We start from the raw sequence: 70,271 nt of genomic DNA, 5'->3' as shown, positions 1-70,271 counted from the left end.
ATACTGCTTAGCCATCACTAACCTCCTGCCTCCCTTACGTCAATGCAATAATCTCCCACCTGCAGAAGCAGATGTGGGAGGGAGTGGAGAACACTTATCTGCCCAGTAAACTCCTTTCCTTTCTCTGAGCTAATTCCCTGCTGCCAAGCGAGAGGGCCGAAAGTAGAAAGGTTTTCGCCAGGCGTCACAAAGCAGCTCGCGGCAAAAATCCCTTTACAAATAGCTCCCCTTTCTCCCCAAGCCGGGCGGCTCAGGGCCGCGCAAGCCGGCGAGAGGGAAGGGGCTAAAGGCAACAGAGCCTGGAGGCCTGGCTGTAAAAGGGGCAGGGAGAGAGGTCTGGTTTGATTTACAATGCAAAGGAAGCACAGGTTCCCAGCACACCCTGCCAGGGCAGGAGACACTCCCCACTGAGGGCAAAGGGCTGGTCTATGCAGGGAAACCGACAGGAATAATAATGCAGAGAGCAGCTTTGCAGAGGGGACCCTCTGTTCCGATCCCCCAAGCAGGTGAGCCCCCACTGTGAAATGCTCAAGCAACATGTGACGCCTTGAACCCATGCACGGGATTGTACTCAGCACTGATCCCTTCCTGGGGTAAAATCTTGTACCCACAATGTCCCCTCTTGGAACCCATCCCACCGACTCACCCGCGATGGGACACGTCTGACTACAGCATTCTGCCCTCCTACCCCACCATTGGATGGAGGATGAACCAGAATTTGGCAGACAGGAACTCTGCGAATCTCACAATCCCCCCCAGGAATATGGTCACAGATGGGGAAACTGAGGCACAGAACAATAGAGTGACTTGAGTGGCAGAGGCAGAACTAGAGCACATGCGCCTTGACTCTGGCCCCTGTGCCCGTGACCTAGGCATGCTCCATCCCTGGACTGCAGACTTCTCTTCTCAGATCTGGGTGCAGAGTGAGGCCTAGTGGTTACAGCAGGGGACTGGGAGCCAGGACTCCTTGGTTCTATTCTCAGCCCCACCCCTCAGTTTTCTTTTCTGTGAAATGGGCATTAAAGAATGGACCTCCCTTCTCGGGGGCCGTGAGGCCGCAATCTCTAACGTTATCCAGTGCTGTAAATTCCTAAGGGGGCAGGTGCCCGGGGAGGGTGGAGTGGGACAGTCAAGGGGGGCTGCCCTTTCCCCAAACCTCCCCTGCTTTGCTTGCCACCCGTACAGCACTTGCCAGTAGCTCCTGGAGGTGCTATTCCAGAGGTGCTGCCGTGGCCCGCCAGGGCTTTTACAGCCAACATTTCCATGGCAGCTTTCCCCGCATTCCATGGCGCTGACTCAGCTGCTCCTGGTTTGGAACATCACAGCCTCCCTGTTCCCCAAACGGCCGGCACCCCGCCGGGACACCACGCTGGGTGACTCTCCAAAGCCAGCACACCCTCATTCCCCAAGCCGCCCCTGCTGGTCTGACTGGATCTTTGCTTCCCAGGCCTGTTGCTGTGGGCTGGTAAAGAGCGACCGGGTCCCACCCCAGAGCTGGCTGTTATTTCAGCTGGACGAAGCGACAGCCCCCTGGCACAAAGAGCCTCTCAGTGCAAAGCAAACAGGGCTGGAACGGCCCCGCACGGAGGGTTACGAGTTGGCAAGCAGAGGCCCCTCTCCCCGCATGCTCACACACACATTGATCTGCTCCTCAGGGGGAAATGCCCAATAGCTACGCAGCCAAGGGTTTAACAAGTCCTTTACAAAGAGAAATTAACCCGCTTAAATCAAAACTGGCTGCTTTTCTAAAAGCTCTGTTCTAGTTCAAAGAGGAATTAATTCAGGGCAGTTCTCGGGCTGGTTATCATTCAGGAGGTCAGACGAGATGGTCACTGCTCCAGGTCCCTGCTGGCCTTGGAATTTATGAATCTAAGCTAAGCGCTGCTCTGTTCTACAGAAGGGGAAACTGAGGCACGGAGAGACATGACTTCCCTTGTATTACACTGCAAATCAATGGCAGAGCTGGGAATAGGACCCAGGATTCCTGGCTCCCATTCCCTCTGCTCCAAGCCCTAGACCGGGGTGGCCAGCCTGAGCCTGAGAAGGAGCCAGAATTTACCAATGTTCATTTCCAAAGAGCCACAGTAATATGTCAGCAGCCCCCCCATCAGATCCCCTGGCTCCAAGCACCTCCTGCCCACCTGCAGCCTATCAGTGCCTCTCCCTCCCTCCTGATCAGCTGTTTCCTGGCATGCAGGAGGCTCTGGGGGGGAGGAGTGAGGGCACGGCTAGCTCAGGGGAGGGGGCAGGAAGGGATGGAGTGGGGGCAGGGCCCGTGGCAGAGCCAGAAGTTGAGCAGTGAGCACCCCCTCCACATTGGAAAGTTGGAGCTTGTAGCTCCAGCCCCGGAGTCGGTGCCAAGACAAGGAGCTGAATGTTAACTTCTGAAGAGCCGAATAGGGCTCCGGAGCCACAGGTTGGCCACGCCACCCCTGCCCCAGACCATATATTCTCTGAGAGGTGAGAAAGGGACCCAGGAGTTCTAACCCTCCAGCCCTCCTTCCTTTAACTCATTAATCCCCTCCGAGTGCTGAGAACAGGACCCAGGAGTCCTGACTCCCAGGACCCCCACCCCCCTCCAACCACTAGACCCCACTCCCCTGCTTGGACGCCATGCCAAACCCAACTCTGAGGCAAGGCAACTGAAATCCCCAGGGAGGCGTTTGGCCCAGCACAGCTGGATCTGAGGGGGGGGACCCATGGAAGGTGGCTCACGGGTGGCAAAGGGCATTGTGGGAGCAGGCGAGGGTGGGATGGGGGAAGCGGGGCAGAGCTGAGTGGCGGGGTGGGGGCTTCTGAAGTGCTAAACCCCAGCTGGCAGGTGCATTCTGCCCCGCTCCCCAGCAGCCTCCTGGTGACATAACCTGGCCGGGCCAGCTTGGGCACCGGGCTCCTCCGGCGGGCCAGTGGCAATGGAGACGTGATCCCAGCTGGCAGCAGGAAGACCCTGACCCCAGCGGATCTCTGCGGGTTCCCTGGAGCCGCGCGAGCCCCTCTGCTTGCCAGGCCCACGCCCGTCACCAGTCCCTGCCCATCGGCCTGCACCGTGCCCCGCGCAACGTTTGCCTTCCCCGCAGTGCCCGCCTGCACCCACGCAGCAAGCGAACCCACGCAACGCCCGCCTGCCAGCCCATCCCTGCCACAGCATGGCACCAAGACAGAAATACCAGAATGCCACTATTCAAAGGCATTGTCCGCCCACACCTGCAATACTGCGGGCAGTTCTGGTCACGCATTGGCCACGGGCAGGAGACAGGACATGGGCTAGATGGACCATTGCTCTGACCCAGTGTGGCCGTTCTTATGTTCACCAGCCCGCACCCCGTACAGCAACTGTCCGCCAGGCCCCCACACAGCACTCGCCTGCCAGCCTGCACCCCACGCAGCAGCAAGCCACACAGCACCCACCCACAATGCCCGCACCCACCTGCCGACCCACGCCCCACGCAGCAACAACACACTCTGCCCCCATGCCGCACCCATGCCATGCACAGCACCCACCGGTAGCCCCACCTGCCAGTTCACATTCCTGCCAGAACCTGTGCCCGCACGGCGTCTGCCCATGCCCAGCGCCGCTCAGCACCTACCTGCTGGCCTGTGCCCCACGTGGCATTCACCATGCCCTTATGCAGATCCCACGTCATGCCCAGCATGTACCCAGAAGCCCTCAAAAAGGACAGCACCCGCCAACCACTTCACGCTCCTGTGCCAAGCACAGCACCCAACCACCCGCTGCCTCACCCCAGCATTGTGGGATCCAAGCACCCTGCCAGTCTCTCCTCCACACCTCCCACCCCGACACCGGCCACTTTTTGCCAGCCCGTCGCTGTGAGGCGTAAGAGCCTTCTCCTCCGCATCCAACTCCCCTCTCCAAAACCCCACGTCGCTCTGAGAATCGGCTGAAGGCACCCCTGCCCTCATTGGCCTGTGACTTGTGAATTCTCCCCCTTGGCTGCTATTCACTAGCCCTGCGGGCAAGGGGCCGGGGGGCAGGTGTGGGGAGGAGACTGTACCAGCAGGACAGAGACTAGCCAGCACTGGAGGGGGCACAAATCCATCTAAGCCAGCCGCAGCAAGCGCGACTCCCATGGGAACGGATGGGAGGGCTCCCACTGGCTCGCATGGGGGCTTAGATCTGATGGAGGGACCCTTCATTCCTTGGGGCAGGGACCAGCCTTTTGTCCCGGGCTTGTACAGCCCCTAGCACGAGCTGAGTCACAGATAACTGAGCGAGACAAGGCTAAAGGGAGCGAGAAGCAAAGCATCGACATCCCATACTAGGAGCAGCCAAAGCAGCATCTGCATAGAGGGTCAGATTGCACCCTGTCGTACCGGCACGGTGAGATCTCTAGGCATGACGCCAACAGGTGCTTGACCTCCTTCCACACTGGGGTCCCCATTGCCATATTGGGACCCCAGGCCAGGTGGTCCCTTGCCACCTTTAGCAACCCCCTCCCCATGTGAAGAACCTCTTTGATTACACCACATTCTTTATTTTAACTTGCTCTGACAGTTTATGAGCCACTATCCCACTACTGCCACCACTCCTAAACACCCCTGGAGTTCTCCACTGTGAACTGCACCCACTCACGCCAGGAGATGCCATCTCTCCATCTCAGCCCCCAGGGGTGCCAGGGTACTTGCGGATCCCCTCTCTGTGGGACGAAGGCACAAGGGGGTTCTTGGGCCTGAAAGATGGAAGGAGCTGGTCTCTGCCCTTTCCAGATGTCCTGAGTCTGATGCCGGGGCCCAGCCTGTGTGCTGGGCTAATGCAGAAGCCCCTTGCCCCTGCAGCTGGGGGGCTGGAAAGGCCGGGGGAGGATGTCCCCCTCGTACGAAGGAAAACAAAGAGCTCCGTCTGCCAGAGGCGCCCACATGTTGACTGCAACAGGCCGCCCGGTGGGCGTGGGCTGCTCCGGCCCAGATTCACACCAATTAAAGGCGGCGCGAAGCCTAGAACGGTGGAAGAGGCGCACAGAAGGCAGCAAGGGCCGTGCTGCAGTAGCAGCCGGGGGGCGCAGCTCCCCCCACGTTCGCTAGCCCGGGGTGCCTCGGACAAGGCACCTGGCTGAGCTGGGCCAGCGTAGCCCCGGTGGGGCTGGTCATCGCTAGCGGCGCTGGCCAAATCTGGATTGACTAGCAGGGACGGAGAGAGGGGTGCAGACACTTGGCAGCTGCAGGCTGAAGTAGGGCTGGCAAGGCTGGAGCAGAGCAGGGGCCCATCTCGCCCAATGGGCGGCTCTCCCCGGCAAAGAGGGAGCGTGCAGATGGGCCCAATCCTGCCAAGTGCCCTCTATGGATTGGGGGAGCACCGCACTTGGCAGGATCGGGTCCCTGGGGCTGCCTGCGTCTTCTCCCACCTCAGCTAGGCCCCAGCTGCGGAAACGGGGGTGACCCCCGGGTGGGGATTACCAAGGGATTATGCAGCAGGCAGCGTCGAGCGCCATGAGCCGGCTTTGCCCCACGCCACAGCCAGCGCATTAACATAATTAGCTTACATCCCTCCAGTTAAAAATAAAAGCGGGTGGGGGGCGCATGAGTACGTGCAGTTTGCAAGGGACGGTGCCACTCTCACCGGCCCAGTCTGTGAAGCAAGCCATCAAAATCAGCCTCAAGGGGTCTGGGGGTACCCCTCCGTTTCCACCGGGGCATTATTAGGTGCATTACAGTAGCACCAGCGCGGCCCACCGTGCCAGGCGCTGTACAGACACAGAGCAAGAGGCAGTCCCGGGCATTATTAGGTGCATTACAGTAGCACCAGTGCAGCCCACTGCGCCAGGCCCTGTACAGACACAGAGCAAGAGACAGTCCCAAAGAGCTGACAGTCTAAATGGACAGAGGGTGGGAGGGGAAACTGAGGCACAGAGGGAAGTAATTTGCCTGTGCAGGGAACAGAACCCAGGTCCCACACGTCAGTGTCTGAGCCACTCAGTCATGCTGGCATCAACCACGTTGGCTCTTTCCTGGCTGCAAATTTTGTGGCATGGCCCAAAGCCGGGTCCTCTGTCCCTCCCAGGGCGACACTGGGAGCCGAGCTACAGAGATGAGGGATGGGGGCACGGATCAGTCACCGAGGTTTATGCCGGGGATCCCTGCTGAAACAAAGCCCTGGGAAAATGGTGATCCCATGGGAGGGCGATGCCCAGGCTTCTGTGCTGGGCTGACCCCACCCTGAGTATTGCATGGGATGAGAAACAGAGGCACCTCCCTAGCAAATTCCCTAGTGGTATGTGCCACTGTGTATCCCAGAGGTGGCTACAGACGCCCTCGCTAGTAATCGCACCTGACACATGCTCTCGGCCAGCTGACCGGTCCTCGCTGCTACTCACAACATCAATTAGCTCTTATATAACACGGCGTTATTAATACGATGCTGCAGTGCCTTTCATCCAGGCTGCATTATGCTGCTTGTAAAGTTTGCTTGGCCGGTATTGTTATGCCCTTCCTACAGATGGGGAAACTGAGACACAGTCCCAGCGTCTCTTGGCAAGCCAACAGTAGAGCTGGGATTAGAACCCAGGACTCTGGACTCCCAAACCCCGCCCTGCTCTAACCACTAGACCACACTCCGCTCCCCGAGCGGAGAATATGACCTGACTCCCAATCCTCCCTGCTCTAACCGCTTTACCTCCTTCTGTGTAAATGCAACCAGCCTAGGATCCAAGAGCAGCTAACCTTAGTCCACAGGTGTCTGCTGGGCTCCCCAAGGGCTCAGGGCGTTCATACACCAAAGCCTCTGCCCTGAGGAGATCTGTGCGCCCTGGATGCTCTGTTCTCCCAATGGGAAAGGGGCTTCATCCCTCTGATGCTTTTATAACAATCGCCCCGACACCCCACCCCGGCTTGAACCCAGAGTCTCCAACCCAGCCACCCAGGCCCCTCTGTCACTGGGACTGCAGGAGGAACTCCATCCCCCGGCAGCAGTAGGCTATTATGCATTAGCAGACCAGCCACCAGAGGGGGACGCGAGGCAGGCTTTTCTACTTCCCCCAGGAGAGGTCCAGGCCCTGCGGAGGGAGAGGACAAGGGAGGTGTTAGGCTCAGGGTTTCATGGTTACTTGAATCTCCCATTGGCCGGGAGCTATCTGTGGTCACTTGCCTGGCCCCCATGACATAGTATTTGAGCACCACACACTGTCAACATATTTATCCTCAGTGCCCCCATGTGAGGCCAGAGTATCAACCTCATTGGGGAAACTGAGGCACAGAGCAACTAAGTGACGAGTCCCGGGTCACACAGGGAGTCTGTGGAATCAAACCAAGTCCTAGGCTAGCGTGCTAACCACTGGACCATCCTGCCCCTCCAGTAACATGTTCACATCCCAGTTGGGGCTTGGTCCCCTGGCTGGGCACTGAACAGCTATGGCAATATCCCTCCACCACAGCCCCCACCAGCACCTACCCTGCCAGCGCCGGCCCTTTCCAAGGAGACACACACACCCAAAGGGAAACCAAGAGCCTCGTCTGCATGACAGCAACTCACCCGGCATTAGGCAACAGCAGCCTCTGCCAGTAATCCCGGCACCTCCCAGTGCATCCACCACTGTCCACCTGCTGCTCCTGCATGGCGGCATTAGCCGGAGCCCTGGGGGCTAGCACATGTACCAGAACACTTGGACGTCTGCTAGCGCTGCCTTCCGAGATCCCCGGGCACTTCACCAGCCTTCACTTAGCCTCACGACACAGCCTCTACCCTCCCGGACAGCGACAAAGGGAAGTAGTAAACTGAGGCACAGAGAAATCACTTGCTCAAGCCCCACAGAGAGTGGAAGAGTTGGGGAAAAGAACCCAGGAGTCCTGACCCCCCAGCTCCCCCTTTGCTCCATCATAAGGTCACCCTTTCTCCCAGGGCCAGGGATAGAACCCAGGAGTCCTGCCTTCCAGTCTCTGCCCAATTCTGTCCACTGGAGCTTCCTCCCTCCCTCCCTCCCTCCCACAACCAGCACAGAACCTAGCAGGCCTAACACACAATCACCAGAACACACTCCCCAGGCCAGTGCTCAGAACAGAACCAAAGATTCCTACAACCCAGTCCACCGCTCCAACCGCTAGACCCCGCTCCCTTCCCAGCGCCCAGAGGTCCCAATGCTCAGCCCTTTGACCACACTCCCCCTTCTCAGCTCCCGGAAGGGGTCACACAGCTATGGTGCCGTGTCCCTAGATCTAGCCACTAGACAACACTGCTGCCTGCACTTAAAGCAGGTCTATAACGGGATGCAGGAGGGTGAAGAAGCACTGATTTTAGCCCTGGTAGCACTGACTCAGTAGGGAAACTGAGGCACAGAGGCTAAGTGACTTGCCCGGTTGCACAGCAGGGAAGTGAACCCAGGTCTCCCAAATGGCCAGGGCCGTAACCACTAAGCCATCCTGCCTCTCCAGGATTTCACTCAGAGCCCAGCCAGGGTTTGGTCCCCCCACCCCAGGCCTAGCAATATCCCTCCACCCCAGTTTTCTGGGATCGGGGTGGCGTTGCCTGTAAACCTGCCTGGGACCTATGGTCCCTCCTCACAGCTCGGAGTCAAGCAATAGGCCACCAAGGAAAACGCCCCGCAGGGCCCTTGCCTATCCCAGCCCCTCGCTCTGTCCTCTGCACAGGGGAAGCATCTGTTGTCACAGGTGCCTGCAGCAGGGAGTTTGCAAGCATCAGGCAAAATTCTGCAAGCCGTTCCCCCCGCCCGGCATCCCTGGCCCCCCAGCGTGCTGGGCTCTGTGCCCCCCGAGGACAGCAGGTGGTGGGGCTAGTCATGCGGAAGGCGATTAAGAAGCCTCCCTCCAAAAGGCAGAGGAGCCAAGAACAGTAACTCGGAAACCGGACAGGCCGCCACAAGATCTATATTCACGGCGCAGAAATGAGCTTATGGTCAGACGCTCCCTGGTCTAGCACCATGCCGCAGCTACCGTGCAAATCACTTGCTCAAGGCTCTGGACAGAAGCAGCTGATGTTGTTTACAACTCGGGGAGAAAAGAAGAGGGAGGGAACAGCACAACCTGGAGAGACCTGAACTGTTAAAAAAAATATCCACAGGGACTTTACACCTCTCGGAACCTCACGGCAAAAGGGAACCTTATGAGATGGATTACGGCAGCACCTAGGAGGGTCCCAGCTGAGATCAGGTCCCCTTTGAGAAACCATCCCTATCCCACAGAGATCACACGTAAACAGGCCAGACAAAGGAAGAGTCATTGTCCCCACTGTGCAGATGGGGAAACTGAGGCCCAGAGAGGGGAAGGAATGGAACTAATCTCTCCTGCTGTAGGAGAGTGTCTTATCCACCAGGTCATCCTCCCTCCCTAAGCAAGAGAGTAAGACACAGAGCCCCGCTACCACCTGACTAGAGGACACGCTCCCTTCTGGCTGAGCAGTATAGGGCACATGACACACAACTGCACAGTTCTGATCCCTGTTGGCAGAGGGCAATGTTGCATTAGTACACGTACATTGCAGCACCCAGGGAAGGGTCCTGGCTAGCACAGCTCTACAGCTGATGCACCAGGCGGGCAGAGGGGCACAGGAATAAAGCAAAACCAAGTAACAGCACACAGAATAAACAACACTAGGCCAGAGACCAGGTTGCCAAGTCAGCAAAATGGGACAGGACAAAGTGGAGCAAGAGGGAAAAAACTTCCCCCACCCATCTAGGTACCCCTGGCAGAGGGCTCAGCCCCCGGGTCCTTGGCCAGGCTGGGAAGTGCATGCAGGGTGATCCCTTCAAGCCATCCATCGCAGCCAGATGTGGTCCCAGTTTCCTTGCAGCGCTCCCCCACTCCCATGCACCTACCAGCGTGATGCCTGCAGCGCTGCTCGGCCCACCTCCCCTGGCAGCTGCCACCGATGCCCACAGTGCCCTGCTGACACCCGCTGGTGCCATGACGCCCATGGGCCTCTGCCTGCCCCTTCCAGGGACGCCCCCTGCTGGCACTGCTCTCCAGCTTCCCCTGCTGCTCTGCCAGCCACCATGACATCCACTGGCCCCCGCTGCTCCCCCTTGCTAACTGCCCCTCACCACTCACTGCCCTCACCAGTCATACCCCCTTACCACCCCCCTGTCCTCCCTGACAGCTGCCCCCATACACACCGTTCCCTCCTGACAGCTGCCCCCGCTCCCTCCCACTCCTTCCTGACAGCTGCCCCCGATACCTCCTGCTCCCTCCTGACAGCTGCCCCCCGATAGCCTCCCACTCCACCCTCGCCAGCTGCCCCAATACCCCCTGCTCCCTCCTGACACCCCCCACTCCTCCTTCCTAACTGCCCCTCACCAGTCATACCCCCTTACCAACCCCACATTCCCTGCTGACTGCTGCCCCCAATACCCCCCACTCCCTCCCGACAGCTGCCCCAATACCCCCCCTGCTCTCTCCTAACAGGTGGCCCCGATACCCCCCCATTCCACTTCACCAACTGCCCCGACATCTCCCGCTCCCCTTCCTAACTGCCCCTCACTCCCCACTGCCCTCACCAGCCATTGCCCCTTCCCACCCTCTGTCCCCCCGTGACAGCTGCCCCGATACCCCCCTGCTCCACCCTCACCAGCTGCCCCGATACTCCCCCCCCCCCGCTTCCTCTGACAACTGCCCCGATACCCCCCCCGGGGGTTCCCTCCTGACAGCTGCCCCCATTACCCCCCGTTCCCCTTCACCAACTGCCCCAATACCCCCGCTCCCTCCCGACAGCTGCCCCAATACCCCCCCTGCTCTCTCCTAACAGGTGGCCCTGATACCCCCCCATTCCACTTCACCAACTGCCCCGACATCTCCCGCTCCCCTTCCTAACTGCCCCTCACTCCCCACTGCCCTCACCAGCCATTGCCCCTTCCCACCCCCTGTCCCCCCGTGACAGCTGCCCCGATACCCCCCTGCTCCACCCTCACCAGCTGCCCCGATACTCCCCCCCCCCCGCTTCCTCTGACAACTGCCCCGATACCCCCCCCGGGGGTTCCCTCCTGACAGCTGCCCCCATTACCCCCCCGTTCCCCTTCACCAACTGCCCCAATACCCCCGCTCCCCCACGACAGCTGCCCCGATACCCCCCCCGGCTCCTGCTGACAACTGCCCCAATACCCCCCGGGCGATCCCTCCTGACAGCTGCCCCGATACCCCCCCGCCCCCGGCTCCGCTCTCGCCAGCTGCCCCGATGCCCCCTTCCCCGGGCGCTCCCGGCCCGCCGTGCCGAGCTCCCCCGAGCCCCACCTCTGCCTGCTCCGTCCCGCGGCCGCTTGCCGCCGCCGGGCTCCATGGGCTCCGCTGCGCGCTGGGGCCGGACCCTCGGCGCCTCTGCCCGGGCAGGCGGGTGCAGCAGCCGCTGGGGAGGGAGGGACGCGCCGGGCAGGGGAGAGGAGTCGCTCCCCGAGGAGCGGCGGCTGCAATCGCCCCGCCCCGCCCCGCCCCCGGCACCCCGGCTCCCCAGCCCCGCCCCCCTGCACCCCCAGCATCGCCCCACTGCATCCCTGCGCTGCCCAGGTCCCTCCCACCCCAGCGTCTCCAGCTGCATCCTGCACCCCCCCCCATCCGCGTCCCCCCAGCCCTGCCCTGTCCCCCCAGCCCTGCCCCCCGACCCCAACATCTCCCCGCTGGATCCTTGCCCCCGCCCCGCCCCATACTCCCCAGCCCCCCCCCCAGCCCAGCGTCTGCCCCAGGCCCGCGCCCCAGCCCAGTTCCGCACCCCCAAGCCCAGCATCTCCTTAGCCCAGCCCCGCAGCTCAGCCTTGCCCTACACCACTCCCACCCCAGCATCTCCCCCACTGCATCCTGCACCCCCAGCATTCCCCGCATCCTCCCATCCCTGTCCCTCCCAGCATTCCCCCCAGCTCCGCATCCTCCACCCCAGCATCTCTTCGCTGCATCCCTTCCCCCCCATCCCAGCATCCCCACCCTGCACCCACCACCCCAGCATCCCCCTGCACCCCCAACCCAGCGTCTCCCCACTGCATCCCAGCCTCCTCCCACCCCAGCATCTCCCCAGCCCTGCATGACCCTCGCAACCTCCTATCCCTCCTCTTGCCCCCTGCACCCCACAGCCGCCTTCCTTTTAGCCCAGCCCTGCACCCTCCCATCGCATCCCCTGCAGAACCTGGGGCTGAGCAGGAGTGTGGCCCAAGAACCCCTCAGAGAAAGGCTCCTGCCTGTCTCCCCAGCTCAGATTTTTTGTAGGGGAAGTCCACCCCCCGCCCCCCGGCAATTCTCTGTTCCCTGGATATAAAGCTGCAGGCGCTGCCCATGCTGGGAACGTGGTTTGCGTGAGCTTCCTAGGGAAGCTGCGGTTTCGTGGTCACCGAAGGGGGTGGGGGGGGTCAGGACTTCTGGGTTTTAGTCCAATCTCTGGAAAGAGAAAAAAGTCTAATAGTTAAAGCGGGGAGGGGGGGGGGGGCTGGCAGTCAGGACTCCTGGGTTCTATTTCTTGCTCTCCATGTGACCTTGGGGGAAAGCCTGGCTCTGTGCCTCAGTTTCCCCTCCCTCCCCCCCATGGAGACATTGCTGCTTACAGCCTCTTGCGGAGGGGCTGGGGAATGGCAAAGCACTGACAGACTTTGCTGTCTTCCCTAGTGCCAGTCACCCCCAGCTTCCAGGCCTGGGCACTCATGCTGCGCAGAGCCCTGACTCATGGCCCTGAGAGGTGGGACAAAACTCATGAAGAGCCTCCAGGCCCCAGCCCAACCTGCCCCTCCCTGCAGAAGGGACAGGAGCGAAACTGCCGGAGTCTTGTGATTGCCTGGCAGCAATGGGGGCTACGACTCATTGGTTCCCACATTGCTGCCCCTGCCCTCTGCAATCACCTCTCCAGGGCATTGAAGGACCCACGTGTAAATGCCGCGAGTGGCAGGGCTTCACCCCGACTCCATTTCCCCCTTGCCCCCCTGCCGCTTTCCCGCCATAGCTCTCCCCTAGGGACATCCTCCCACCCTCTCCCCACAGTGCTGGAGGGTGGGGTTCAGAGGTCACCCCCATCCTGTGCAGGGCAGCACGCAGCTCTGAACGTGGCGGGGAGGGGGTCCAGGCCCCCTCCAGAAGGGGATGCTCCTGGGACAAAACAGCAAAAGCCCCCCTAACTAGGGGGAAAGGGGTGGCAGTTCATCAGGGCCTTGACTGACACCATCACACAGAGGTGTGGGGAGGGGGCACAGAAACTCCCCCCCAGTGGCAGTGCAGGGCACTGCAACCTAGTAGGGGGCAGAGTTAAGGGAAGAGGCATAGGGGCCTACATCCTCAAGGGAATCCCCCTCCCCGCCCCATGGCCTCGCTGCGCTCCCACTCATGGCCTGTCCACTGCAAACTCCCCAGGCCGCTGGGAGAGAGGGGTGCTGGAAGGGCTGCATGGCAGGACATTTGGGTTCCCTTCCCAGCCTCATGGCCTAGGGCAAGTCACTTTGCCTTGACTGTGCCTCGGTTTCCCAGATGTGAAGGTGGAGGGACAGTAACACCCTGCATGGGGGAGGGGAAGCTCGTGGGTGTTTTAAAAGTGCTTTGAGATCCTTGGCTAGAGGAGGGCCTGGGGGGCGTTAATGTCTCTGGTCGCCCCCTCTCCTTTCCAGCCCCCATGACCCGAGGCGCCGGCAGCACCCTTGATTTCCAGAGGGGCTGAGCACCCACAGCCTCCCCTGCCCCCGCACCCGGGATCCTCCCCAGGGACCAGGCCCCTGGACTGTTTTCCACGCGTGGCTCCCGGGAGCAGGGCTCGATTAGCCGGGCCTAGGCGGCCCTGTTACATAACCAGCGCCGGTGCAGGAGGCTGGACCGGCCCGCGAGCCGCCCGCTCCTCCCCCGGCGCGCCACGCCGCCGCCGCGTGTCGGGCCCTGCCCAGCCGGGACCCGCCCCCGGGCGGCACGTGCGGGCAGCGTGGGCAAGGGCTACTCCGGATTTACACCGCCTCCCCCATTGCCTGCCATGGGCAACTCCGGATTTACACCACGTCCCCCATTGTCTGCCATGGGCTACTCGGGATTTACACCACGTCCCCCATTGCCTGCCATAGGCTACTCCGGATTTACACCACGTCCCCCGTGGCCTGCCATGGGCAACTCCGGATTTACACCACGTCCCCCATTGCCTGCCATGGGCTACTCGGGATTTACACCACGTCCCCCATTGCCTGCCATGGGCAACTCCGGATTTACACCACGTCCCCCATTGCCTGCCATGAGCAACTCCGGATTTACACCACGTCCCCATTGCCTGCCATGGGCTACTCCGGATTTACACCACGTCTCCCATTGCCTGCCATGGACAACTCCGGATTTACACCACATCCCCATTGCCTGCCATAGGCTACTCCGGATTTACACCACGTCCCCCATTGCCTGCCATGGGCTACTCGGGATTTACACCACGTCCCTCCATTGACTTCCATGAAGCTACCCATTCATTTTCAGGGAGCTACTCCTGATTTACGCCACATCCCTCCCGTCCCTTCCAGCAAGTTACACCTTGTTTACACTAGGGTAACTGAGAACAGGATTTGGACCCTAGGAAGTGACACAAAAGGCCACAGAAGTTACCCCACGTTAGTGCTACTGTTTTGGTTTTAATTGTCTTTTCCTTGGGGTAAAATTTGCACTGAAATGGCTGGGGAAAGGCCCTTGGATCCACCCTCCCAGACAGACATGTAACTTTAGACATTTGCCCCAGGTTGTGCAGGGCTGGGAATAGTCCTGCACTGCCCCACTCCTTCACAGACAGCGTGGCACCCAGTCCCAGGGAATTAGGTGTCCCAGTAAAGCTGACATGGTCCTTTGCCCTGTCTCAGCCCCAAAGAGCAACCAGTGTAACATGGGGCAGCAGGTGTGGACCAGGGTAGGGTGGGGGGCAGGCCCTACTCCACTAGGCTGCTTGGAATAATCAGGATCACCTGTCTGTTCAGGAGACTCAATCCGCCACCCCCTACCCTGTTATCCTAGCCACCTGCAGCCTCCTGCTCCCCTAGCCGTGGTCTCTCCCCCACCCAGCCCCAGCCCACAGCTCTGCCAGCGTCCCCCGGTCCCAACCTGCAGCTCTCGCTCCCCCACTGTTCCTGTGCTTGGCTTCGCTTCTGCTCTGTGATGCTCCTCAATCCCGACTCGCCTCCCTCTGTGTCCCTCATGTTATTGAACAGCCAGGGCTGGGCTGGGTCCGAAGGGGGATTCTGGACTGAGGCTGCTGGACGCAGACAGACCCTGTGGTTCTCTCTGGCTCCCTGCTGCGGACGGTCTCTGAGTCCAGGCTCGCACAAAGCACTGCTGTTTCCTTCGGGAGTGGGAAAGGGGGGTCTCCCAGGAACGTCCCTAAGGACGATGCCCTTTGCCCAGTCCCACGCCCCTGCATGCCCCCACGGTTTGGCTAAGCAGAATCTGCCTTGGACCTCTCCATGCATCCCTCCCCCAGGCCAAGTCAGCCAGGGACAGGCCGGGCCAGCCAGGTGGCGTCGGGGCAAGTCTCCCGGTTCTCGTCAGGTGAGTCGCTTGCTGGAGCTACGCCCACCGAGAGTCGCAGCTGGCACCCAGCCGGGCGGTGCTGCGGGCTCCTGGCCCTGGACCACCCAGCCAGGGAGAGAGGGGAGGGCTGCACAGAGCAGGAGGGAAAGGGCCTGGGCTGTGGGGGGGGGGGTCTCTCAGTGGGACCTAGGGGGTGTCTGTGGGGTGGCCAGGTTGCAAGACGTGGGTTGGCGGTGTTGGGGGGACTAGGGGGTATGGAGGTGTGTCGGAGGGGCTGTGTCTGGGCCTCAGGTGTGTTTGTGTGTCCCCTTGTGGTGAGCTGTGTCGCACTGGGGTGTGTGGTTTGGGGGTGTCACCTACACCCACTGGGGAGTGTGCGTGACGGGTCCCTTTCTGGGCCTTGGCTCTTCGTCTCAAGCTGTACCAGCCCCAGCTACAAGCTATTCCCCAGGCATCACCATGTGGATGGGCGTGGCTGGGTGGGTTTGTGCAGGATGTTATTGGTGGGTATTGCTGTGGGGCAGGGTGTGGCATGGGGTGCGGGTGTCATTGGCAGGTGTGGCCGAGGGTGGGTTTCTGAGGGATGTGATTGGTGGGTGTGGCTGCGGTGGGTTTGTGGAGGGGTGATTGATGGGTGTGTAGGGATGGGTTTGTGGGGTGGAATAGGCAGGTGTGGTTGGGGTGAGTTTTTGAGGGATGTGATTGGTAGGTGTGGTCGGGGTGTGTGTTTGTGGAGGGGTGTGATTGGTGGGTGTGGCCGGGGTGGGTTTGTGGGGGTGTGATTAGCAAGTGTGGCCAGCAGTGGTTTATGGGGGTGTGATTGGTAGGCGTGGCTGGGGGTGGGTTTGTGAGGGCTGTGACTGGTGGGTGTGATTGGTGAGTGTGACCAGGTGTGGGTTTGTGAGGGCTGTGATTGGTGGGTGTGGTTGGGGGTGGGTTTGTGGGGGTGTGATTAGCAAGAGTGGCCAGGATTGGTTTGTGGGGCTGTGATTGGTGGGTGTGGGCAGGGGTGGGTTTGTGAGGGCTGTGATTGGTGGGTGTGGGTGGGGGTGGGTTTGTGGGTGCTGTGATTGGTGGGTGTGGCTGGGGGGTGGGTTTGTGAGGGCTGTGATTGGTGGGTGTGGCTGGGGGGTGGGTTTGTGAGGGCAGTGATTGGTGGGTGTGGCGGGGGGGGGTGGGTTTGTGAGGGCTGTGATTGGTGGGTGTGGTGGGTGTGGGTTTGTGATTGGTGGGTGTGGCCGGGGGGGGAGTTGTGAGGGCAGTGACTGGTGGGTGTGGGCGGGGGTGGGTTTGTGGGTGCTGTGATTGGTGGGTGTGGCTGGGGGGGGTGGGTTTGTGAGGGCTGTGATTGGTGGGTGTGGGCGGGGGGGTGGGTGGGTGTGGCTGGGGGGTGGGTTTGTGAGGGCTGTGATTGGTGGATGTGGGCGGGGGTGGGTTTGAGAGGGCTGTGATTGGTGGGTGTGGCTGGGTGTGGGTTTGTGAGGGCTGTGATTAGTGGGTGTGGCTGGGGGGGGTGGGTTTGTGAGGGCTGTGATTGGTGGGTGTGGGTGTGGGTGGGTTTGTGATTGGTGGGTGTGGCCGGGGGGGGAGTTGTGAGGGCTATGACTTGTGGGTGTGGGCGGGGGTGGGTTTGTGAGGGCTGTGATTGGTGGGTGTGGGCGGGTGTGGGTTTGTGGGTGCTGTGATTGGTGGGTGTGGCTGCGGGGGTGGGTTTGTGAGGGCTGTGATTGGTGGGTGTGGCTGGGTGTGGGTTTGTGAGGGCTGTGATTGGTGGGTGTGGCTGGGTGTGGGTTTGTGAGGGCTGTGATTAGTGGGTGTGGCTGGAGGGGTGGGTTTGTGAGGGCTGTGATGGTGGGTGTGGCTGGGGGGTGGGTTTGTGAGGGCTGTGATGGTGGGTGTGGCTGGGTGTGGGTTTGTGAGGGCTGTGATTGGTGGGTGTGGCTGGGTGTGGGTTTGTGAGGGCTGTGATTGGTGGGTGTGGCTGGGTGTGGGTTTGTGAGGGCTGTGATTAGTGGGTGTGGCTGTGGGGGTGGGTTTGTGAGGGCTGTGATGGTGGGTGTGGGCGGGGGTGGGTTTGTGATTGGTGAGTGTGGCGGGGGGGGGGAGTTGTGAGGGCTGTGACTGGTGGGGGTGGGTTTGTGATTGGTGGGTGTGGCCGGGGGGGGAGTTGTGAGGGCTGTGACTGGTGGGGGTCGGTTTGTGATTGGTGGGTGTGGCCGGGGGGGGAGTTGTGGGGGCTGTGACTGGTGGGGGTGGGTTTGTGATTGGTGGGTGTGGCCGGGGGGGGGGGGAGTTGTGAGGGCTGTGACTGGTGGGGGTGGGTTTGTGGTATATCCCTGTGGGGTTCCGCGTGGAGGTTCACGTCTCTGGTAATGTGCCATCAGAGCTCTGGCCAAACTGCTTTGGCTCCTGGCACGGAACAGGCCCAGGAAGTCGGGCACTGGGCGTGCCACGGGGGGGTGGCAGACAGGGCTGGCTCTGCTGAGGGCAGGGCCACCGGCAAGGGGTGGAGACAGGGGCCCTGCAAGAGCACCCCAGTAACAAGGAGCGGGGTGCCGGTTGTGGGATCCCGGGGGATTCTGGGTAATGGAGGATGGGGCGCTGGAGCTGAGCAGAGGCCCCAAGGCCCTGCAGAGGTTGATGTCTTTTCTCTGATATACCCCACTGCACTGAACTTGAGGGCTCAGCTCCTGCCCTGCCCCTGCCTCCTTGCAGCTCTGGCCGCTGTATCACAGGGGAGTTACCTGGCTGCGTGCAGTGATGGGCCTGTGGCCGGGGATCCTAGCAGCTTGCAAGTCCCTGGCCCTGGACAGCTGGCATCTGAGCCCAGCCCCTGCCGCTCTCTTACTCTCCCGTGCTGCAATGCAGTGTGGGTTCGAACCAGCTGCCAGGCTCCCCCCGAGAAGTGGCTGCAATTCAGCACTGGGGCAGCTGTCCCTGTGCAGTGTTATGGGGCTGCTAACACTGGCAGTGATTGTCCCTGGCTGGTGCTGCCCACAGAGAGGCTAAGGGCAGCATGACCCCCAGAGCCTGGCCTAGAAGGGGCAGGGAATGAGATGTGTCAGTAGGGTTGTCGGTCCTTGATTTACTATTTACTCCCTTGCCAGCCCCAGGGGCATTGCAGCTGCCAGGCTGGTTCGGGCATGGGGCTGAGTTTGGGGGCAGGCTGAGGGCAGCTTGCAAACAAGACGGCCTGGGGCTGATCGGTAGGGTGGGGGGCGGGGGCTGTGGAGGAAGTTGCGTGTTGACGGTTACGCTCCCGAGAGGGGCTGAGAACCTGTGGTCGGACGTGAATCAGAGATTCCAGCCTGTGGGGGCAGGGATGTGCTAACCCCCTCCTCCTCCCTGGCTACGCTTCAGTAACACGCAAACCAGCTTTGCTCTGGGGGACATATACAGAGGGGTGTGTCCCTCAATCCCGACCCACAGCCCCCAGCTATCCCAGCCCCTCCCCTCTCCCCACACTCTCACAGATCTCCTGACACCCCTTGATCCTGACCCACAGCTCCCCACCTTCAGGGCTGGAATAGCAGGGGGGGGTGGGGATTGAGGGGCATCTCCACACCCCAGGGTCCAGAGTGGAGCCATGCAGCAATCTCACATGCATGCTTTGCACCAGACTCCGGCACGTCACGGGAGGGCTGTGATAAGGGTTGACGGTAAGTGCTGCCCACATGGTGTTAGGCACGCACAGGGTTACAGGAACAGCCCTGGACCTTTATCTGTCCCTGGCATCTTGGGCCGGCCACTCGGCAAAGCTCCTGTCTGGCTCATGTGCCCTGCTTGTGGGAAACCACAGCCACCACTTGAAGTCAGACACTGCTAAACGCCCCTTTCCCAACTCCCTGCGGGGCTGGGTCCCCTGCTCCCTCGCCCCAGCTAAATGCAGTGGCTCTGGGGGGAGTGGGAGCTGAACTTCCCCTACTCCCCCGGGAGGAAGGGTGGGTTTGTGAGTCAGGCCCTGGACTGGGCTCCAGGAGCTCTCACTTCTGTGACCAGTGTGGCCATAGGCTCTTGGTGTGATCCTGGGGGCGTCACTGAATGTCCCAGCTCCTGCCTGGCCCGGGGCAGCTCCTGCAGCCAGTCTCAAGGCCTCTCTCCTTCTCTGTGGCAACAGGATTCCCTGCTCACCCACCCAGGTGAGCCCTGGCCAGGCTACAGGCTCCAACCCTGTGCCAGATGTGGCACAGGCATCCCAGCTGTGCCCAGAGGCCAGCAGTGTGTAGCCATGTGCGTACCAGCTGGGGCCAGCATTCTAGAAGTGGAGAGGCATGTGTGAGCCAGATGTGCACAGCTGTACTTGCTCAGCAGATCTCTTCTGTTACCTCTGGGAGGGTCAGTGCCGGGTAGCAGTGAGCTGGGCAGACCCTCCTTTAGAAACCAGCTCCCATTTGTGTTTAAAGGCAATTAAATCCAGCAACCTGGCTTCCAGCCCTGCCAGAATTCCCACTCCCCTCCGTGCCCTGCACTGGCCCTCCTCACTGACAGAAGATCTTAGGGGCCAGTGGCTAACCAGGTGCTGGCATGAGTTCTGGGATCCCTCCCCCTGCCTGGGCAGCTTACCTGGCCCCATAGCCCCTACAGCTGCCAGCCTAGTACCAGATGTTAAAAGGCCAGTTGTAGTCGGACAACAACCATCCATGGGGCAACTAAACAAGAGAAGGTGAAATGGGTGGGCCAGATTTACAAGCCAGCATGGAATTGCATGAGTGGTCCTGGGGTCAGGGCAGCACTGGGCACCATAGGGAGCCCTGATCTCAGCCAGGTACTGCCCGCTACACATAATAGCAATCTCTCTGGTCTTCTCCTGGGTTCAGCCTTCCTGTCCCAGAGCGCAGGCTCGGTGTTAATGCGTCACACTGGAGGTCGGCGTCTCTTGGAATCCGTCTCCTGACTTGGTGCAACCTTTGGTGCTTGTGTCCTCCAGGCTCTGCCATAGCGATGGGGAGATAGCAGGGCTCCCTGGGGCCATCCGGCTGGGAGGAGCCTTCCCAATCCCTGCCTTGATTTGGCCTGTCAGGGCAGCCCTGTTTCCTTCCCATCACCCCCTTGGGTGTCTTCCCGATCCGTGTGTGTCTCGTGGGAACTCCCAAGAGCCTGGAGCCTCACCCAGAACAGGTGGCAGAGCCGGGCGCTGCTCATGCTGTGGGGCTGGGTGGATCCATATCCCCTTCCCACCCCTCTGAGCCAGTGGTAGGGGCAGAGTGTATGTCTCCTGGGCACCGCTGAAAGCAAGCAAGCGCTTTCCAGCCAACTCTCCATTGTTATTCCTTTGTATTACAGTAGCGCTGAGATGCTCCAACTGAGATCAGGGACCCCCTTCTGACGGGCACTGCACAGTCACAGAGTAACCGAGATCGGGGTCCCGTCATGCCAGGCGTTGCCCAGTCACACAGTAACTGAGATCGGGGCCCCATTGTGCTGGGCACTGCCCAGACACACAGTAACCAAGATCAGGGCCCCATCGCACCGGGTGCTGCCCAGACACACAGTAACCGAGATCGGGGCCCTGTTGTGTCAGGCGCTACCCAGACAGAGAGTAACCGAGAGTGGGTCCCCATTGTGCCAGGCGCTGCCCAGACACAGAGTAACCAAGATCAGGACCCCATCGCACCAGGCGCTGCCCAGATGCAGAGTAACCAAGATCGGGGCCCTGTCATGCTGGGTGCTGCCCAGACAGACTGAGAGAGAGTCCCTGCCCCAAAGAAGCCACAGACAAGCTAAGACAAGATGCAACAAGTGGGTATTAAAAATTATTTCCCTTGATTTCTTCTTCTCTAATTGCACAATAGATCTAGCTCCATTGTTAGAGAACATTCCCCCAGCTTTACCTGTGTTTATTCCAAGAATTCATGGGGCCCAGTTCCTTCCAGTTCAACAGGTTTCAAAAGAGAATCAAACAATTAAGTGTTCTTTGACTTTGCTAGTATCTTCCACTGGAGGGTTTCATTAATTAATTCAGCCTCATCACCCCAATACGAGGATGCCTTTCTACAGATGGGGAAACCAAGGCACAGAGAAGGGAAGCAATTTGTCCAAGGTCACAGTGAGTAAGTGGGAATGGGAGTCCTGATTCCATGTCACCTCCACCAACCACTAGACCCCTCTCCCCTCCCAGAACAAGGAATAGAAACCTGTCCTGGCTCCTAAACGCCTACGAGGGGAAACTGAGGCACAGAGAGTCTTTCTCCCGCCCTCCCAGAAAACTGGTGGCAGAGCTGGGAATGGAACCCAGGAGTCCTGACTCCCAGTGCCCCACTCTGCCCCCCGCAGATTAAGGAAGAGCCCCCACACCTGATTCCCCTTCGCTGGGCAGAGGCAGACTGTGGCGAACGGAGCTGCAGCCAGGCCGATCCTTTGCCCAGCAGTGCCCTCTGCTGGGCATCCCACTGAAGGCCGTTTTTGCCGTTTTTCCACTGGGGCTTGGCACACCAGACCCCCCCTAGGCCAGCAGCTATCCTGCGGCCAGGCCAGACCAGGCCCGGCCCGTGGGCCAGCTGCTTGTAGTCTGGGGTTTTGAGCCACTCCATCCTTCCCAGCCAGTTGGCATCTTGCCCATTCAACGCCCTGCCCCTCCAGGGGTGGATTTAGGGGCCTCGCTTGCCCCATAGATCTACCTGTATGTCGCAGTCGCACCCTGCTTGGGGGCAGCACAAGGATCTCGCGCCGGAAAGGCTGGGACAAAACCGGCCACGCCTCCCCACGCCCTGGTTCTCATCCCCTCCAGCCCAGCTCCAATCTGAGCCCCACACGCCCTCCCCCACAGACCCACTGATGGGAATAAAGGAGGGGGTGGCTCTCAGTGGCGGGGGTGGGGGGAGGAGGCAGCGGTGCCATCCTGCTGTTTGCAGAGCGGGGCCTTGGCAAACAAACCTTCCCCTGCCTGCTGCAAAGATCAACAGAGCTGAATGGCTGGGAGGGGAATCCATTGGGGCTGGGGAGCACAAGGGACTGGGGGGGTGGGGGGCTGGGCCAGAGTGGGGAAGAGCCATGGGGCACTGCAGCGAGGCCGGTGGGGGTTAGACACGGAGGGGTCTGCTAGCTGGGCTCCCTCCCTCCATGAGGCCCGAGTGCCTGCCATGAACTAAATCCTCCCCACCCTCCACAGCCTGGATGTGCCAGGGCCTGCCCCCTGCTCTCTGCTGGCACGGCAGCCCCCCAGACCTGTGCCAGTCCCCCCTTCCGCACCCCAGTGCACTGCAGGGTAGGGGTGGGGGCTGTCAGGATCAAGGTGTTATGAGACGCTCAGGCCCAAGTTGGGGCTCTGTGCCAGCTCCCCCAAGGTCTTGTTCCAACCACCGGGGGAGACTTCTCCAGAAATTTTCGCTCTTCCCCCCCGTCCCGAGGAGCAGAGGCGCAGGCTGGCCAGCAGAGCTGCTCGTGCAGCGCCAGGCGCGTTCTGGTTGCTGCAGTGCCGGGTGCCGCACGCTCTCCTGAGAACAACGCCCCAAAGCCCCTCGCGGTGCCCACCCCGGGGTGGCAGAGGCGTGGAATGTCCCGTTACCATCCGCCCCGCCTCTGGGGGGCATTGCAGCAGGGCAGCCGTAAGCCCTTCTGTCTCCCTCTGCGGGTCTGCCCCCCGACTTCAGGGCCCAGAGCCCACCCCATGCGGCCATCCCCCCTCCCCTGTGAGGAATTGGCCACGGGGCAGGGACTGTTGTGGGGCGCCCCCAGAATGGCCACCCGTGGGTTTCCCGTCCGTGCCCCCAAGGGCTGGCAAAAGGCTGCTCAGCGCAGGGGACGCGGGGCAACTCGTGATGCTGCGTGGTGCCCATGCCAGCACCCCAGGGAGCCCTGAGCCAGTGAGAGGCAGGGGGTCCCTGGCCTGCCCCAGGCCCCTTGGTGCCTGAGCCAAAGCCTGCTGGAGCCCTTCCATTTACCTCGCTTAGGCCCCATGGGGGGCCGAGGGGGGCTGGCCCTTTCATGCCAGCCAGGCCCATTGGGGTGCACATGTGCCCCCCAGGCACAGCGTTCCCTTTGGGCCCAGCGAGCGGGAGTGGGGCACACTGACATCCCGTGGGGGGGGGGTCACAGGGGTCACAGACGTCACATCGTCCCGCGCCTGCCTCTCCCCCTGCAGCCTGAGGGCCCTTTTCTTCCCTTGTCCTGCTCAGCCACCCCAGGGGGGCGGGGGGAGGGGGAAGAGGCTGTTGCTTTCTACCCTTGTGGCACCCGCAGCGTGAGTCAGGTCGCCCTCTAGTGGCCGATCCACAGAAGAGGGTAAGAACCTACTATGGGGAGCTGTTGCTAGAGTATCACTGGCAGCACGAGCAGTCGGGCCTCCTGCGTGTAGTACTGGAGGCTCCAGGTTCACACCCCGGCCAGGAGGGGCTGTGCTCTCCCCCAGCTCAGAGCCCCGGGGCAGGAGGGGGCTGCTGGCTGTCAGCTTTCTCTTCTATTTCCAAACTCGGCTGTCATGTCTCTTCTCCCCATCCCCCCCCCACCCCTCCCTGCAGCAGGAAGCGGATCCAGAGGTGGGGCATGTTGTGGGCAGAGCGAGACACCTCCCCCCATTGCCAGGTGGAGAGAAACTGCTGGAGTCAGAGCAGGGGAGGGGATGGGGCGGGGGTGGGCAATGGGAGGGGAATGGGAAGGAGGCAGGCAATTGAAAGGGAGAGGAGGGGAGGGGAGGGGCTGGGGGGCTGGGCAAGGGGTGGCTTGCAACACACTCTCTCCATGAAGCCCTGGCCCTCGCTCCGCTGCAGCCTGCCCCCCCTCCCCGCCCCACATGCAGCCACGGCTGGGATCCCATGCAGTGCAGGCTCCTTTTCATTATCAAAAAATAAACAATCAGTTCACTGTGCGCCCTGCACAGGGAGCCTGCGGGCCAGCGTGCAGCCCCGCCGAGCGCCCCCACGCCTGGTGGGCCAGGGGCACAGGGGCACCGAGCCCTTGTCCATCCAGGGCTGGGGCTGGGGCAGAGGGGAGGGACGGGTGGGCAGCTGGGCCGTAGCCATAGCTCCTCCAGCCCCCTGAACCTTGGCTCTCTCATTCTCCCTCCTCCCAGGCCCCCGCTGGGAGCCAGGGCCAGCGTGCCGGGCCTTGGGCTGCGGCCGTGTGGCCCCGCCGGGCCCTAGGGGGGCAGCAGGGCAGGCAGCGGGACCTCGGCCTCGCCCAGGACGGCGTCCCGCCTCACGCCGCAGCCCACGTTGAGCGCCTTGAGCCTGAGGCGGCGGCTGGGCAGCTCATGGGGCGCCAGGCCCTCGAAGAAGAAGTCCTCGTTGAAGATGGGGCTTCGGCTCCTCTTGACCACGGCGCTGCGCTGCTTCTGCGCCTTGCCCGGTCGCAGCTGCAGGATCACGCAGCAGCCGACGTGCCGGGGGTCGCAGGGCCGCGGGTAGAGGCCTTCGGCGCTGACCAGCCGGACGCGCAGGCGCCTGCTGGCCGGGACGTACTCGGAGGAGAGATGCAGACGCCCACCTCGGCTCAGCGCCACCGTGTTCTCCTGGGCCACTGGTGTGGGGCGGCAGATGAAGTACAAGGGGAAGAAGGGTGGCGGGGCCAACCTGGCCGCTGCCCCCCAGCTGGGCTCGGCCTGTCGGCGTGGGAAGCTGGGGCTGTCATCCGTAGAGCTGGCTTCCTCGGCAGACAGCGAGCTGGCCCGGCCCATCGCCTGGGCATCTGGGGTGCGGCTGCAGAGGGGCCGGCCCCAGTGGGCCTGGCAGGCGAGCGAGTGCCCCAGCACCGGGGAGCCGAAGGGGGAGGCACCTGCAGAGGAGGTCGTGTCGCTGTCCAAGGCGCCAGGCTGGGAGACGGGCCACCAGGGCCACAGCTCCGGGGGCGAGAGCCTGCCGTCGGGCTCTGGGGAGAGGTCGAGGGAGATGCGGTGGGGTGGACACACGGTGTGAAAGATGGACTCCCTTCGGCGCGTGTGGGGGCTCTCGGGCAGGAGGGGGAAGCCCCCCGGGCTGAGGAGGTGGGGCGTGGAGCAGGCAGGGGGGAGCTGCTGGCCAGCTTCACCCTCTGCCCTGGCCGCAGAGTCCTGGTGCCGGCCCTGTGTGTGGATGACATGCTGATCGGCGGCTCTGATCAGAGCGATGTGTGTCTCTGGGCTCCCGGTCCCTTGGGGGCTCTGCTGGGAACCGGGACTCCCGCCCGGGGCTCTGCCATACAAGGTGGAGAGTTTGGGGGGGATGAAAAACTTGGGGATCCGGTCGGGGGTGAGGACGTTGGGACAGGTGGGCAGCGGACCCGGCTTCTTGCTCGTGGCCCTCTGTCTGGAGAGAAACATTCGGTGGAGTCAGGGGCTGAGGGAGCGGGGGCAGAGAGTCAGCCACCGGGGAGCAGGTCGCTGGGCAGCTGCCCCCTCCAGAGGAAACCTGATCCCAGGCCTGGAGTCAAAAGCTTCCTAGGGAGAACCAGAAGTAGCACGTTAAAGCCTTGGAGGGTGGCAAGGGGCTGGATTGCCAGCCCTGGAGGCCCCTGTCCTCTCCTCACCCTAGAGAACTGTTTTTGTCAATAGCAATGAGAGATTTTTAAAAGCTCTTAAACCACACATCCTGCTCCCCCCCCCCAAACACACATCTGCAAAGCCAGCAGGCCCCGATTTCCGTTTCCCAACCCAAACCCACAGGGAGAGCCCTCCGTCCTCTGCACTGCTGAGCCCTGGGGCGGCACTGCTCTGAAAGGCCGTGTGTCATGTCACTAATATAAAAAAAAAAATGCTTAGAAACTGCACCCGCCATCCCCATCTCTCCTGCCACCCCAGGCCTGAATTACCTGCCATCAAAGCCCCTCACTGCATCCTGGCCGGTTTTCTCTCCCACCCCTGTACAAGCCAAGCTGGAAAAGTTCGCTGGTGTAAACAGCTCCCTCTTCAAAGTGGGATCAAAGCTTGGCCCAGAACTACATCCCCCGTCCTTACCTGCTCTCCTCAGCAGGGAGCTCAGCTTCACGCTCGCCAGAGCAGCTGGGAACCACCAGCCTTTGCCACTGGGTTTATAGCGCTTGGCTCCCAGCGTCACTCTCTTAGTTAGCCAGCTGCTGGGAAGGAAGACAAGGAGCCCAGTGCTTGCAGATTCACTCCCCAGCAGGGGGCTCCTTTATAAAGAGTAAGCGCTGGATATTTATGATGACGCATGGATTGAGGAAGGAAGGAAGCAGCCCCTTGGCCGCAGCCTGGCTCAGCACGGATACCACTTGCAGCAGGCAAGATGCCTTTGTTTCCAGTTCGTGGCTGAGCACTTTATCAAGTTTGTTTCTCCTGTGTTACCAGGGAAGGGTGCCTCAGGCAACACGGCTGGGAGGAGCGGTACAAAGGGTGTTTTCTTCCCCCTGCTGGAGTCGCTTGCTGCGCTTGCCAGGGCGCTGGGTTCAAATCTCCCCACTCCAATCCCGATGCCCTGAAATGCCGCTTCTCCTGCAAGGTGGAGGCCATCGGACAAGGCGGCGTTCCTGACCCTCCCCGCAGGGCTCCACGGCCCTTATGAATGGAGCGCACGGCTCAGTTACGTCACACTCTCATAGAGGATAAGAGCCTACTATAGCCGCATGCTGACATTAGCTGCATGCTAACATCACTTGTCCCAGCTTTTGAAGTTAGTGGTGAATATCTCCCCCTTTCTCCCAAACATAATGGCCTAAATCCCTGTAATCTCTACATAGCTTATTTTGGCTGAGGAGGCTCAGGGTTGAATCCCGGCTGGCAGTGGTTAGTTGCACTAATAGGATAATCCTCTGGGGAAGGAGCAAAGAGCAGGTTCCCTGTTTACCTGAGGCTGATCCCCTGGCCCCGCTCCTTCCGGTTTCACACCAAAGGGAGCTGCATCCTGCCTCGCTGAGGGCGGTGCTGGCCAAACAGTAGGGCGCTGCAGGGCAGTGCGGTTCCTTGGCAGAATTTGTTGGCTTCGTAACGAGACACCGCGCCGAGCCGTTGGCGGCTGGATTTGAATCCGGCCCCAGCTGGCAGCGATGGGAAGGCCCTGCTGGCCGGTGGCTGCTCAGGGAAAGAAGTTGCCGGGTCTCAGCCCCCACGCCATGGGCAGGCGGCCACGTTGGAAAACCTCTGTTGCGATTTTGTCCGTTGGCAGCCGAATGGGCCATGAAGACTGACCTCTCCTAAGAGCTGTCCCCGCTGATCAGCGTGGGGACAGTTTGCCCTTCCAGTGCCCATGCTAGCCCTTTCCTGGTCCAGGCCCATCTCACTAGCCCCTGCAGCGCCAGGATACCCTATGTTTGCATCTTTCCTCCCTCCCCTTATCGAACGCTTGACAGACATTGACTAATTTGATGCCACTTCTTCTTAGGGCTTTGTTCCCCTCGCGCTGCCCAAGGTTGCACTGGGTCACATCCAATAACACAGGACAAAGAGGCTTTTGTGGCTGGATTTTGCTGCTGCGTTTGGGACATGCACAGAACCTTTGTGTCTCTTGGTAGATCACAGCAGCACCTTCCCTGAGATTCTTGGCTGAGCTAGCTGGGTATGGGAAGGCTAACAGGGCTTAGGGTGCTCATCTGCCTTGTGGGAAACCTGGGCTCAATTCCCCGCTCTGCCACAGACTCCCAGCATGACACAAGGCAAATCCCAGAGTTGCACTGTGCCTCAGTTTCCCCATGTGTCCCATGAGGCTAAGAGCACTGCCCTGCTTTACAGCGGAGGCTATGAAAATAACTACATTAAAGACCGGGAGGTGCTTCAAGAGGAGGGTGATCGGGGCTGTATAAAAACCATAGACAGACCTGCTTAGAGTGTGCCTGAAGTTGGCTCAGTGTTGCAAATGGGTGACAAAGAAAGGAGATTTTCAGGCAGTCCAGCATTGACAGAGGGAGGGGCACTAACTGATAGACAGGGAGGATTCACCATCTTTGGGAGCCGGTAGAGCAAGACGGGATGGCTTCTGAAAGATCGGCTTCTGGCTCAACCAGAAGTCCCAGATTTGGAGCAGGAATCTTGGGCCTAGGCCAGGCAGGAGGTGAGAGCAGCTGATCATGATGATCCGGGCTGGCCTTAGATGAACACGTTAAGCGTCTCATATGGATTGTCACTTTCAGAATCTTCCCCGGGGTCTGACTGGCAAGGATTGGGTGCAGGGGGAGGAAGTTCGCCTTCCCTGCCAGCATGTGGCACGGGTCACAGGGCATATCTCACCTCATCACCCCCTGCCATGGCAGGGACCTCAGGCTCTCCCTCCTGTGGCCCACGTGAGCTTACTCTCTGAAGGGCTGTCAGACTTGCATCTAATCCAGGTGGCTGGGCTCCATACGAGGGTGACGTGGGTGGGGTTTGGTGGCCTGTGATGCCCAGGTCAGATGCAGTGTTGTGGGGGGTCCCTGCTGATTTTAGACTCTGACTCTAACTTGCTTTGCAGATGCTTGCTGAGAATCTGGACCCAGAAATGGAGGCCTCCCCGAAAGCCTCCTTGTCAAAATTTTGGCCTGGGGTGAAAGGGAGTGATTATGGGAGGGGGATGAGGCTGGATCATGCAAGTGACACTTTCTGCCATTTCTGCTCTACTAGGAGACGCCATCCCACCCTGATGGATGATGACCTGGCCTCACTTAGTCCTGCTTTGGTCACCCCTCAGCTCTGCTGCAGCATCGGGCAGACCTGGGCACGAAGACTTCAGCACCCCGGAGCATTGAGCATCTCCTCAGCAACACAGGCTGTCGCAAGCTCATCGCACCCATCCTCCGCTCGCGGCGCCGGCTCCCCACTGACTAGCAAATCCCAGTCAAGGTCTCGCTCCTCCTCTTCAAGGCGCTCCATGACCTGGGCCCGGGGAGGCTGAAAGAGCCTGACTCCGCAGGATGAAGACTGTGGGCGATAACTTCGCTCCCCTGACACACGGGGTGCCGTACAGATGGTGTACTCGTCTGAGCAGGAGCAGAACTTTCTCCGGGGGCCAATCCCAGATTGTGGAACGACTCCCTCAGGAACTAAGGCCCATCAAGGGCAAGGGACATTTCTCTGACCTGCCTTCTCTACCACAGAGCCACCTGTGTGCTACCAAAACCAGACACTCCACTGCACACACATCTTCCCTGGGGGACAGGATGAGCAACCAAGCCACACGAGACAGATATTAGTCATGCTGCTCACTCAGATACTGCGGTGATGAGTGCGGTATAAGAACATCCACAGAAATAGAAACAAAATAGTTCATCTCTCATTTCCCTCCCCTCCGAGCCCCCAGTGTTTTGCAGAATCATAGAATGGAATATCAAGTTTGGAAGGGACTTCAGGAGGTCATATAGTCCAACTCCCTGCTCAAAGCAGGACCAATCCCCAACTAAATCATCCAACTAAATCAGACATCACTGAGACGGTGAATGTTGGGCATAATTCAGAAAGGGAGAGATAAGAAGACAGAAAATATCATATTGCCTCTCTATAAATCAATGGTATGCCCACATCTTGAATACAGCGTGCAGATGTGGTCATCCCATCACAAAAAAGATCTAGAAAGGTTCAGAAAAGGCCAACAAAAATTATTAGGGGTGTGGAACAGCTTTCATATGAGGAAAGTCCCATTAATAAGACTGGGACTTTTCAGCTTGGAAAAGATGGGGGATATGATAGAGGTCTATAAAATCATGACTGGTGTGGAGAAAGTAAATAAGGAAGTGTTATTTACTCCTTCTCAGAACACAAGAACAAGGGGGTCACCAAATGAAATTAATAGGCAGCAGGTTTAAAACGAACAAAAGGAAGTATTTCTTCACACAGCACACAGTCAATCTGTGGAACTCCTTGCCAGAGGATGTTGTGAAGGCCAAGACTATAACAGGGTTCAAAAAAGAACTAGATAAATTCATGGAGGAGAGGTCCTTCAATGGATATTAGCCAGGATGGGTAGGGATGGTGTCCCTTGCCTCTGTTTGCCAGAAGCTGGGAATGGGCGACGGGATGGATCACTTGATGATTTCCTGTTCTGTTCATTCCCTCTGGGGCACCTGGCATTGGCCACTGTCGGAAGACAGGGTACTGGGCTAGATGGACCATTGGTCTGACCCAGTGGGGCCATTCTTAGGCTACGTCCTACCAATGCAGACCAGACAAAAAAGTCTTCTTCCAGCAGGCCCTGGAGTTTTCCTGGTAGCAGCCAAGGTCCTTGGCAGAGCTGGGATGGAAGAGGCACGTTCTGTGCTTTAAGGTGCTCTGTGGGCTGATGTCTGTGTCATTTCCATAGATACACACAGGCCCTGGGGCTTGGTGGGCACCGAAGTCAAGCTGAGGAGCTGCTCAGCGCAGATATTGCGTGGGCACTTCTGTCCACTGTGAGAGAAGGCAGCAGCGTCAAGCAGCATCGTACCGGCTCCGTACAATGGGGGTCTGTTTGGGACGATATTCGGACACAATGCCAACTGGGACACGCTAATGTGTTCCTGCCGATGAACGCAGCAGGTGAAACCCAACACACCAAGCGCTCGGGGGACACAACCAGACCAGGTCCGTCGCCGGTGTGATGCCATTGCGGGAAGGAAAGATTGGGCTTGGCTTCTCTGCTCTCTTTGCCAAGCGATTGGCATCTGCTTTCTGGCTGCCAACCAGCTCACGGGCTCACCTGGAGGTGACATCCTCTGAGTCTTTAATGGCAGCAGGGAACGTCATAGGCGTCTCTTTGCAGCCACTGAACTTCATAGGAACGATGTGCTTTGACCTGGCTTCACTGCCCTAACAGTGGCCCTTTCAACACCCACCCAGGCAGGTAGTCTGGATCTCGGCCTATGGCAGGGAGAGGAGATGGCCTGAAGAGCCTGATATATTAGGAGACCCCTAAACTCCCTGGCCAAGGGAGGACCGGCTCTAGAGATCAGCCGGGTATCACAGGCACAGTAGCTGGACATACCAGCGTAGGCTCCCATCTGGCCTAGCCTGAGCCAGATCGGCACACACTTACTCCTTTGACCGCATGAGTTTCTGAGCAAAGTTACTGCTAGGCTCTACCCTCCCGTGCCGCTGTGCGGTGACTCAGTTTCATGCCTCCCATTCAGGAGGCAGGACCCCGGCCCCGGCTGGGCGGAAAGATGCTTTTGAAACAGGAGGGAGGTTAAGATGAGGCCAGACAAGCGGCCTTTCGTCCGAGACTTCAACCTTGTCAATGAACGAGGCTAAATGAGCCATCCCTGTGTCCCCTTTCAGTCCTGAAGCAAGGATTGCAGCACCATGTGGCGGGCAGGGGCTCAGAAAATCATGACCTTTAGGAGGAGGAACACCTAAATCAGGGTGTCAAAGTCCCAGCCCGCAGGCCATCTGCGGCCTGAGAACCTCCCCACTGCAGCCCATGGAGGAGAGACGCAGGCAGACACCTCCTGGCTCTGTCTGCTGCAGGCACCGCCCCCCCCACAGCTCCCATTGGCTGGGGGAGAGGGACAGCAATACCATCACTAGTCGCCAGGCAGAGTCAGCCATGGCAGCAGCATCAAAATCCCGAACACAACTATCTGATGCCCACCTTGCTGCAATCCTGCAGGTTTCAACTGCTCCGTCTCTGAGGCCAAACATCAACAAACTGCCAGAACGGAAGCGTTGCCGGGTGTCTGGCAAACACTAAAAACCTCTCTGGCGGGGGAAGAATTGTATCCAGTTGTATGACAGTTTTATTAGTTCTAAGAAATTCGAAATAAAAAAATACAATATAACCGTTTTCTTGTCTGAGCACCATCTTCAGTGACCTTACTGGCCCGCTGGGAGGATTTGAGGACTGGCCCTGGCCCTAAGGGAAATTGAGTTTGAGACCCCTGGCCTAGACTGTGGCTTCGGGCCATTTTTAAGTCACCACCTCACTGATATAGGTCAAATTCTTCCCAACGTCGCTGACGCTGTGTGTGTTGGGAACAGGCTGGCAGCAGGGAACGGAGGAGGTCTGGTTAAATAAACCCTGGAAATGCTGCCCCACTGAACTCCCCTTCTATTGCGCAGACAGTGCACGGGGCAAACAAGGGCCCAGATCAGCGGGAATTGGAGTGCTAATATCCCTTGGAAACTCCCAGCCCCAGAAGTTCTTCTCTAAGCTGCACTGTTCTGAGCAGCAGCAGCTGGTTTTGTTGTTAACGCAGCCCTTAATCCCTTCTCCGAGGGACGTGTTTGCTCTACGTGTAACAGGAAAGGCGCACAAGCCAAACAGCACACGCAACAAGGAAGACGGGGGGAGGGGAGGGCGCTGAGCTCAGTTTGAGAACTGAGACCCAAACGAATGTCTTCAAGGAATCTCCGCAGCACCTGCTGGGCCGAACGCTCCAGCGATCATTCAGCACAGGCCTCTCAGCAAGGAGGGCTTGCCTCGTTAAGACTGTGCACTAGCCGGGTAACTCCATGGCAAATGCACCAGGGAAGTAGACGGCACAGCGCCGCTGATCTCAATGGAGCAACACCGATTTCCCATAGTGAAGTGCTGGAGTGAGAGCATTCGAGCTCGCCCTGTTCATCTGCAAGCGGGAGCAGAGCAAGCTGACCCCGTGCTCCCCAAATCAAGCCCCTGCTGCGGCACACTGAGTGGGCGGGGGGGTTAACTCATTCAGTCCAAGGCATCTCTGCTGCAGCAACCAACAAAGGGATCGGTCACTGGGGGAAGTTTTGGGAGGGTGACGCCCATCTGATGAGCTCCAGCTTAAGAGAACAGGCTCATTTCACCTCTGAACAGCTGCCCGCAGTCGGGGTAGACAACGAGTCAACAGTGTGATGCAGGTGTAAAAAAGACTAATATCATCCTGGGGTGTATCAACAGGAGTGTCGCACGTAAGACATGGGAGGTCATTTCCCCAGTCTACTCAGCACTGGTGAGGTCTCAACAGGAGACCTGTGTCCAGGTCTGGGTGCCACCCTTTCGGAAGAATGTGGGCAAACTGGAGAGAGTCCAGAAGAGAGAAACAAAAATGATCAAAGGTTTAGAAACCCTGACTTGTGAGGGAAGGTTATAAAAAAAAAAATGGGCAGGTTTAGTGTCGAGAAAAGAAGACAGATGGGGGGGACCTGATAACAGTCTTCAAATATGTGAAGAGGAGAACCATCCGTTGTTCTCCAGGTCCACTGGAGGTAGGACAAGAAGCAACGGGCTTACTTTGCAGCCAGGGAAATTTAGGTTAGACTGAGATTATGAAAATGTTTCTAACTCTCAGGGTAGTTCAGCTCTGGAACAGGCATCCAAGGGAAGTTGTGGATCCCTGTCACTGGAGGTTTTTAAGAACAGGTTGGACAAACGCCCGTCAGGGATGCTCTAGGTTTACTTGGCCCTGGCTCAGTGCAGGGAGTTTGACTAGCTGGCCTCCCGAGGTCCCTTCCAGCCAGATATTGCTATGCTTCTAATCTTCAGTTGCTATTATTTGTATCACAGCTGCGCCCCAAGGCCAGGTTACAAAGGTATTTATGTGCCTAAAGATGCAGAGAGGCACCTAATGGGATTTCCCAAAGCACCGAACCTCTGTCCTCATCCAAAACACTCCCAGGATAAGCACGAACCTCCTCAGCTTTGGCTTCACATGCCCTGTCCATTGGCCCAAGCATTTAAGCTGCTGCCAGGTACACAGGAAAGATGCCCCGGTGAAACAGGTCATCTGTGTACAAAGCCTTTGGGCTGTTTTCCATGGGAGTTAGGCACCCTTTGAAAACCCACCAGGCACTGCTCTCTAAACGTGCGGTTCCCCTCAATAGTAGACCAGAGTGGCCCGTTGCTAGGTGCCGCACAAGCCCAGAACAGAGCCAGCCCCTGCGCCAAAAGGCTTACACTCAATGTGTAGGACAGCAGGTGAATAAAGTCCAGCAGATGGGGAAGCCTGACCCATGTTCAGAGGTGCCCCACTCCTCTTGGAAATTAGACAATGAGACAATATTAGCCTGCATAGAAAGCCGCACTCACAGCATGGCAGCTGCCTAGCCACTGGTGAGGGTTTTTTTAAACAGGCAGCATGGTAGAAGGGAGTTTAATGAGAGTCCATATGCACCCGAGCTGGCTTTGAACCCGCCACCTACAGCCAATAGCCTCTAACTCCCAACCTCCAGCTTCTGACGTGATCATTGTCACGCCCATCTAGCTTCCCATCCGCTGGCCTGCTCCAGAAAGGGATCCGCTGTTCCCAGCAGCCCCTTGCCTCAAGCCCCAGAGGTTTAAAGGCAAACCCAATCCCTGCTTTCCAACTTCCTTTCCCCAGTTTGGTCAAAACAAGTCCACTGCTCCCCTGGGAGACCATGGAGCAGTACCAGAAAGTGCCTGACAAGGAGAGAACATCTTTTCCATGCTGAGCGCCATCCGACCCCTGTTTACCAGCCACCACCCTCTCCCGCTTCAGCTCTGGCCTAAAAAACACGCTGTTGCGGCTTAATATATTAAAATAAAATCCTCCCAGCGTCCTGTTTTCCTCCCTCCTGCTTCCCCATTGCACCCTCCGTTCTCTGGCTCTGGTGCCGGAAGTGTCTTTAGTTGGGTGTATTGCACAGCACCAAGAATGCTGCTGACATCGACAACGGTACGTCTTCACTGCGGGGTTATCGCCAGCAATTGGCACCTGGCTTGGCCTAGCCTGGGCGGGAACAGCCACACGGCAAAGCCCTGCCTAGGTTACTGCGTTCTCAATGGTGCCACGCTCCCCTGGGTGCGTCGCTGGGACTTCTGGAGGTGCAGCCATATCAGCTGGAGTCACCTCTTCATGGCTCTAATCCTGGCTATTGTGTTCCAGCGTCCATAGGGATGGTCCCGTCTTGGGGCCATTGTTTAATCTTTCCTGCTTGGCTCCCCTAACAGCTGCTTTTGATCTAAGGCCATAGCAAGTAATCTGTCCTACCCCACCCTACCGCACACAGAGCTGTACACCGTGTTCATAGCAAATAATACAGATATTTCCTCATTCTCCCCAAAATCCTAGCAACGCCCAGGTGGCTGGCATTCTGCCACGCATTAACCGGTCGAGAATAAACCCTACGCTCCCCGGTTGTTTACCAGGATCTGCTAACACAGGTGAAAACTACAAGCAGCCTTGTCTTCGCTAGGGTTTAGCGTGTTAACACGTGGGAAAGGGAGTATCCTTTTTCCTAGTGTGGACGCAGGCTTATACAAAAGGCTTAAGCCTGTTCTACGTTACATTGGGATGGGCTCTGCTATTGTACCACCGTAGCTATACTGATAAAAGCCTCAGTGTGGACACAGTAATACCATTATAGGGCACTTGAGAGCAGCCTGGCTTACCTCCCGTCCCCAAATTGGATCACACTCCAGCAGCATAGGCACTTTTAGACAGATGTCCTAGTGTCTACACAAGGCAGGGCTGCTGCTTTAATTCTACCAGCACAGCTGATGCGGCAAAACTTTTAAGCGTAGACAAGGCCTTTATTGCATGTAATAATGATGTAGTAATAATAATCCCCAGCACTTTTTGTCATACTTGGGTGCTCTATCCCCTAGGCAGCACTACCTTCCTCGTCGTGCTGTGTGCGGGGAAACAATTGGGCATGGACTTATCTTCACTATACTTCCTTCATACCTTGAGTTAAGAGAGACCCAATTAACACAAAGTAATTCAACGCTGGTGGAAAGGCTGGTGCAGACCGGACCCTCCCCCATGTTTGATCAAGGCTACAAATGTTTGTTTTTTCCCCTCAGGATCAGCCTCTGAGAAAGAAGAACAAAGGTGGGGATGCACTTACTCCAGCTTTTACAACTGTGTTAAGTGCCTCCAGTTACTGGCAGTGAGGGAGCACCCGGTACAGCACAGACAGCCCCGTGTGTCAGTCAGGCCAGGTCTAGTCTGCATAGCATAGGCCAGAGATGATCACACTTTGAATCGTGTAGATTCTAAGAGGGACTGGTCACCGACATGGCTAACAGGACTGGCCAGAGCTAGTATAGTTCATAGGATCAACCACTTTAGGAGGGAGGTTAAGCCTTGTGCTTCAGGGTTCATGAATCTATTTGTTAGGGATCAGAATGAGAGCCGATGGGGGAGGCAGATTATCCCACATCTGCTACTGGGGGGTTCGGATGCTGTCTTCAGATGTCATGCTGGCCACTGTCAGAAATAGGATACTGGGCTAGCTGGACATTGGGTCCACTCCAGCCTGGCAATCCAGGGGTGGGCAAGCTTTTTGGCCAGAGGGCCACATTGGGGTTGCAAAACTGTATGGAGGGCCAGGTGGGGAAGGCTGTGCCTCCCCAAACAGCCTGGCCCCGCCCCCTATCCGACCCCCTCCCACTTCCCTCCCCCGATTGCTCCCCCTCAGACTCCCCAACCCATCCAACCCTCCCCAACCGTTGTCCCCTGACTGCCCCCTCCTGAGACCCCCTGACCCTAACCACCCCCCCAGAACCCCACCTCCTATCCAAACTCCCCACCCTCTGACAGGCCTCCTGGGACTCCCACACCTTTTGAACACCCCCCCTCCCCCATCCACCCGCAGCCCCCTTACCATGCTGCTCAGAGCAGCAGGACTGGCAGCCACACTGCCTGGCCGGAGCCAGCCCCACCGCCATGCTGCCCTGCGGGAGCTCGCAGCCCTGCCGCCCAGAGCACTGCCCGCACGGTCACGTGGCTGCAGGGGAGGGGCCGGGGGCGAGCCTCCCGGGCCAGGAGCTCAGGGGCCGGGCAGGACAGCCCCGCGGGCCGCATATGGCCCACAGGCCGTAGTTTGCCCACCTCTACCCTAGGGTGAGTCCTAGGGTTGTGATGTATTACCTAGAGAAGACATCCCGGAGCGTTTGGCAGGAGGGAGGGCACTGCTGGCAGTACACATAAGAAAGCCAGGTAGCTACTGCTCTCTCGTCTTATACTTTACGCCCATTCATTAGGGCGGGGACCATCTTCATGTTGTGTGTCTGCACAGCACCTGACTGGTGCCTCTAGGTGCTTCTGCAATAACAACAGAGAGCAACAGAGACCAGGAAACCCCTAATTATTATTGAAAACAAACCCACCCCTCTCCAGGCAGCTTACTGCAGAACAGCACAACCCGAAAGCAATGCTGTTCAGAAGGTTCACCAGGCCACAGTTCCATGCAAGAGGGGAAAGAAAAATAAAAAGGACCAGCACATATCTGTTCTAAAATAAACATCTTTATTCTTTATTGGTCATGCCTCTTTTAGATTGCAGAAACCATCCCTTCAAATGGAGATGTTCCAAACAGTGACAAACAAGATAACAATCCAACTCAAAACCAAGATGAACTCCCCACCCAGGCACCGGGATATTTGAGAGAGCAAATTTCAAGTTTTTAAACCCTGCGCACTGGGTGAAGAACAATAAATCAATTCATGTCACAGCCCGATTGAGTCCTTCTGTTTGAGCCTCAATCAGTTGTTGAGAGATTTCCTTACCAGCATTCTCGGCACTGGCTGAGAGCCTAACAATTATTCCAGTTTCACGACCTGATCCGATTTGCTGTGTTGCTGCCCTGTGTTTTCTTTTGTTCTTCAAGCAGTTCTGAAGGTGGACCTAGCCTGGTCACTTTCATGCTCTGCTTCTCTCATGGAGGACTCTGCACTAGGCTGTGTCTAAGGTGACAATTTTTAGAAGCATTCTCCCACCATTAGTATAGTAATTGCAGGAGTGTGGACACAGCTCAGGTTCAGGCAGTTTTAAACCATGCTGGTGTCTAGACCGAGCAGGGATAAACAGCATTATGGCAGAGATGCCAGAGCCCAATCTACCCTAATACTTCCATGGTGCCAGCTGTGGGCAGTTCTCCCACTGTTGGTTCACATTGTGACTCCACAGAGTATGTGAGTTACTGGCAGTGAATGCTCATTTACAGAACTTAAAATAAATACATACGCCCCCCATCCAAACATATGGGAGTTCTTTGATCTGCCTGGACTGAGAACAGAAAGTGCTCCTTCACTCGGTTCCGGGATAAGCTCCTACAGCTGATTAGCTCCATCTAGTTGCAGAAGTGGAGCAGCTGCAGGATTGGAGAAGCAACACTATCAGGACAACACTGTTGAGGTTAGATTTCCCACAAGGTGAGATGTTTAAAAGACAAACAAACCCTTTCCCCTCAGGATTTAAAGTTGTCCTGAAAGCCTTCCCCTTCATAGCAAGGAGTGTAAATCCCTGGGTCTCACAAACACAAACTTTCAGTGGCGGGCACAGGCAAAAATCACTGCTACTCTTTAGTGAGCAAATTCAAATCCCATTCAAGATTAGCTTTGAGGGTAGCTACAAGCAAACTCCTCAGGAGGCTTCTGCAAAACACCTTCTGTTCTCTCACTAATGTAGCAAGACTGCAGTGAGTTAACTTCAAAAATAAATAAGATTGTATATATTACTTCCTCTGCCTCCATTAATGTTTTCTTTGCCTGATATCCCAGACACAACTAAAGATCTACTATAAATAATTAGCACTTCTAGTGCTTGACAGAGATAAATTAACCCTCACTGTTCTCCTCCCAGGACAGAAGAGTTTAATCAACCCTTATTTTACAGGTAGGGAAACCAAGGCACAGAAGGTAAGTGACTTGCCCATGATCACTTGAGGCAGTGGCAGAGTTCAGAAGGGAATCCAGGAGTTTGCCTTCCCCCATCCTGTTCTCCTCTCCCTCCCACCCCTCCATGACAGCTCACTCCCAAAGGAAAGAAGGCCGTGCACTGGCTACTGATTGTTAAGGTCACACATCAGCAGCAAACTTGGTGCTCCAAGATCTGCTCATTGTAGGATTGGGGCCCTGGAGAAGGAAGCTGCTAAAGAGGAAAGAGATTTGGCCTGACTAAGATCTGTTGCAACAAAATAGAGCGATTGTGAAATGCTACTGTGATGCCTCACGCTTCTAGTCTCCTTGTGAGGCAGGCCCCACTTCAGGGCAGCTGCATGGCTGCGCTGCATTATGGAAGACGTAATCTGGCTGGGGATCCCGGCCCATACAGAACGGCATTTCGGCATCAAAATCATTTCCATTCCAGCCTTCCATTTTCTGATGGAAAAAACACTTAAGGCTGCTGTGGAAAGCAGAGGCATTCTGCAAACGTTTTGTTTGATCAAAGGCCCGATTTTCCATGAAAAAGAAAAAGGTTTTGACTGAAAACTTTCAATCAGCCCTAAAAATGTCTCTGCAAAACTTCGCGGTGACTCTTCCATGATAGTGCCTTCCAATGCCATAGATCTATCCCATAATCGGACTCAGATCTACTTTTTAATTCCTGAGTTGGCTCTGCAGAGCTTACGAGAGCAGGAGCCGGTTTCTCTTCTGGCTCGCGCGTCACTAAACAGATCTGTCCACTAAGTTCCAATGACAGGGACAAATTATGTTCTACGTTACCTCCTTTTAGGCATGGAAGCCAAATTCCCCCCCACACTTCTCCATGCTAAAGGAGAATGGGTCACAGCCAAGAGGATAAGATACAACTTGGGTCTGGATCACCCTGTCTAGTAGAACTAGACCTGAACTGGTGAACTGGCGCATAAGGTTTCAAAACCCATTACCCATCCCGAGGCATGTAGATCACGTATGCTGTGAAGGATAGACAGCACGCTGGATCACAAGATAGCACGCAAGTTTCCTCAGCAGACAAGAGGGCTGGCTGACAAAATGGAAACAACATTAAGAAATATGTGTAGGACCTGAGAGAATCTACATGCTTGCAGTGCAGGAAATGGCTGACCAAGGGTTTATCACATTTGTCCTTTGATAAAACACCTGATAACACACAATAACATGCAAAGCTCACTGTCTCTGAAGTCCATAGACAGCACCAACTCCCATCAGCAGTTCCCGGTACAGCAGGCAAAGAATGGGACCTTCATGTTCGGAGGTTAATCAGAAACTGACTGGCCACCTGAGGGTGGGACGACACAACAGCTGTAGTGGAGCCCAATGGGCAGAGGTGGCCTTAAGAGAGGCCCCCCCAAAGTCGATGAATGCAGAAGAATCTGTACCATATCACTGTTACTCAGAAGAAGTCCAGGGCAGAGCTCTCTCTTCAGAACAGAAGAGATAAGAGCAGAGAATTAGCGACCGGAGAGGCCGTAGTGAGCTCGGCTGCAGTCTGGTCATCCGACAAGCCAAGACGACTCACTGGGAGCTCATCTGCTGCTGCAGGGACTTTGTGGAATTCAGCTGGATAAACAGGGCTAAAACAGGACGGAAGAAAGGATGGACGCGTCAGCTCAGAACAGCCATGGCAACCGGAGAGCCATGTGTGTGCAGGGCCCGGGACTTCAAAGGGAGAGGAAGTGTCTGCCCTGTGCTCTGCAATCTATGGCACAGGACTGTTCTCAGACAGGAAGAGCACAACTGCTCTTCTGGAGACACCCACCTCGCTCCGCTTTGCCAAGTGGTTTGTCCTTTGACAGCTCTCCAGGGCAGTACATGTAGGGGGACCCTGCAGCTTCCACCCAGGTTGTGAAAGGGACAGAGGCTCGGAGCTGCAGTTGGTCCCTGCAAAGTAAGCAGCAAGGGCCAGTGCTGGGTATTTCCTTACTGCTTCAGCCAGCCTGTACCTTACTCAGTGATGAGACCAGGTCAAGGCCTCAACCCTACAGCATGATCTGCTAGCGAGGAGCCCTGCACCAGAGAAGCTGCTCTGACTTCAATGGGACAGGGCTGGCTAGCAGGTTGCACTGAGCACTTGCACTTTGATAGGTCTTTGCTGCCCTCTAGTGGCTGGTTCACAGACTTTTGAGCCTGCTGCTGTTGCTGAGGCTGGTGCTTTTAGAGTACAAGGCCCTGGCTCACCCCTCAATGATGACCCATCCAGAGCATCTAGACTGGGTCACCTAGAGACAGATGGTTCTTGGAGATGGGGGAGGAGGGGAAGCAAACAGGACTCCACGTCACAAGGAGTTTATTCATTGTGGTCATGTCCAGGTACCAGTGTGGGAAGGCACACGTTATACCAGATACCGTTTCTGTTCCCCACACAAAGCTATCTCCACTGGGACAGAAAGTCTGAGGCCCCCCTACCTGACTGCCCAGGGGCCAAGTGTCCACAGGTTCTGCTTCATCTATTAAAGCCAGCCACATGATCCTTACCGGTTGCCTCTGCATGAAGCGTTTGGCCATCGATGCTCCTGACTTGACAGGACAGAAACACTTTCCTTCCCTCGACTTGGTCCACTTTGCTGTCCACCAAGACCACCGAGCCCAGCGGAATGGGGCTGCGAGAAGAAAACAGCTGATTGTTAGTGAGATTCCACTTCCTGTCCTATGCCATAGAGTAGCACACCTGCGAGCTGTTAAACAGCCACCGTGTTCCACCCCAGAGGTGGCAGCACTTTAGTGGTGGGGGAAGCAATCCAAAATTTCCTAGAAGAGAATTTCATTAAGCTCGGGTTAAAGTTGAGAACAGAGTCTTAACACGTAAGCTCTATCACGCAGCGAGCATAGACAGTCTAAGCAGTGGTTCTTAACATCAGCTTTTACTCTGACATCACATCCTCACCCACGCGGTCACTTCAGTGCCTGCAGAGCCATCCTAGATAGCACACCGCTCTACTGAGTATAGAAGCTAACCAGCTCTTGTTCTGAGGAGTTCCTAGGAGGATGTGACTATCCTCACAACACCCCAATGAGGTAGAAAGGTGATGTCCCCATTTTACAGATGGGGAGCAGAGGCACAGAGAGATCTAGTGGCTTCCCAGGGTCTTAAAGGGAGTCTGAACCCAGATCCTGATCCAGTGCCTTAACTGCAAGCCCATTGTTCCTCAGGAAGGCTTGTCTGAATGTGGTAGAGGGGCGAGTGATTCCCGAGTGCCCGATCAGTAGTACATTGATTGAGCTGGAAGCATACTTAGATCTTTCTGAATGAACAGGGCTATAAACGTAAGAGTACCTAAGTTGTCAAACCATTCCAGAGCAGGACGCAATTGACGTTATCATTATCTGACCTCTAGTCGTGGACCCACGGCGCTAGGTTCTGCCCAAACACTGACCCAGGAGATGGGCCCTGCCCCGAAGCACTTACAGTCTCTTTGCACTGTCGTAGGCCCCCTAATTTTATGGGTAAGTCCTGAGGCTAGACAGAAGCCTTAATTTACTTACTTCCTGTAGTTTATACTGAGGTTAGCAGTCATCACCCTGCCAGCAACAAATATAGCGCAGCCCCCAATAGTGCTGTCAATGATCGTTGCCGTGGAGCCCCCATGGGCAAACCTGAAAGGCAGATTGGGAAGGTGACATAAGAAAGGGTTGAACATGATCTCCCGAGTGCTGCTGCTCTCCCACCCCAGTCAATTGCGGTTAAGCAGATCACCACTCTCCGGTAGGACAATTAACGGGACCTCCTCACCCCGCATGCCCTTCCAGATAGGGGCCCGGCTGGAACAGACACACCATCCTTTTCTCAGATGGTTTAAGGAACATGGCATATTCGAAGCCCAGTCCTTCTGTATCCATGTTTCTGGGGAAGAGGCGGGTTTCCTTCTGCTCCTTTTCAGGCGCTAGCTTCAGCGATTCTAGTCGGGTGGAAGAAAAGTGACAACAAATGAGTGGCAAGGTGCAGAGCTGTTAGGCGTTAAAGGCACAGCACCAGGCTAAAAACGAAGGCCCAGATGCACGAAAATTTCAGCAGATGACGTTAGGAGCCTGAATACCTTTGTGGATCTGGGCCTAAATCCCTTACGTGTGTGGCTAATGACCCCATGGATTATTACGAGTCAGAATGTTACAAGGCTAACATTTCCACTACGGATGGTTTTCAGATTTAATTGGGTTGAACTGTAAAGCCCGGCTAGTCAGTTTCACTTTCTAGTTCTCCTGCACTAGAACACAGGTGAAATGTTTACATTTGCCCTTTGACAAGCTGGGACAATGCGCTTACTGCTGAGCCAGCCACAAAACACAGACAGGCCCAAGTTCACGGGATGCAATGGGAAGCTCAGAGGAAGGGAGACAAGGAAGAAAGAGTTTTTTTTGTTTTTAATGTACCATTATTGACTCATTTCCTATGGGCGCCTCCAAGGACATGAGTCTGCAGGAGGGGACAGTGGTTTGGCAGACTGGAAGCATATTCCATGCCTAAAGGGCGGTGTGGAAACAAACACAGAGATGGTTGCAGGAGAAACAGATAACCACAACATTTGCAGTTTGGACTGCACAGAGGGAAGGGGAATGTTTAGATCCAAACCAAAATACACAAGGAAATTTAAGGAGAAGGGAATTTTATGATGTTATATTTGGTAACTGACTTCTGGAAATGCTGGACACAAGATATTATAGGGGCAGGATTCAAAAAGATTAGTCATGGACAGAAATAAAGAAACTATTCTCCAGAGTTACACTAGCTGGATAGAGGCGGAATAACAGATATCAACCCTCAGGGTTCAGGATCTAAACTGAGCCGTCAGCTGCTTGGGGTTGGGATGAAACTACCATCTTTGCATAGTTATTCGCTATAGGAGAAAGAGGGTGTATTACTAGTCACTGTCAGAGACAGGATGGCTCATTGGTCTGATCCAGAACAGGCACTTACAAATAAGAGAGTGAACAGACATTGTTTGCCAGAGCTGGGGTTGATATTTACACTCTACCCAGGAGGTGGCAACAGGAATGTGAGATGGTTAGTGGTAACAAAACAAAAAAAGGATCTCAGGGTAAAGATAGGGGGTCTGATTTTCCCCTCAGTTACAACAGTACCCGCTAGCACTATTCTGAATTTATACCAGCGTTGGTGGAGGAAAACTCAAGCCTGTGAACCAGTGCATTTCTTCATGGCTTTAGTAGCAACCCCAACACATACCAGACAAGATAAAGGAAGTAGGGTGAATACTTGATCCAGAATTGCAGAGGAAGACACACACACACACAAGAAAGCCTTGCCTGGTATATGATCAACACTATTGCCGTAGGAAGGAATCCTTTTCCATGTCCCATCTTTACACATCTCCAGGAACCTGTTATACAAATCCATCATGCCCTGGCTCCAGCTGGAGTTGGGGAGGGCATAATCCTTCGACTGTTTGGCCTGAGAGAGCCAGGTCTGAAAAGAAATTGTTGAGATACCGTGAAGCTGGTGACCATCTCCTAATAATCCTGATAAACATTCATCTAGCACTTTGAGCCTTCAAAGCACCATGAAAACTTTAATCCATGCCATTTGACAAGGCAGAGATCCAGACAGTCGTACATGCAATCTGCCTGCTTTGTGCTGGGTTTCCTTTTTGCATAGGGTCTAACAGGACCATTTTGAAAGGTGCACTGACTGCATCCCCTTTTCGAAAACATCATTCTCCATTTACTTCCTGTGAGAAGGTTTCCATGCCATGACACAATGGGATACTGTTATTTATCTAGTGAACACTGAACAGGTTTTCAGAAGCAGTCACAAGACAGAATAAACCGACACACAAATCCAGAGTCACATAAGTCATCATAGATATCTAAGGTTCGAGGGGACCTTGACAGGTCCTCTAGTCCAGCTCCCTCACACTGAGGCAGCACTAAGTACACCTAAACCATTCCTGACAGGTGTTTCATAGAATCATAGGACTGGAAGGGACCTCAAAAGGTCATCTAGTCCAGTCCCTGCACTCATGACAGGATTAAGTATTAGTTTGTCTAACCGGTTCTTAAAAACCTCCAATGATAGGGATTCCAAAACCTCCCCAGGCAACTTATTCTAATGCTTAGAAAAACCTGCTGACTATAGGGATTGCTAACATCTAACTTCAGTCTCCTTTGCTACAGATTAAGCCAATTACATTTTATCCTACTTTCAGGGGACATGGAGAACAACTGGTCATTGTACTCTTTCTAACAGTCTTTCACATATTTGAAGACTGGTGTGGTCCACACTCAGTCTTCAGACCCCCACCTTGTCCAGCGGTTAGCTAGCTAAATTAGTTCTAGTTAGACACAACGAGCCAAATATTCTGAACACTCTTTCCAGGGTAGAAAAGCAGTAGTTCCTCCTGCACTGGGATGCAATTAGCAAATGGCATCAAGTCAGCAGTATATAATTTTTGTCCCCAAGTAAGCAGAGGATACTTTAATGGGGAGGCAAGATATAGCAGTATAAACACAGACTCACAGTGAAATGCCCCCTTTTTTTTTTTTTTTTAAACTTAACTTACTTACAAGTTTCCAAATCCAATTTACAGTCATTATGGATGCTTTGCTGACTGAATGCATCTCAGATCAATAGTGGTCATATTTTGATTACAATCACTTTAAATTTTAGCACCTCTGCTGCCAGGTTACAAACCCTAGCAGATCAAAGTTTGGTTTTAAAAATTAACTCTTCATTTGAAGAAAAACAATCAAAGCCTGTGGAAACTTTTCTATTGCTCTTTAGTCTTCAAACCTCAAGTTTTGGCCCAAATACTATAGTGTGTTGTTATTCAGGAGACTGCTGCCTGTAACAAAGGTAGTACTAATGTGTTAATCACATTATCTGATAGAAATATTTCCAAGCTAGGAATTGGATTAAAAATGCCCTCATGTGATTTTATTGGCATAAAGTCTTCTGTGACTGTTCTAAGGAACAGAAGTGAAGGTGGTACATAATTCATCACATAGAGCAACCTATGAGATACTCAAGAAAAGGTTTAATGTAGCAAATGAAATTCTGATTATACTGATTTGTTATATTTAAGAAAGGCAAAAGCAGCTTTGTTATAACATGGTGTTCATAATGCTTCATACTCCAGACAAGAATTCTTCCTCTGATTGTTTTCAGATAATTGCAATTGCTAGCCATCTGCCTGCAGATTCCTATCATTTCCTCACAGTAGCCTGGCAAACAGGGTCACTCATTCATCTTCTTAGCACAGAACGCATTTTAAACAAACATACAGCTTTCACCAAGATAATAAGGGAATGACTAAAAGCCATTTCTTTCCGTTTTGTCTTCTCTGTTGCATCAGAGGTGTTTTCAGCCAACTGAACCATTAGATGGGTAGGCAAGAGAAGATTCACTTTAAAAGCCTATATCTGCACTGCAGTTCCATGCTGTACAAAATGATTTAGACAGGAGGAAGCTGAACCGTCTAACTCAATGGTTTTCAAAATTTACGACCACTAATACTACCTGGCGATTATATAATGCCTTTCGTCATAGGGTAGGAAAGCTTTTTTCCAAGACATTTCTCTCCCTCTTCAAATGATAGGGAACTGGGAGGCAGACAGGTTGAGAAATTAAGACTAGCCACTGATTTTAGGCTCCTCAACATCTGTGAGTACAAGCTGACACACTGTGGCCTAATTTGCATAATCCTGAGCACCTACAACTGCAGAGTCACTGGGAGATGTTCAGTGCCCCTGAAAAGCAGACCTCAAGTTGGGCACCTAGAAATTGAATCATTGTGGATGAGTGGTCCCTTTTGACCGGCTTAAGTGATATGTCCAAGGCCACCAACAGAGTCCGGGTCAGAGTTGAGATTAAAAACCTCTTGGCTTCTGGCTCCCTGTCCCCTGCTCAGTTCATGCATCTCTCAAACTGGGAAGCGATACTCACCACAGAGTTCCAGAGCAGACTGCATGGGGCTGTTGGACTGCATGGGGCTGTTGGACTTAACCCTCGAACGACACCGCAGCGTGACACCTTTGGATCCAGACGGAGGACTGCACTGCGACCAAGCCCCTTTGCCAACCTAACACAATTCCTCCACATGGCTTCTAGGGCAGAGATAGCAAACACTGAGCCTTGCTCTGCCAACGCAGCCCTCGAATGTCATCTCTGTCGTAACACAGGCTGGTGATGCAGCCGGGTCCAATGAGCAGGACTCGCTCGCCTCAGGCTTTTAGCAGCATCAGAAGGGGCTGACCCACCAGAAGCTGCTTTCACAACTGCTCGCTAGCAGCAACTTGGGTAATTCCACGGCGCTCGGTGGAGGCAGGATGGGGATTCGGGGGCAATCCCGTCCCTTCCACCAGGAGCTGCGGAGCAAGGGCTGGACTAGTCCCAGCCAGGCTCTAACCCGCCAGCACGGGGCTTTCTGGCTCGGACCAGCACCACTGGTCTGAAAGGGGGGCTGGAGGGGGCCTGCCTTGCGGCTCAGGCCCCCCCCCCAGGCCAGGCTGCAGCAGCAACCGGTGAGGAAGGGGAAGCCCACAACTGGGGGGTGTCCTAAGGGACTGGGGGGAGAGGGGCGGAGGGACACCCTCCCGACCTTCACGGTGACCTTCGCCCCAGGGCACCGGAGTGACCTCTGACCCTGGAGTGACCTCCTGGCCCAGCAGCGATGGAGGGCGGGCTCCCCCACTGACCTTTGACCCAGGGTGGCTCTAGGATGACCTCTGACCCCAGCGGAGGGGGGGGGCTTTCCACCGACCTCTGACCCAGTGCAGGAGGCGGCGGCAGCTTCTTCTACTGACCCCTGACCCCGCCCTCTGAGGCGAGCTGCGGGTTCGGGTCGGTTCCGCTCGCCCCTCAGGTCCCCTCCTCCCGCCAGCGAGCTTCCCCAACGACCCAACGTCACCTCACGAGAGGCTGCCGGCTAGGACGTTCAAACGGCGTGACGTCACGCGCCCCGGCAGGACGCAGCTCCGCCCCTTCCAGCGCCTTCTTCCCTGTTGCCATGGGAACTGGGGGAGAACGGGCGCAGAGCAGCAGCCGCGTTCCTTCCCCAGATCCCACATAGCGGCCACAGAGCCCTCCCTCCCCGGGTCCATATAGCGCCCATAGAGCCCTCCCTCCCTCCCCGGGTCCATATAGCTCCTAGCGGCCACAGAGCCCTCCCTCCCCGGGTCCATATAGCGCCCATAGAGCCCTCCCTCCCTCCCCGGGTCCATATAGTGCCCATAGAGCCCTCCCTCCCTCCCTCCCCGGGTCCATATAGCTCCTAGCGGCCACAGAGCCCTCCCTCCCCGGGTCCATATAGCGCCCATAGAGCCCTCCCTCCCTCCCCGGGTCCATATAGCTCCTAGCGGCCACAGAGCCCTCCCTCCCCGGGTCCATATAGCGCCCATAGAGCCCTCCCTCCCTCCCCGGGTCCATATAGCTCCTAGCGCCCACAGAGCCCTCCCTCCCCGGGTCCATATAGCGCCCTAGCGCCCACAGAGCCCTTCCTCCCCGGGTCACATATAGCACTCACAGAGCCATTCCTCCCCAAGTCCCATATAGCGCCCATAGAGCCCTCCATCCACAGGTCCCATATAGCTCCCTAACGCCCACAGAGCCCTCCCTCCCCAGGTCCAATTTTTAATCCAGCTCCCTAGCACCCATAGAACCCTCCCCACTCCCATGGGGTCTTCAAGTCCCATCTATATCTCTGCTCAAGGAGCATGGAGCCCCCGGAAATCCCTTATAGCCTATCCTGGAGTCTATACAGCCCCATATAATTATCCTCAACTCCTGTATAGTCCCCCCAGGCCCATCAAGCCTGTATAGTTCTCCAGATCCCATATAGGCCCTATAGAACCCTACACAACCCTTCTCGGGTCCATATAGTCCTTATATAGTCCCTTGGCCTGTCTATTGTCCCCTATAGTCCCCAGCAGCCACATAGCCCCATACACCTCTATGCCATATAGCTCTCATTGTTAAGGTGACCATACATCCCATTTTGGCCTGGACAGTTCTTTTTTTAAGCCCTGTTCCTTGATCAGCTGGCAAGAGCAAAAGGGACAAATGCCCCCTTTTGTTTAAAAAAAAAAAAAAAGGTGTGGTGTGGAGGCGCCAGCCCCCTGTAGGGGGAAGCAGGGCTGGGGGGAGGAGCAGAGTGACGGGGCAACAAACTCGCTGTGAGGTGGGGTTCCAGCAAGCAACAGCATGGGGGAGGGGGGGTATCCTCAGGTGAATAGCTGTGGGTGTCCCATTTTCTCTTTGGGAAATATGTCAATGAGTAGGGGGACCATATAGCCTATTGTTGCCGGCACCCAGTGCCAAAAGGCTAAACAACAGCTGAAGTTGGTTCGTTACCCGGTGTGCTACACCCAATAATCACAACGGGGTGGAGAAGCAGAAAAGTTTATTTGAAGCTTCAAATAGGTACAGGGAGATTTGAATCTCAAATCCTGTACCCAGAGCGGGAAGCTACACAGGCTTTTATACATCCTTTTTCCCAGCATTCTTATCCAATAGCAAGCTGCCCCAAGTATCCATATAGCCAGCCAATCCAGTTCCCAGCTAGTTCCCTGGTTCTCTGTATCATTTATTAAACTATACATAAAGCTGCTTTATTCAGCATTGTTCTTCCATATCTGCCCTGTGTGGCCTTGCTTAGTTTCAGGCAATCTGACTCCGCAGCATATTGTTGCAGATTCTCAGCATAACTGCTGTGTGTGCCTCCAGGCGGGGGGGCCAAGGACACTTGGGCCTAGTACGCAGAGCTGCTGCGAGTGCCTCCAGGCGGGAGGGGGGGCCAAGGACACCTGGGCCTAGTGCGAGGGGGCTTCATCGACACTCGTGGTCTTCCATCCCCTCGAGTTACCTAGTGGCCATGCCCAAGTGTCCCCAACACTATGAAGTCCTATATACTGTATACAGGAAACCTCTGTCCACCTAATAGCACGTAAAAGTGGCCATAGGGTGGGCAGTGAAAAATATGAGACCCTAGTAAGTACCCACTGCCAAAGCTTTCTTTATCGGTAGGATATGCATTTTTATTGAATTCCTTTGAGGGGAGAGGATTGATTTGAAAGCCACGTTTTGGTCATGCAGCCAATATTTCCCAGCAGAAGATTTCAGCTTTATAAATGTCTGGGGGAAAGTGGGCTCTGGTAATTACTCTGACCAATTTAAATCGACACGATAAAAAGCAAATAGAAGGATGGAGGTTTTAAAATTGTACAGGACTGCCCTCACTTTTTACCCAGTGCCACATCACAGAAAACTGCTTGGCAGGATGATTTTACCATCCCGTAACTGCTGTGAAATGGCCTCCCCATGGCTTTGCAGGATGGATTCTGAAAGGTAAGAAACCCCCTTGAAATGTACACTATAAATATCCTCTTTCACAAGAGTCAGGGATTTTTAAAACTGCCTTAAAATCAGTGCAAAAAAAAGGGAAGAAACTTGGGCTAAATATAGCATATGAGTCTCTGAATTTGACTGACATCAAGTCCCATTTAAGATTTCCACATCAGGCAAATTGACGGCTCTGAAGTGCAGCCACCTCTAGGGTGGAACTCGGCAGCTGTTCAAAAGCTCAAAGTGATGCACCACAACGTACAGCTTTTTTTTTGGTATATTAATGTGATACAGCTTTGTGCTGTTGGACAGCTGGCATATCCTACTCTCAAAGCAACTCAGTAATAGGCAAAATGCTCCCTGTGTCTTATTTTACAGCAGTTTAACTTGTGCTTCCGGAGGAGAATTGCTATAGAAATACAGAGGAGTTGGTAGTATCTCTGGTTATTAAGCCTTTTTAACACAAGAGGGAGTCCCAGGGCAAAATGACAGGTTTCAGAGTAGCATCCCTGTCTTGGTTTCTGAAAAGACTGCAGCATTCCAGTAAACGGAGACAGGTTGACTGGATATTCTGCATCCCCAGATTCTGGCAGGAGGCCTGTTAACATTACCTCTGCTGATGGCAAGAATATACTCTGTCCATTGCTTAAAAATATGACTGAACACTGCAGACATAGACAGTATTGCAGCAATGATGAATAATTAAAAACCCTGCTATTGGCATTTACTTGCAGTTCTGTGTTTACATATCTGTGAACAAGAAAAAAGTAATCAATTCCAGCGACCCTTTCAGTGAATTTATTTCAGTGCCTTCCTAGCTGGCCATTACTCTGTATATTATCAGTTTCCTCTGCAGCCTGTAAATGTTGTGGCCTCCCGACTGTACTCATTGTCTCTAAACCGCCTTTCCCTGATATGCTGCTCTCCCTGAAAGACATTTAAGTGAAGCCAAAGCAAGGAGAATGATAGTTTTACTGATTGCCACATAAAAAGATAATTACCCTATCACAAGGAGCTGCAGAGCCAGAAATAGATGCCAGATCTTCTGACTGTCCTGTGCCTTAATCACTAGGGCTAGGCCATGCTCCTCCCTCAGGACAGGGAAGTGAAATTGGAAGCAATGCACTTAGTGAACATGGATGCTCATTACATTTATAGCTTTAATACTGCGTTGGATACATGGACTACTAATGAAATTTGTTATGTTAACTGCATTTGCAGCTAATGCTACTCAGGACAAGGGCCTGATAAATCTCCCTTGGAAGTCAGTTGCAAAACTCCCATTGGCTTCCACGGCAGCAGGGTCAGGCCCTAAATTATTAAATATAATCATATGCTGCAGAGAACTACAAACTGATCTCTGTCTGCAGGAGGTAGGAAAGAAATTTTCCCTGTCAGAGATAAAACAGTACAATTAATCACAAAGACCCTGAGGGGTATGTGGGAGGAGGGTAGCCTTCTTCAGGCGCATCAGGGATTGGCCATTTGCAGAGGTGGGATACCAAAATAGAGGGTATGATTCCCTAGCAAATCCTCTGGCATGTTGGTAGAGGGTGTTGCCTGTTGCATCTAGGAATGTGCTTGGAATTTTCAGTGTACACCTTGTTTAATCTGCCAGTGCGGCACTAGGCTAAAATAAACTGGGTGAGGGAGAGTGGGGGTATGGACAGACTGGATTCTCTTGGGGAGGTAGTGGAAAGGGAGTTTGCTCCAAAGGTTGAACATGAAGCTACTTGAGTGGAACATGCCTGCTGGATCATTTGTTTTCAGTGTACATACCCTACCCAGGGCTGGAATTCAACTCCCAGAGCTAGGGAGGCCCATCTTGGCCTTGGTCCATGAGAGGTATCTTCTCAGGATCTACCTTTGGACTTCCCTGCTTGGCCCCAGACTGACTCTGCCCTTTAACAGGTTTCAGAGTAACAGCCGTGTTAGTCTGTATTCGCAAAAAGAAAAGGAGTACTTGTGGCACCTTAGAGACTAACCAATTTATTTGAGCATAAGCTTTCGTGAGCTACAGCTCACTTCATCGGATGCATACTGTGGAAACTGCAGAAGACATTATATACACAGAGACCATGAAACAATACCTCCTCCCACCCCACTCTCCTGCTGGTAATAGCTTATCTAAAGTGATCACTCTCCTTACAATGAGTATGATAATCAAGTTGGGCCATTTCCAGCACAAATCCAGGTTTTCTCACCCTCCGCTCCTCCCCCCCCCAAACTCACTCCCCTGCTGGTGATAGCCCATCCAAAGTGACCACTCTCTTTACAATATGTATGATAATCAAGCAGGAGAGTGAGTTTGTGGGGGGGGGGGGGGGCGGAGGGTGAGAACCTGGATTTGTGCTGGAAATGGCCCAACTTGATTATCATACTCATTGTAAGGAGAGTGATCACTTTAGATAAGCTATTACCAGCAGGAGAGTGGGGTGGGAGGAGGTATTGTTTCATGGTCTCTGTGTATATAATGTCTTCTGCAGTTTCCACAGTATGCATCCGATGAAGTGAGCTGTAGCTCACGAAAGCTTATGCTCAAATAAATTGGTTAGTCTCTAAGGTGCCACAAGTCCTCCTTTTCTTTCTGCCCTTTAAGAGGAAGAGAAGGCAGAGGCTGTAGAATTATTTCAACCACACCCAAAGGCTGTTCTCTGGGCCAGATTAATCACTGACGCAACTCCACTGCACTGGTTTACCCTAGGGATGGATTTGGCCCACCACTTCAGAGTCCATCTGGCCACATTTCCTGCAGGCTAGCAACACTGATGGGGATCAGAGAGGGAACCCTGTTCTGCCGGGCTGAGAAAACCCCACCCACTCTTCTGGAGCAAACCCAGTTCCCCTCCTGCTTCAGAGCTTGGCTGTCTGCATGGAGCCATGATTTCATCTCTGCAGCCCTTTGCGGTTTATTGTTTGGCAGGAATGAATCAGGGGCTTATTCATGAGAGAGGTTTTTTTTTTTCCCCCTTTGCTTTTCAGCCAAATGCAATCAGTAACTAGGTTACCGTTGTTCAGCAAACTACAGAGAGTGGTTTATTAGACAGTAACAGCTGCCTCTGGTGACTATCCTGGCAACACATGCACACACCCAAAACTCAACCAGTAGCCACACCCATCAGCCAGTAGCCCACCCAACATACACATGCAAACCTCAGTTTGTATTACACACACTCTCTTAATCTTGTAGCGCCTATTATATACAGACACACACACTTCATTTTGTAGCCCAGATGACACTGGTACGGTACATACCTCAGTGAGTTGACTATATTTTATATTTTACGCACAAACACACACATGTCTCAGCTAGTAGCCCATATTACAGATGCACATACAGTACACCCATCTCAGCCAGAGTAACTCACCTGCGGGGCTGGCAAATTTTCCCCCAAGCTTCTGGCCTCTCACAACTTTCCTGTACTGACAAATGCTGTAAAACAAGACCAGTAATTCAAATCCAGTGTAAAATAAATTATTTCAAAGACCTGTATTTTATTCAAATAAGTTTCAGATCTGTCCTGCTGGCTCCGTGGGATTCCTTAGCACATGCTCAGACAAAATAAATCCAGTTAGTTTGCAGGGCTGAATTCTCAGCTGCCTTGCATCTTGGTGGTAGAGCTGGGAATTGAACCTGTATCTCCTGATTTCTCATCCTGTAGTTCAGCCACAAGACCATCCTGCGTGGTGCATGCAGCTGGTTGGTTGGAGAAAGCTGATCTTGCCAGGAAGGTACACAGTGTTTTATTTTGCAGCACCCTAGACCACACAAGTAAAAACCCTTCACCCCTGGTTAGTGAATATAGTGAATAGTGCTTCAAGCTTGACTTTCAAACGCCTTCACAATTGGGACCAGATTTTCCAGTGAGCTCTGCTCTCATTTAGGCACTGCAATGAAGTGGCAAGATTTGCAAAAGTGCTCGGAATCCTGCAGACCCTATTGTCCCAGCTGGTAGTCAGCTGGTCTGCTGTCATTGCTGCTTATCATGTAGCTCAATCAGCTCATCCTTACCTTGTGCTCTCCTCACAATTGTTTGTTGCATCCACATGTTGGGTCTCATCTTATCTTAGATTGCAATCTTTTCTGGGTAAGGACCACCTTTCGCTTATGTGTTTGTACGGCATCTTGCACAATGGAGCCAGGGTGCCAAACGCTACCATGTCTCAGATAATAAATAATAATATGCAGAGGCTAGAAACACACCCAAAAGGTTGTGGTAAAAATAGGGGAACAGCGAACCAGGACTCCTGGGTTCTATTTCTAGCTTTGTCACCGACTTCCTGTGTAATCTCAAGTATATTTTAAATTGAGATAAGGGCACAGTGAACATCTGTCTTTCTGAAAGAGAACTTTGTCCTGTGCATCATCAGAGAGAGCTGCAATATCCTTGTTAATATCTGCAAAAATGTGTTCGCCTCTGAACCCAGTAAGAAATGTTACCTTGGTTAAAAGAGAGAGAACTACTTTCTCCATTATCTTCCAAGCAGCTTCCACTCTTTACAAGATGCTGGCAGGAAGCAAGTGCGCTTTATTTGCCATCACCCTGGTGCCTGGCTCGGTAAATGCCACATACGGGGGAGTCACTTCCTCTGTGTGAAGTGATTCACGGTTTGAAATGAGATCCAACCAGTGAAACAACGCCAGAAAGCTTCCACCACGCCACGCCCCGGCCTCAGGATGTTCAGCCCTGTTGCCGCAGCAACGTCAAGTATTTTGGCAAAACACTTGGCATGGAGATGGTGGGTGAATCATAACAGCAAGGGGAGTTTGTGGAATGTGTGTGTAGCATGGTTTGTTAGCCACTGTTTTCAATTACACAGAAAAGAGCTTATTTTATACTAACTCAACCAGCCACTAGGGAATATTTGAGATATGAAATGGATTCAAGCAGGCACAAATCAATGAGTCAGGAGAAATAAACACAGGATGCATAAATTCTTGTTGTGTAGTGTAGGGCTCCCATGACAACCCGCACCAGGCTTCGGGGCCCAGAAGGACAGGGGTATACCTAATCACCCACTTACCCCCGTCAAGAGCAGGGATGGGTAAAGGTTTGGCTCATAAAAGAACCAATCCAGCTTTTTTCCCCAAAATCTTCAACCAGACCCCCCCCCCCATTTTCTTTTTCAAGATTCAATACAAAAAATTGGGAAATCTTTTTAGTATCTTGTTTTAATTTTCTCACGGGGATCCTGGTTTCATTTGGGACTGGATGCAGAAACAAGGGAAGAAAGATAATCCCCGTGGTATTTACGAACTAGCTGGAAGTCGCCACACCATTCTGGGGGTGCGCTGAGCTCCTTTGACCTGAAGTGCCGTATAAATGCAAAGTGTTACTATTAAAAGACGCAGAGGCAATGCTTCAGAGTGGTAGGCGTGTTAGTCTGTATCAGCAGAAAGAATGAGGAGGACTTGGTGGCACCTTAGAGGCTAACACATTTATGTGAGCATAAGCTTTTGTGGGCTAAAGCCCACTTCATTAGATGTGTACAGTGGAAAATACAGGAGGAAGATATATATATACACAGAGACCATGAAAAACTGGAGGTTGCCATACCAACTCTAACGAGACCAATCGATTAAGGTGGACTATTACCAGCGGGAGAAAAAAAACTTCTGTAGTGGCAATGCTGTTAGAGCAATGGTTCTTACCATTGAGGGCTGCACATGCAGCTCTCTGTGTTATGTGGGCCACATCCACGCAATATATATATATATAAATACTATCTGTATGGCTCTGAGGATGTCACATGGGCCGCAGCTGTGTGCTGAAACCCACTGTGTTAGAACAAGAAGAGTTGCGACTGCAGGGTTCTGTCCCCAGCTCTGGGAGGGGAATGTGGTCTAGAGGTTGGAGCAGGGGCCTGGGCGTTAGAACTCCTGGGTTCTGTGCCTTGCTCTGGGAACGTGTTTGGGGTGCTGTGGTTAGAGCAGACGACTGGGTGTCAGGACTCCTGGGTTCTGTTCTCAGAAGGGATGGGTCACATTTCATCTTTAGTCAGCAAACTTTCTATCCAGAAGAATCACAGTGGCACCCAGTGTGCACGTGTTGAGTGTGCATGTATGTAAAATCCAGGGGACGTGATCCCTGCAGGTGTATGAGATGCAGTATTGGTTGGACATAAGAATGGCCAGACTGGGTCAGACCTAGTCCAGTATCCTGTCTTCCGACAGTGGCCAGTGCCAGTGCCCAAGAGGGAATGAACAGAGCAGGTAATCAGCAATGATCCATCCCCTCTCGCCCATTCCCAGCTGCTGGACTATTTATGGCAGGTCGGGAGCTGAATTTCCCAGCCTCGAGACTACAGGACATGGAGCCATTGAAAAGCACTAGGAGAGTCTGGTCAGCCTAGCATTGCTGAGGCACCAGCAGACAACCCCAGGGATCCTCTGGTGACGCTCTGTACCTCGGGGGGACACCCTACACCCCCATGTACACCTCCCAGAGTCAAGGATTGGAGTGGCCTAGCAGATCACTGGTCCAGACAACACCAGAGGGGAATGTCACAGTGGCACAGCGAGCAGGGTGTATGTACGGCTTGTTACTCCAAGTGAAATTCACACTTTAAGCACTGTTATTTGTGATTTTAAGTGAGTCTTAAGTGCAGTGGCTAAGAACAGTCAGGAGGAGGTCACAGTTTTATTTTCTATTTGCTTATTTTGGGAAAGGGAAGTAGGACGAGAAAAGCAGAAAAATGACTACCAGTGAGGCAGCTACAAAACTAGAGCTGGCCACACTAGAAGTGGAAGAGAAGGCAAAGGACCATGAGTTTCAAATGTGGCAGGCAGAAATGAGGCACAAAGAAGAGGAGTCTGCACACTGAAGGGCCATGGAAGAAAAAAAGAAAGAGAGGGAAGAAAGAGAGCGAAAACACCAACTGGACCTGCTAGAGAAGCAGAACCAGGACCCCCCGACCCCAATGACTCCAAAAATCCACAAATGGGAACACTTATGTCCTGCATACAGTGAAGATGATGATACTGCTGAATATCTGACTACCTTCGACAGGCTGTGTGTGATACATGAAATCCCTGATGATAAGAGAGTTCCTACCCTGATTGCAAAATTAACTGGTAAAGCTTGAAATGTTTTCAATGGAATGCCCATCGAAGATGCTTTAGACTATTGTAAAATTAAAGATACTGTTTTGCGAAGTTTTCAGATTACCCCTGAAACATATAGAGTTAAATTTAGGGATCTTAAGGGGGGTATGAGTAATGGTGAACAAAATGGAAGATTTGTTGGGGAAATGGGTGAGGGGTAGAGAGGTGGCAAGTCTTGTGGGAATGTTGGATCTTGTTGCTCAAGAGCATTTCCTAAGCATGTGTAAGGCTGATGTGAAGCAGTGTCTATGGGACACAGATGTAAAGTCTCTGGATGAGATGGCTTTTTTAGCTGATGCCTTTGAACAGAATCAGGCATCTATTGAGGGCAGGCCCCAGAAAGAGGGGTTTAAAACTGGTGGGAAGGGAGGATCCCATTTTGCCCCTGGGAAGAGAGAAGTGGGTTGGGAGCCTAAACCTTCTCTTACCCAAAAACATGGACACAAATCAGACGTCAAGAATTATAACTTTCAAAAACCAGTCGGAGAAGACTTCAATCTCTTTGGACACTCGATTACAGACCTAAAAGTGGCAATTCTTCAACAAAAAAACTTCAAAAACAGACTCCAACGAGAGACTGCTGAATTGGAATTAATTTGGAAACTGGATACAATTAACTTAGGCTTGAATAGAGACTGGGAGTGGATGGATCATTACACAAAGTAAAACTATTTCCCCATGTTTATTTTCCCCCTATCCCCTCCCCCATTCCTCAGACGTTCTTGTCAACTGCTGGAAATGGCCCACCTTGATTATCACTACAAAAGGTCCCCCCCCACTCTCCTGCTCGTAATAGCTCACCTTACCTGATCACTCTCGTTACAGTGTGTATGGTAACACCCATTGTTTCATGTTTTCTGTGTATATAAATCTCCCCACTGTATTTTCCACTGCATGTATCCGATGAAGTGAGCTGTAGCCCACGAAAGCTTATGCTCAAATAAATTTGTTCGTCTCTAAGGTGCCACGAGACCTCCTTTTCTTTTTGTAAAAGCAGAAGAGCCCAAAAGGTGCTATCAGTGTAATTCCACTGATCACCTGAGGAATAGATGCCCTGTGCTAGGAGGAAGCAGGCAACCAATAGCTCATGTTAGTTCTGCTGTCCTCAACACAGAAACCCCCCAAGCAACGGAAACTTACCATATTGGCTCTGTGAGGTTAGCCTCTGCAGAACCAGATATGGAGCATGTTAAGGCTGTCCAAATTGATGGCAGGGAATACTTGGGGCTGAGGGATACAGGGGCTCAGATCTCTCTGGTTAAGCAGAGTGTGGTCCCGAAGGCCAGTATGTTGTCTGGCCAAATGGCAGAGATTGTGGGAGTGGGTGAAAGCAGATTCCTCATACCACTAGCTAAAATCCATGTGGTTTGGGAAGGTTTGGAAAGTGTTTTGACTGTGGGGGTAATGGAACACCTCCTAGTCGACCTGCTCCTTGGTAATGATTTTTTCCATGTAGCTCAGGTTAAAGTATTTGCGTGCAGCAGGAGGGAGTTTTATGCTGGGACCCCCAAGGGAAAGGGTAAAGTCTCAGGAACAGCTGAGAGAATGGGAGAAAGTCTCTTGATTCTTCTGCAGCTGGGGGAAGCAGTGTGCTTCCAGGTGGGAGGGTGGTTGAGACCAACTCCTACACTGCAGCTGGAGGCAACACCACATCAGGAAGGGATGGGGGTGTAATACCTGCCAGGGAGAGAATTGTCCAGGTTGTTATCTGCCAGCAGGTCGCAGCTGAACCAGAGGCAAAACCGGCTCCAGGGAGCAGAGAGCAATGTGTCCCATAGGAGAGCCCAGAGAAGAGGCAGGGAATCTGCCACTGAGGTGGCTGAGGAGTCCTGTGACTCTGTAACACAGGGAAGCAGGGTGCTTCCAAGTATGGGAGGAGCTGAGACTAGCTCCTTTCCAGCAGAAGGCAACATGCGCGCAGGGGCAGGAGAGGTGCTGTCAGTGATTAAGGAAACTGTCCCCGTTGTTAGCTGGCAGAGTTCTGCAGCTGAACAAAAGACAGAATCCTTCTTCGGCAGCACAAAGGAATGTGTCTTAGGAGGGGGCCCAGAGGAGGAAACTGGGGAAGGAATAGTGGGGGTACAGGAATGTCTCTTCACTAGTCACTTGGGGCAGGATGCCCAGGACACTAGGAGGATGGCTGGGTCAGCATCTGTGCACCCAGGCACTCAGCCTGTGACCCAGGCTTTGAGAAGGAACTGTGTCACTGACCTCCTGGAGGGGAGCAGTCACACAGCTGACTTCTCAGGGACAGAGAAAGGGGTGGTGGAGGGTACCCCAGTCCAGGTCTCAATTTTTTCAGGATGCTATTCCTGATAAGTTTTTGGAAAGTAACTGTGTCTCCTTACATCAAGATGCAGCTCCAACGCCTGTTAACAGTTGAGACCAGGAAATTGCCAGGTGGTCACCAGGGCGGGGGGGCTTCCCCCCAGGCTGGTGAGACACAGAGAGCAGTTACGGGAAAGCTGCTGGGAAAGGGTGAATCTGATCAAAGGGTAAATACACCTAGCCCAGAGAGCACAGATCACAGCCCTCTCGGGGGCAGGGAAGGACTCAGTGCTGGGAGGGGGAAACACAGGGTAACCCCAAAAGGGGAGCTGGATTTTCTACATATGTACAGTCCTGGGGTTGGGAGACTGCTCCCCAAAGGGCCAGCCAATGTGCAGGATCCCCCTGAACACCAATCTTGCCAGATCCTGAGACACCAAAATTCCAGAAACATGATTAAATTAAGAGCCCACACAGAGTGAAACACTGGAAGGAAGGAAAAGCCAGTGACGAATTACATGGGAGAAAGTCAAAGGACAGCATGGGTAATGAACAAATTAACCTCAAACTAAAATATCTGAACAGAGGGTCTGGTATCATAAAGATACTTGTAAACACCTATCTGAGATAAAATTTTTGGTATTCATGTTAAGTTTTGGGATAAGAATTTTGTTTCTGATGTTAAACCTTATGATAATGCTACTTTTCAATTAATACCTATAAACAGGTTTAAATCTTATCACAACAGAGAAACTGTAAAAAACCTGGTTTGCTGTGTGTGAATGGGGAAACTGAGGCATGGTGACTCATGGCCTTAACAGCTGGATGCCAAGAGAATTATAACAACAAACTGCCTTCAAGCTAGTCAGTGACTAACCCTCTTGCAGTAAACTAAGAGGGGAGGTGTGATGCTCTGTACCTCAGGGGGACACCCTACACCCCCCATGTTCATCTTTATAAAATGATTGTGTGGTATCCAATGCAAAGTTTGTCATGTTGGATGTCTTCGGAAGGCTCGTGATGCACTGAGCATGGTGGTTATAGTGATGTTATAGTAATTGTTACAGTAATGTTATAGTAAGATTGTAGATTATAATTTCATGTATATAGTTATGAGACTGAAAATGTATCCTCATGGCTTAAAGCAAGCCCAGGGAAAAACTCTCCAAGAACAGAGAGGCAGTTCACACCTCACCAGGGCAGGGATGGGACAAACCCAGCCCAGCCTCCCAGGAACAATGGATATTGGCTTAGGCAGCAACAAAAGAATCTGTAAGACACTGGAGGGAGTCACCCCCTTCCTTTGGGCAGTTTGGGACTGCAGTGAGGTAATGCTCCCCTGATCTGCAGGGGGTGGGGAGGGCAAAGCCAAGAGGAAGGAAAGGGAGAGACATTTTGCCATGCTCGCTCTCTTCTGCCTACGTATGCAGACACCACCTCCACCAAGCGACTGAACCACTGATCAAAGGGGAGAGCCTGGCTGAAGAGCCAGCCTATGGTGAGAAGCATCTACATTTGTAAGGACAGTGAAAGTGTTCAGATCAGTTTAGACTGCGTTTTGCTTTTATTTCATTTGACCAAATCTGACTTGTTATGCTTTGACTTATAATCACTTAAATCTACCTTTATAGTTAATAAATCTGTTTGTTTATTCTACCTGAAGCAGTGCATTTGGTTTGCAGTGTGTCAGAGACTTCCCTTGGGAGAACACGCCTGGCACATATCAATTTCTTTGTTAACTTGACGAACTTATATAAACTTGCAGCATCCAGCGGGCATAACTGGACACTGCAAGATGGAGGTTCCTCGTGTTATTTCTGGGACTGGAGATATTGGCTAATGTCATTCTCTGGGAGCAGCTGACATACCAGAGGCTGAGCGTGAACGGCCCTGGAGTGGGGGTTCTCACAGCAGAGCAGGGTAAGGCTGGCTCCCAGAGTCAAGGATTGGAGTGGCCTAGCAGATCACTGGTCCAGACAACACCAGAGGGGAACGTCACACCTCTATACACGCAGTGGGTGCAGGGCAGAGAATGGTCAAGGATCAGCCGTGAGACGGCAGGTCCATACTGCACACCACTGGCGGCAGCTTGTGGGGTATGGGCAGCTACACACCGCAGTGCAAAGCAGGCTGTGACTGCACCATGCTGTAGCTCTGCACAGCCGTGAAAAGCTCTGGCAGCGGGGAAAGGCTCCAGCTGCAGGGAGCTTCCCTGGAGTCTTTCCCGCTGCCTTCCTCTGCCAGAGCCTTTCCCCACGTCCAGAGCCCTTCCCGGCAGTGGGGACAAGCTCTGGCAACAGGGACGCTGATGGGGAGGGACTGCTTGGGTCAGGAGCGGCGCGAGCGGGGGCAGCCTTTTCCTTTTCCTTGGCGCCTTTTCAGTTTTTACTCACCCGGGTCTCTGGCGGCGGGTCAGGGGGGAGCGGAGATAAAAAAAGGCACCACCCCCCTGGTCCTCACCCGGCGGCGCTCCGGGTCTTCAGCAGCACTTTGGCGTCGGCAGCACGTCACTCGCTCCGGTCTTCGGCGGCATTGCGGTGGGGGGGAGGTCCTTCAGTGCCGAAGACCGGAGCGAGTGAAGGACCCGACGCCAAAGGGCTGCTGAAGACCCAGAGCGCTGCCGGGTGAGCCCCAGGGGGGTGGTGCCCTTTTAAATCTCCGCTCGCCCCTGTTTTTACCACTACGCCACTGGCTTGGGTGTACAGAGAGCTGTGTAGGGTACATACCCTATGGGGTCAGGCGTGTCTTTATGCACTTAAGCAGTGCCTCCCTGTCTACACTGCGATTTGTACCGGCCTAGGGGGCATGCAGTGTATGTAGTCTACACGCCACCGGAAGCAGTTTGCCGTGTCGACATATCCTGATTCGCTCTAGGGTCGGTGATGATCCTTGCTATGTGGACCACAGCGGTTTGCAGCAGCTGCTGCCTCTGCCATTGTGTCCCCCCTCCCGCCCCTCCGCATCTGGCCGGCTCCTTGATGGATGGCTGGGAAGTGGGGGGTGTTAGTGTGAAGCCCTCAGGCCGAGTGGGCCTGGTGCCCCAGCGAGAGGATGAAAAGGGCTGAGTGGGTTTGTCAGGCAGCAGGCAATGCGCCGCACGAGGAAGTGATGCGTTTCCTGTGTCCCTGCATGCACCAGCTGCCTCTCGCCACAAAGATCTGTGCAGAGACACACCTACACACACACACTCCGTTCTCTCTGCCATGCACCTAGCATATCCGTTCTGTAGGATGCACCACAGCCATTGCCTCTCTCGTATCCTGTCTCACACGAAAACACACTCATTCTCCCCATCCCTTACACCAGTGGTCCCCAGGCTTTTCAGGGTCATGCCGCTCCTTACCGCTGTCTGTGCACCCCAGGAGCCAGGGCTGGGAGTGAGGCCACAGCTCCGGGGAGGTGGGGGGGACAGGGACAAGGGGGCTGAGGCTGGGGCCACAGCTGGGGGTGGGTTGGGAGCAGAGCCTCGGCTGGGCTGCGGCCAGGGACCCAAGACTGGTGGCGGGGCCAGAGCAGAGCTAGGATTGGAGCGGAGGTGGCTGGCACTCCCTCTCCACTCCCCCTGTGGGGCTGGCCCGGGCCCTGATGTGCCCCCCCCAAACATTCCTCTGTGCCCCCCTAGGAGGGCACACCCCACCCCGGGACCACAGCCATTCTCATATGCATTTATGGCAGGGGTTCTCAACGTTTTTCTTTCTGAGGCCTCTGCAACATGCTATTAAAGCTCCAGGGCCCAGTTGGGCGGTGGGCGTGGATGCTCGGGGCTCTGGACTTCTGCCCCCAGGGGGTGGGGTGAGCTTGGGGCTTTAGACCTGCAGGGCTGGGGGCTTGGGGCGGAGGGGGCTGGGGGAGGGAGGGGACTCAGGGCTTCTGCCCCACATGGGTGCCCGGGACCCCAGGCTTCAGCCCCATGTGTGGCGCCAGGGATTGGGGCTTTAGTGCTGGAGCTCATGGTGTTAAATCCAGCCCAGTAATTCAGTTGTTGTTTTTTTCTGGAAAAACATCTTCTTTACCTATTCCCCTAGTCTCGGTGAATACCTCAAAGGCACCAGCCTCTCCCCACAGCGGGCACGTGCATGCGGCTGCCAGTCTGCCAAGGCACAGCATTCCTTACACCCTCGTGCTTGCTGCGAAGGCAGCCTACTCTTATCGTTTTAAAGGCTTGGAGCCAGCAGATCGAGCTCACCGGAGACCTGGTAACCTCCCATTCGCCTGCTCTTTCCCCTTCAGCTAAGGTCTGGCTGCGGGGTTGTCATCTCTTTGCACTCTGCGGCTGCGTGAGCTGGGAAGGTGGAGAACAGCTGTCGTCTTGTATGGCACACAGGCCAGGTGACAGGGCTGCTGTCAAGCAGTGGCTGTGGGGAGGACAATCCTTTCCTTGGCTGAGCCCTCAAGGGAACCTGCGGGGCTATAAAATTGCAGCGTAGGTGTTCAGGCTCCTGCAGACGAACCCTAAGGGCCCAAGCCCTGCTCTCAGTGACATGGCTTCTGTCACGGGGCCTTGTCTTCACTGCCCAGTTAACTCGGGTGTTTACTCTTAGCCCTGTCCCAGATCTCATCCACACACAAGAACCTCTTATTCGAGGTGGTGGTTTACACCCAAGCTGGCTAGTCCATCAGGGGGTCTAGGCGAAACCCTGATTGCAGCTTCCAGATGGTGATCACAACCTGCTTCTGGACTGGTTTGGCCCCTGTCATCTGCATCTCCTGCTTTGAAAGTTTGGGTCAGGGTCATCACTCGGCTCCAGGAAGGTGTCCTTCCTTGTGCAGATGTTCTGGGCCCACGGCTGGCCAGGCCAGGTCTGCCTGATGTTGGAATCCCATCACTCTGTGCTCATGGTCCTGCTCAGCGCAGGAGTAAACCTGCATGAGCTATCGCCACTGCTCCATGTCTGCATGCAGCCTGCGCAATCTTCTTAGCAAAGCGCGCTGCTGTTTTCTCAGGGCAAGCTGCAGCCATAATGCCCTCCACTATGCCCCGTACCCTCCATCTGCCTCCCCCTCTCAAAACGAGAGTGACATTAATGCCAGCGTTTGGCTCAGTGTAGGATCCATGCTGTTGCCAGTTGGAACGAAGGCCACAGACAGAAATCTGGAGCAATGCCAAGCCGGAAGTGGTTTACGTTGCTGGGTGAAGACCACTTCTGGACATGTGGCCAGAAAGGAGAGAGACCTCCTCCCACAAAGAACTGCCAAAGAACTCGTAGAGCGCTGCTGCTTAACGCAGCGTGAAGAGCCACGGATATACCCCCAGAAGGCCTAGCACCTCTGAGCACTGGATGCAGTCATGCGAGGATGGTTTTGCAGATGTCGGCTCTCACCCAAGCTAGGCCAACTCAAGCGGTCATAGCTGAGTGCTGATCACTTGGGGAGCTGTGCAGGGAAGACACCCCCCACAGACTCATAGGGTCTGGGTAACAGGTCCTTCATTCCTGCCTTTGGACCATCCTTAGGTTCCCCATATTCTGGGACCCCGTCCTCAGTGTCAGTTAAAGCAGCCTCAGGGCTGCTCTATCTTGTCTCTGCTTCTCATGGACCCTGAGAAACAGAGAAGAGCCACAATGCAATGCATTCTGGTCACACCTCCCAATCCGCCCCCTACTCCAGGGTTTGGGAGCAGGGCTGGTGCAGACTTTTTACCCCAGCTCCATCCCAGCTGGGGAGCTCTCTGCACAGGAGGGATTCTCAGAGGCCCATCCCACCTGTTGTAATGCCCTTTTATGCTGCCAGAGTGGCCTGAGTGTGACTGAGAGTCATGCCCCTATGCAGCTTTGAGCATCTGGGAGGGAGGGATAGCTCAGTGGTTTGAGCATTGGCCTGCTAAACCCAGGGTTGTGAGTTCAATCCTTGAGGGGGCCATTTAGGGATCTGGGGCAAAAATTGGATATTGGTCCTGCTTTGAGCAGGGGGTTGGACTAGATGACCTCCTGAGGTCCCTTCTGACCTTGATATTCTATGGTTCTATGTCCCATCCCTGCTCCGTGCCTCAGTTTCCCCATCTGTAAAATGGGAATTAATCACACGTACCAACTTAATGAGGGGAGAGGAAGCTGTGAGGCTTAACTCTGGCTCACTAAACCCTCAAGCCAAGCAAGTTTACTTTGCAGGCATATTCCATCTACTGTAGCTAGCGGAAATTTTAGTGCAGGGTCCACAAGGCTAATCCGCACGCCAGAGCGCTGTAGATTTGCACCCAGCTTGCCTCAAGTTACCACTCCGTGTAGATGAGCCCTTGGTATCAGTTCAAGCCCATCAGGACAGAAGACTGATGGTTAAACCTTCCCTTCAAACACGAGCAACAGCTGCTGCCCAGGCCTTCCCCCGGGTGTTGGTGGCGTTTCCAGAGATACTGACCTGCTGGTGGCACCTTCATGTTTCCAGTGGATTTCGCCTCAGAGTTCAGGCCCAGCGTGAACTGGTGCAGAAAAGAAACAGGCAATTAGAGCTTATGAATATTGGTGGTGATGAAGAAAAATAGTAGCCCTCACCTGCCCCTTTCTAAGGCGTTGTCTGTTGCTCAGTACTTTGGGTATTTTTTGGAGTTGTTTCCACAACCCTCCCCAACAGTTTCAGGAATGTTAGCTGATAAAATTCCTCCTGGCTGAGGTAAGAGGGAATGCTTTCAGCCGTGCTCACAATAGGTGATCGGGATAGTTAGCTGTGGGGCTCATCGGAAGGTGCCGCTGAGGAATCCCAGCTGTTTATTAATGCCCAGGCAATGCCCTGTGCCAGGGTCTCTGTTGCTGTGTTATAAACTGAAAATGGGTGACAAAACACAACAAGCCAGGTAGATGGTTTGCAGGGAGCGGGGAAACACGATGCAGCGTCTGTGTGTATGGGCCAGATTTGAAATGTGCTAAGTACCCGCAGTAGAAGTCAATGTGTATATGACCAGCACCTCTGCAAATCAGGCCCCAGGTGCATTAGCCGTTCCGATAATGATGATTATTTGTATCCTCATCGTGCATAGGTGCCCCAGTCAGACCAGGGCCCCATCGTGCTAAGTGCCATACAAACACAGAACAAAAAGACAGTCCCTGCCCAACATCTCTGCTGAAATCATCCTAATATCTTACATTCCATGTAGATCATCATAATAGCTTGTTGCTCCAAAACCGCAGCCAAAGCATGGTGTTTTCACTTATCTCAATAATTCCTCCGAGGTACAGGACGCTGACAGGGGCTGGTGTTCATCAGGTAGTGTTCAAATGTGTGTCCACGCTCTCCACGTCCACATTTGGGCTCATTTCTCAGCTTCCACTTGGTCCTATTGTCACAAGACTTTGCCCATCTCTCGCTCGAGCTGGAGTGCACCTGTTTTTGTTTGAGGCTAGTGCTTGGAGGGAGTTGTTCTGAGGCAGCCAGGGTCTCCAGGATCATCGACGTTTCCCACCAGTTTATTGCTTTGTGGTACTGTGGGGTAAAGGATTTTCAAAGGCAAAGCTCTTTCTGGACATCAGCCCCTCGGGTGGCGGAATGCGTCCATGCAGCGGGGACCTTGGATCATGCACCTGTTGTTGTCTCTCCTGTTTACTGGAGGCATCTGGCCTCACTGATGCTGATGCAGTCCCCACGAGGTAGTAGAGCGACCATGTGGGAACCGGTTTCAAAGTCCCTATGATAATCCGACAGGACTGAGCTCAGTATCAGTTTTGTGCCATGGCTCAAGCGTGACTATGCTGTTCCATTCCATGTAGAGAGCCTTGATCCACGTTACAAGCTTAGGGCCTTATGCTGCCACCCCTGGAAAACATCCAGTGGAGGGCAACAAAAATGATTAGGGGACTGGAACACATGACTTGTGAGGAGAGGCTGAGGGAACTGGGATTGTTTAGTCTGCGGAAGAGAAGAATGAGGGGGGATTTGATAGCTGCTTTCAACTACCTGAAAGGGGGTTCCAAAGAGGAGGGATCTAGACTGTTCTCAGTGGTAGCTGATGACAGAACAAGGAGCAATGGTCTCAAGTTGCAGTGGGGGAGGTTTAGGTTGGATATTAGGAAAAACTTTATCACTAGGAGGGTGGTGAAACACTGGAATGTGTTACCTAGGGAGGTGGTGGAATCTCCTTCCTTAGAAGTTTTTAAGGTCAGGCTTGACAAAGCCCTGGCTGGGATGATTTAGTTGGATTAGATCTGCTTTGAGCAGGGGGTTGGACTAGATGACCTCCTGAGGTCCCTTCCAACCCTGATATTCTATGATTCTATGATTCTATGAAGCCACATGAGGAAGGATCAGACTCTTACACATCATATTAAACTATTGTAAAGGGGTCACTTGACCCACCATTGAAATGCGGCCACCTCTGCAGTGAAAGACAGCAGCTGTTTTAACAATGCATAGCTACACAATACAATAGTAAAGAAAAATCCGGCATCATTAACATACTTGAAATGGAAGTGAAGGTTTACGGAAGGCAGAATGGAATTATATCCCATACTATCATAGAATCATACTATCATAGAATACTAGAATTTGTCCAGGGCGCTGAGTGAACACCCCATCTTCATGGGAATCTTTAGTTAGTTTTAATGACCAGAACAATGATATTTAGCTCTACGCATGACCTTTTTCATCCATAGATCTCAAAGCACTTCACTAAAGATGTCAGAATCATTATCTCCACTTTACAGATGGAGAAACCGAGGCACAGAACAGTGACATGACTAACTCAGGGTCACCCAGTAGGCTGAGCTAGGACTAGACTCTTCATCTCAAGAGTCCCAATCCAGGGCTCTAGCCACTAGGCCACACAAGTGGCTGATACCTTTGTTTTACATCCCCTCTGACAGCACAGTACCTTGTACCACCAAGGTCATCAGTTCAGTAGTTACTCAGAAGGAGGCATGCCACTTCCTGTGCGTTTCTTGGACGTCTCCTATCCAAGTACCTGAAGAGTCCCCACCCTGCAAAGCTTGCAAAATTCACCCTGAGCCTACGGCCGGTGTTGCTGGCAGACTGGGTGCCAGGTCATGCCAAGGCCCCAGGCCTCACTGAACACTTACAAATGCATAGCTGGAACCCATACTTGCTTACCTGTGTTTTACCATCATCAAAATAGATATTAGATGGTAAGTTGATAAGAATGTGTTTAGCGTTTAGACTTTATAAAATGCTTGTAGGATGCTGCATGTATTGATCTCACTTATAATCTCTATCCTCCATGGTATAAAGTTACCATGAGTGTTTGTGTTGTAAAGCTCTGTAAATGTGTAACTTGTCAAACAGGAAAAGCAGCATTGATTAAGGTAAAAGGCTCACTGAAAGCAAATAACAGGTTTCAGAGTAACAGCCGTGTTAGTCTGTATTCGCAAAAAGAAAAGGAGTACTTGTGGCACCTTAGAGACTAACCAATTTATTTGAACATAAGCTTTCGTGAGCATCCGATGAAGTGAGCTGTAGCTCACGAAAGCTTATGCTCAAATAAATTGGTTAGTCTCTAAGGTGCCACAAGTACTCCTTTACTTTTTGTGAAAGCAAATAGATTCATAGACTATAAGGCCAGAAGGGATCATCCTGATCATCTAGTCTGACCTCCTGCACATCGCAGGCCACAGAGCCTCACCCACTCCTGTAATAGACCCATACTGCTCCCCTTGGAAGGTTGTGCCAGAATGTCACGCCTCTGATGCTGAGAAACCTTCGTCTAATTTCAAGCCTAAACTTGTTGATGGCCAGTTTATGTCTATTTGTCCTTGTGTCCATATTGGTGCTTAACTTAAATAGCTCCTCTCTCTCTCCCTGGTATTTGTCGCTCTGATGTATTTATAGAGAGCAATCATATCTCCCCTCAGTCTTCTTGTGGTTAGGGTAAACAAGCAAAGCTCTTTGAGTCTCCTCTCTTAAGGCGATGTTTTCCATTCCTCGGACCATCCTAGTAGCCCTTCTCTGCCCCTGTTCCAGTTTGCATTTATCTTTCTTAAACACGGGAGACCAGAACTGCACACAGCATTCCAGGTGAGGTCTCACCAGTGCCATAGCACTGACTCCATGGGTGCGCCAGGACTGGAGCACCCACGGGAAAAAATTAGAGGGTGCTCCACACCCACCGGCAGCCACGCTCCCCCCGCACAAAGTGTGCTGCATCCCCGCTCCTCTCCCTCCCTCCCAGAGCTTACTGCCCCCGCCCCGCCGCTGCCTAACAGCTGTTTGGCGGCACTTAGGACTTTCGGGGAGGGAGGGGGAGGAGCAGGGACGTGGCACGCTCAGGGGAGGAGGCAGAGAAGCGGCAGGGCAGGGGCGGGGACTTGGGAGAAGGGTGTGGAATAGGGGCTGGAAGGGGATGGGAAAAGGCGGGAAGGGGTGGAATGGGGATGGGGCGAGGGTGGTGCAGGGGCGGGAAGAGGCAGGGCCAGGGGGTTGGGGGGGTGGAGCACCCACCAGGCCGAGGGGAAGGTGGCGCCTATGACCAGCGCCTTGTATAATGATATTAACACTTCCCTCTCTGTCCTGGAAATACCTTGCCCGATGCACCCTAGGTCTGCATTAGCCTTTTTTCACAGCCACATCACATTGGCGGCTCCTAGTCATCCTGTGATCGACCAATACACCTAGGTCTTTCTCTTCCCTGTCACTTCCAACAGATAAGTCCCCAGCTTATAACAAACATTCTGTTCTTAGTCGCTAAGTGCACGACTTTGCACTATTAATGACATATTGTGTAGCATCAAAGGACTTTGTTGATTTCGTTCCTAACTCCCTCCAGGAAGGAGAGTGCTTCACATGAACTCACCCTGAGTGCAAACACTCCCTGAGCGCGCTTGGATTTAAAAGCCCAATCCCTGCACAGCGCGTG

The 70,271-nt window shown here is 54.4% G+C and overlaps 2 protein-coding genes across 4 annotated transcripts; both read right to left on the bottom strand.

Moving 5' to 3' along the window:
• Positions 1-24,475: 24,475 nt before the first annotated feature.
• Positions 24,476-25,633, bottom strand: C2CD4D (C2 calcium dependent domain containing 4D). The gene has a single exon (XM_077840822.1). It carries the CDS (start codon positions 25,631-25,633, stop codon positions 24,476-24,478), a length of 1,158 nt encoding a protein of 385 aa, XP_077696948.1.
• Positions 25,634-37,363: 11,730 nt separating this feature from the next.
• LOC144279667 (acyl-coenzyme A thioesterase THEM4-like) lies at positions 37,364-47,679 on the bottom strand. Of its 3 annotated transcripts, none has more exons than XM_077841254.1 (7): positions 47,463-47,679; positions 46,711-46,871; positions 44,076-44,235; positions 42,547-42,712; positions 42,300-42,410; positions 41,292-41,416; positions 37,364-40,390 (listed from the first exon to the last, which is right to left on the bottom strand). In XM_077841254.1, exons 2-7 carry the CDS (start codon positions 46,864-46,866, stop codon positions 40,332-40,334), a joined length of 777 nt encoding a protein of 258 aa, XP_077697380.1. In that variant the 5' UTR covers positions 46,867-46,871; positions 47,463-47,679; the 3' UTR covers positions 37,364-40,331. The 3 variants fall into 3 exon arrangements, with proteins under 3 accessions (XP_077697380.1, XP_077697381.1, XP_077697382.1); XM_077841255.1 differs by having other exon boundaries at positions 46,711-46,868; XM_077841256.1 differs by having other exon boundaries at positions 47,528-47,679.
• Between the last annotated feature and the right edge of the window lie 22,592 nt (positions 47,680-70,271).

This window comes from Eretmochelys imbricata, chromosome 24 (assembly GCF_965152235.1).
Source record: "Eretmochelys imbricata isolate rEreImb1 chromosome 24, rEreImb1.hap1, whole genome shotgun sequence".
In the NCBI taxonomy this organism is placed as follows: domain Eukaryota; kingdom Metazoa; phylum Chordata; order Testudines; family Cheloniidae; genus Eretmochelys; species Eretmochelys imbricata.
Note: the sequence above shows the minus strand (reverse complement) of the source record. Positions and strands in the feature narration are given on the sequence as shown.

Coding starts and splice junctions, on each gene's coding strand:
- C2CD4D (XM_077840822.1), bottom strand. CDS start 25,633: ATGTTTCTCTCCAGACAGAGGGCCACGAGCAAGAAGCCGGGTCCGCTG.
- LOC144279667 (XM_077841254.1), bottom strand. CDS start 46,866: ATGTGGAGGAATTGTGTTAGGTTGGCAAAGGGGCTTGGTCGCAGTGCA. Junction 44,236..46,710: donor GTCTGCTCTGGAACTCTGTG/GTGAGTATCGCT, acceptor ATTTCTTTTCAG/ACCTGGCTCTCTCAGGCCAA. Junction 42,411..42,546: donor TATCTGGAAGGGCATGCGGG/GTGAGGAGGTCC, acceptor TCTGCCTTTCAG/GTTTGCCCATGGGGGCTCCA.